General features: G+C 39.0%; 1 protein-coding gene across 1 annotated transcript; it reads right to left on the minus strand.

The window, feature by feature from the left end:
- Positions 1–25,622: 25,622 nt before the first annotated feature.
- POC1A (POC1 centriolar protein A) lies at positions 25,623–51,586 on the minus strand. The gene is made up of 12 exons (XM_070738634.1): positions 51,461–51,586; positions 48,894–48,978; positions 47,916–48,087; positions 46,807–46,986; positions 45,236–45,343; positions 43,922–44,037; positions 41,503–41,636; positions 39,198–39,266; positions 37,082–37,234; positions 33,815–33,874; positions 32,263–32,418; positions 25,623–25,860 (listed from the first exon to the last, which is right to left on the minus strand). The coding sequence occupies exons 1-12, from the start codon at positions 51,476–51,478 to the stop codon at positions 25,762–25,764; spliced, it is 1,350 nt and encodes a 449-aa protein (XP_070594735.1). The 5' UTR covers positions 51,479–51,586; the 3' UTR covers positions 25,623–25,761.
- Between the last annotated feature and the right edge of the window lie 20,503 nt (positions 51,587–72,089).

Here is a 72,089-nt window from a genome sequence, read left to right on the forward strand (position 1 = left end):
GTATGGCTTAGTGCTTGTTATGGATTGTTTCTATTTTGTATATATATAAATAGTACTTATTAAGCATAACTAAGTCTGTGTCTTTTTTGGCTTTACCACACATCCGCACTGTTAAAATTCTCTGCTCAGTGTATGTCAAAGGTCTCATAGCCTAGCTATACCAAGACATACCAACATAACTGAACAGAAGAAACTTTTAGCTTTACCTTTAAGTTTCAAAATGGGTGAACAGTGCAGTCAGGCAGTAGGAAAAGCAAGTAGAATGCTTGGTTGCATAGCTAGAGGTATAACAAGCAGGAAGAGGGAGATTGTGATCCCGCTATATAGAGCGCTGGTGAGACCACATTTGGAATAGTGTTCAGTTCTGGAGACCTCACCTACAAAAAGATATCGATAAAATTGAATGGGTCCAAAGACGGACTACAAAAATGGTGTAAGGTCTGAAGCATAAAATGTATCAGGAAAGACTTAATGAACTCAATCTGTATAGTCTGGAGGACAGAAGGAAAAGGGGGGACATGATCGAAACATTTAAATATGTTAAAGGGTTAAATAAGGTTCAGGAGAGAAGTGTTTTTAATAGGAAAGTGAACACAAGAACAAGGGGGCACAATCTGACGTTAGTTGGGGAAAGATTAGAAGCAATGTGAGAAAATATTATTTTACTGAAAGAGTAGTAGATGCTTGGAACTAACTTCCAGCAGATGTGGTTGATAAATCCACAGTAATTGAATTTAAACATGCCTGGGATAAACATATATTCATCCTAAGATAAAATACAGGAAATAGTATAAGGGCAGACTAGATGGACCGGGAGGTCTTTTTATGTCGTCAATCTTCTATGTTTCTAAGATCAGGCAAGGGTTCCTCATCTCTGGAGCTACCTGTGCACTCCCGGAGACCGGCACGGGCGCATGCACGTTGGGCAGGCAGGCGCACACACTTCAGCGTGAGATTTGGCTTCTGTGCATGGACTGGAAGTGAAATCTCAAGTGAGGACATTCGCACACTTGAGATTTCACCGACTTTGGGCAATTTCTTTGCTTCTGCGCATGCACGGAAGCAAAAAACCCCACCGAAAATTGGTGAAATGTCACACTCGCGAGCATCCTTTCATGAGATTTCACTTCCAGCGCATGTGCAGAAGCCAAATCTCGTATGGGCGTTCATGCGTCGGGGACACAGAGGTAGAAACATAGAAACATAGAAGATTGACAGCATGGTATACGTCTTTCAATTACGGCTGCTTCATGCCAAATCAAAATGTGGGAGTTTGGTGTTGCGGCAGGAGTCTAGTCGTTGTGTTTAAAAGGAAAACATTGATTTTATTTGTTAGTTTTATATCTTCTTTTCTGCTCGTGAACTCAGGGTGGCATGCACAATACTCCCTCTTTCAACAACAATCCTATGACTACAGTAGGTTGGGCTACGAGAGAGGGACTGGGCCAAAATCACCCCACAAGCATCCATGGATTAAGGTGCCTATGAAAATGGGACTGTCTGCTCCTACTCTACACTTCAGCTATTAAACCATATTTGCTTAACAGGTACTATGTAAATCCACACATTGTCCAGGTTCCAAGTAACACCCCCAACTTCTGAGGCTTGAGGTTCCTCAAAGTGAAGAAACATAGAAACAGAAGATTGACAGCAGAAAAAGACCTCATGGTCCATCTAGTCTGCCCTTATACTATTTCCTGTATTTTATCTTAGGATGGATATATGTTTATCCCAGGCATGTTTAAATTCAGTTACTGTGGATTTACCAACCACGTCTGCTGGACGTTTGTTCCAAGCATCTACTACTAATATTTCCTCACGTTGCTTCTGATCTTTCCCCCAACTAACCTCAGATTGTTCTTGTTCTTGTGTTCACTTTGAACCCTATTTAACCTTTTGACATATTAAAATGTTTCAATTGCGTGTGCATCTCCATTTCCACTACCACACTATAGTGTGGCCGGTACCGGGTGCAACCCACTACTGTTTAAGATATAATTTGGGGTGATTACCATATTTTTCATTCCATAAGACCCACTTCCCCCCCCCCAAAATGGGTGGAAATCTATGCATCCAGTCTGTGGCAGTGGGATAGTGCTGAACCACACCTCTTGTGTCTTGTGTCTTTGTCATTGCCTGCCTCTTCTGTCTCTTTTCTGCAGTGCGGGAGTCAATAGGCAGAGCTGGCATATGAGAGGACACCTATCTGGGGTCCTCTCAGGCTCCACCTGAATTTTTTTTTTTTCTTCTTCCTCTGAACCTGTTCTGTCGTGCTCTCTGGTAGAATCCTCCCAAAAATTCACAGGTACAAATTTCAGACACACACACGTTTGACAATTCATAACAATGTTCTTAAACTAAGCCCTCTTTTGGTATAGCAAAGAGCACTCGTCTCCAAACAAACTGGTAATTTGTACAAGTCCCTTATCAGTTCTGAGATACTTAGCTTGCAGCTGTGAGGCAATTCACAGTCCTTGTTCTTTCACAAAGTGAAACACCCTTTGCTCTGCTTTAGTTTCAAAGCGGGGGGAAAGCAACACACCAAGGTCGAAGTCAGCAAAGCAGGCACGAAACACAACAATCGGATAATCCTCCACAATGGCCAAACCCACACGCTGCTATTTATAGCAGCCTCACTAATTACCACAGCCCTACCCAACCACAGGTGGCCTCATTTTCTTTGATAATAATCTCAGTTGTTGCTGCCTATGCACATGCATGGCTGTATCATTAACTCTGGTTCCAAATCCAAGGAGGAGCTAGATAATTGATCTCCTTCTGAGCTGTCTGCCACACTCTCCTCCTCCCTGTCACTCATGTCTTCTTGGTCAGAGGAGCCTTCATCATCAGATTCCACCAGGAGCAAAACAGGCCTGCAGCATGTGGATGTCTCCCCCACATCCACAGTCCTTGGGGCAGGAGCTGGGCCAGAGCTAACCACAACAGAACCTAGCTGTGTCTTATGGTCAGGTGCATCTTATGGAGTGAAAAATATGGTATCTCTTTTTCTTACAAATTTACAAATGATGTAGGAATTGTCCATTCCAGCAGTCACTCAAACTTATCAACAGAGGGAATGATGATTGCATTAAATTTCCAATAAAGAACTACACGGGCATAGAGAAGTAATCATTTATCTTCCAGGACTGAAAAAATAGATTTGTCAGTACTGATGAACATCTTGTTTGCATTGACTTGCAATGAACGGAGTATTTATGCCGTACTTGCCGGAAAAGCTTTGAAACCACCTGATTAGAAAAGTCTGCAGTTGTTTGGTGATAAATGCCTGGAAACAAGGCTCCCCCAAGTGTCAAACCATACAAAGTGCATGGACATTTTTCACTCTTGAAGCTGCAATTAGACCAATGTCCCAACCTGGTGTGTTTCAGATACATTGGCTTTCATGTTCCACAATGTTACAACTAAAAATTTATTTTATTTTATTTAATTATTTATTTTATTTATTTATTGTTAGAGTTGGAAGGGACCATGCGGGTCATCAAGTCCAACCCCCTGCCTAAGCAGGAACCCTATAGCATCCTAGCCAAATGGCAGTCTAATTTCCTCTTAAAAATGTCCAGAGTATTGGAGTTCACAATGTCCGCTGGTATGTTGTTCCACTGGTTGATCGTTCTGATCGTCAGGAAGTTCTTCCTTATTTCCAGGATGAATCTCTCCTTGGTCAGCTTCCAGCCGTTGTTCCTCGTCCGGCCCTCCAGTGCCCTGGATAATAAAGTGATCCCCTCCTCTCTGTGGCAACCCCTCGTATACCTGTATACAGCTATAATGTCCCCTCTGGCCCTCCTTTTCTCTAGGCTATCCATGCCCAGTTCCCGCAGTCTCTCTTTGTAAGTCTTGGTTTCTAGAACCCTCATCATTTTGGTTGCTCTTTTCTGCACCTTCTCCAGAGTTTCAATGTTTTTTTTGAAGTGTGGTGACCAGAACTGAACACAGTACTCCAGTCTGGTCTGACCAGGGCGTAGTAGAGTGGTATTAAGACTTCCCGGCTCTTGGAGTGTATTCCCCTGTTGATGCAGCTTAAAATGCTTACTACCTTAGAATTACACTAGGCAAACTGTTTGGGAGGACTATTAGTTCAAATATTATCTCAAATGAGCACTTGCTAAAGTGGTTCTGCATTTTGCATTATGGATCCGTTGTATTAATTCATCAAGGGCAAACCAGGAGTCGCTTCCTTCTGGTTTAGACCAGATCGCCCGAACCATTAGCAATCCACTGGTGATGCAACAATGGCATCAGGGATCCAGTTCAGTCGGTGCTGGTCTGTGGGTACTGCCATCTTTCTTCCAGAATTTTTCATGATTTTTTCTGCATTTGGATGGCTTCTCCTCTCCTGCTGCTTGGAAAAGAGCCCTCCTGCCACTCCCTTTATTTCTTCACCAGAAGCACAGCTGATCAGCTCTCAGCTGTGTTTTGGGCTGAATCCTGGTACTGAGCATGCATGGAAATGAAATGTCGCTACCTGAACCAGTGGTGAAGATAAGTGGAACCCATCCCTGCGGCAAACATAATTTTTTTAAAAAAAAATTTAATACAACATATGATACATTACAAAACAAGAAACACACAGAACGGAATAAAGAGAAAACAAAACAAATAAACAAAGATAAAAGTGTCGGCAAATAAACAGGGGAGCTGTATTGAAAACGAAAATTAGATCCAATTATATTTGCTTAATACGTACCATGTTTCGAATAGATTATCAAAAAAGTTGAATGCCAGAATTGAAATAAACATATTGTAGAGAAATTAACAAATAATAATAAACATAATTTTTAAGGGAAGGAGAGCCAACTTCATTTCTCTTCTTCCTCCTCTTCATCATCCTTACCATCATTTTATTATGATTTTTATTATTTGTTCACAACCATGTAAAGCCACAGCTGCCAGGTCTCTAGCTGGTATTGACATTCAACCACATCAAGTTCATAGATTATCTGAATAATATCCAATGTGGGGTTTTGTAATTGACAAGTGGAAATTTTGTCTTTCTGTAGATTTTCTATGTGCCATCCAAAAAATTTTGTTATGTACCAATAACAACCAGGACCATTATAGTTGGTTAATGCCATAATCTCAGTTTTGATTTTCAGCTCTTGAAACTTTGTGATGTTTTCCAGTTTTGTCTTCTAGCTTACTATCTCCTGGTATTACATTAATTATCCACATGGGGGGGGGGGGGGCACAGTTAAATTTGGTATGTTGTGAGCCAAGACTTTATCAATTTGAGCCGGGGTGGCGCAGCAGGTAGAGTGCTGTACTGCAGGCCACTGAAGCTGACTTGTAGATCTGAAGGTCAGCGGTTCAAATCTCATCACCGGCTCAAGGTTGACTCAGCCTTCCATCCTTCCGAGGTGGGTAAAATGAGTACCCGGATTGTGGGGGCAATAGCCTAGCTCTGTTAAAAAGTGCTATTGCTAACATATTGTAAGCCGCCCTGAGTCTAAGGAGAAGGGCGGCATAAAAATTGAATAAATAATTAAATAAATAAAAATAAATTTGAATTCAGAAATCCCACAATATTTTAACCTGCTATTTGTATAACTACTTTTTCAACTATATGCTCCAGTAATTTTTCATTCCTGGAACATGATAATTTTACAAATATTCCAATGAATCATTTTGGCAACTGTGTTATACCATGTTTATAATACGTTTGGGTGATTGGATTCCTTTATATGATCTATTGTTTCTTCTGATTCTTTGCATAATATGCACTTTGAATTATTTGATGTTTTTTCAATTCTAGCCCTAATTACCTTGGTTTGTTTTTTAATGTTATAAGTTGTTGCCAGGTTTATCTTTATCCACTTTTCCCTCAATCTTTTGTAGAAATTGGCTGTGTAATGTTCTTGCTTCCCATCATTTTGATCATGTTTTTTTATATTATTTCAATATTCATGTTTGGTTTCCTTCATAGTCAGCAAGTTCCAACTTGCATCAATGCTTGTTCTTGGCTACCTTTTACGTAATCAGCCAATACATGCTTTTCTTCTTTAACAGTTTGTTTGACTCAAAGTAAACTTCTGTCTCCATTTCTGTGACACAAATATAATCTCTATCTCAATATCATTATGGGGTTTATAGTGAATAGTGATGGGGTTTCTTTGTTTCTCGGTCCGAGTCCTTGGAGAAGGGTGGCATACAAATCTAATAAATAATAATAACAATAACAATAATAATAATACTGTCCAGTTAATATTTCCAAAAGTGCATTGTATCACATATATGACACACAAGGATATATCTTTAATGTATCCTTTACTAATCATATTTTTAACTTGTCAGTGATTCATGTTATCCAGCTATAAAATGCCCAGATATCTATAGGCTTCATACTGATGACTCCTGATAATTTAATCATTCAGCGTTCCAATTCTATTATTTTGTGATTTTACTGTAATTTACTGCAATTATAGCATACCAAAATAAAATAAACAAGTAAATAAAATCCTCCTGGCCAAAATCAATTGCTATGGCTGTGGTAGCAATTCTTACAGTGACAACGACTGGATTTCAATTTTTGATGATAGTACTATTTCTTTATATTTTATCACAGCTGTCAATTCTGCTGGCTTTCATTTGTATCAAGTTCTTCCCAAGAATATATATAATATTTTTAGAGAAGGGCAGCATACAACTATATCGGCATAATACATCTAGATCCAAACAGCATGGCCTTTTGTAATTTCCAGATGGAAATTTTGTCAATGTGCAGATTTTAAAATAGAATAATAACAGAAGGGACCTTGGAGGTCTTCTAGTCCAACTCCCTGGTTAGGCAGGAAACCCTACACCACTTCAGACAAATAGTTATCCAACATCTTATTTGTTTGTTTGTTTGTTTGTTTTTTGATTTGATTTGATTTGATTTGATTTGATTTGATTTGATTTGATTTGATTTGATTTGATTTGATTTGATTTGATTTGATTTGATTTGATTTGATTTGATTTGATTTGATTTGATTTGATTTGATTTGATTTGATTTGATTTGATTTGATTTGATTTGATTTGATTTGATTTGATTTGATTTGATTTGATTTGATTTGATTTGATTTGATTTGATTTTTATGCCGCCCGTCTCCTTAGACTCAGGGCGGCTTACAACATGTTAGCAATAGAACTTTTTTAACAGAGCTAGGCTATTGCCCCCACAATCCGGGTCCTCATCTTAAAAACTTCCAGTGTTGGCGATTTTCTAAATGCCAATAAATGCTTAACAACTTGATTAACACCAACATTTTGCATTATGCTGGGAACCTAGCTGGCAGATTTTTAAACATAGTTCCCATTTTCCAAAACAAAAGAAAGTACAACTCCCCCATAAACTTAAGGCACCTATTTCTGATTTATTTTATTTATTTATTTCTGAGTGCTAATGTATTCCAAAACAGTAGGCATTGTTTCAAGAGTAATTGAGACATCTGGTTGAAGTGGCTCCGAGCTAGAAACTTGTTCCTGAGCCTGCTCTCCAGCTGTTAACTGCAAATATTGGATAACTTCAAAGTTCCTACTGTTCATTTTCCTTATGATTCTTTATCCTGAAATCAGATTGGTCTGGCAGGCCTTCAAACAGATCTGTGTCTTCAGTTAAAGAGGACATGCAACCATGTGGTGCAATTTTGAAATATGGTTCAGCTTTGCGATGACAAGATTTCTAAATTTGTCCCATGGATGTTCTTCTACTTCACTAATTCATTTAAAATGTAAAACATGAATAACACTTAAATAAATTGCAGCAATTCTCCCTTTTGATTTGACATTTCTGGGGAATTCTCTAGGACTTCCTTGAATGTGTCGAGAACTGAAACTGTGCATTAAAATTAGGATTAAAGTTTGCCAGTTCTGTCTCATTTTAAGGTCCAGCCAGTGGTGGGTTGCTACCAGTTTGCCTCGGATCAGGTGAACCTGTAGTGGCGGTGGGAGGCTCCGCCCACCTGCCCGGACATCTCTGTGCATGCACAGATGTGCCCTGTGCACACTCCCAATAGTGAACCAATAACAAAGATAATTGAAACCCGCTACTGAATCCAGTCCTGTATGATTGATTTTAACATATCCTGGGATTTTTAGATTGTTTGTTTAATTAATTAATTGGAATTAGCTATTGCATTCTATTGTTTCTATATGTTGTAAACTGCCCCGAGTCCTCGGAGAGGACGGCATATAAATCCAGTAAGTAAGTATGTAAGTAAGTAAGTAAGTAAGTAAGTAAGTAAGTAAGTAAGTAAGTAAGTAAGTAAGTAAGTAAGTGTTCTGTCGGGCTCTCTGGTAGACTCCTCCCAAAAATTCACAGGTACAAATTTCAGACACACACACGTTTGAAAATTCAAAACAATGTTCTTTATCATGAAAATTCACTTAAACTAAGCCCTCTTTTAGTATAGCAAAGAGTACTCGTCTCCAACCAAACTGGTAATTTGTACAGGTCCCTTATCAGTTCTGTGATACTTAGCTTGCAGCTGTGAGGCAGTTCACAGTCCTTCTTCTTTCACAAAGTGAAACACACTTTGCTCTGGTTTAGTTTCAAAGCGGGGAAAAATCAGCACACAAAAAGTCAAAGTCAGTAAAGCAGTCACGAAACACAACGATCAGATAATCCTCCACAATGGCCAAACCCACAGGCTGCTATTGATAGCAGCCTCACTAATTACCACAGCCCCACCCAACCACAGGTGGCCTCATTTTCTTTGATAATAATATCTCAGTTGTTGTTGCCTATGCATCGTTCTCTGCATGTGTGGCTGTATCATTAACTCTTGTTCTGAATCCCAGGAGGAGCTAGATAATTGATCTCCTTCTGAGCTGTCTGCCACACTCTCCTCCTCCCTGTCACTCATGACTTCTTGGTCAGAGGAGCCTTCATCAGCAGATTCCACCAGGGGCAAAACAGGCCTGCAGCATGTGGATGTCTACCCCACATCCACAGTCCTTGGGGCAGGAACTGGGCCAGAGCTAACCACAACAGTAAGTAAGTAAGTGTCTTGGTCAGGTGAATAATATAGAATCCAATGCTTCTTCTATAAGAACTGTTTGCAAGAGATTCTACTGTCTGGCAAAATATGATGGTAGAAGATCAAACATCGTATTGATAAAATTCCTTTATTAGAGTTGATGTTATATTAACAATGGCAAGATTTCAAGTTTCTTAAGACGTTTTACAGGGAGAAAGCACTCAGTAAAAACACAGTGTAAAACTTATCAGTCACATTTCTCCCCCCCCCTTTTTTTTTGTTTTCTTCTAACTATAGGCACAAATATGGCCACAACTGAGCCCAACATTTATGTTGCTAATCAAAACATTTGTTGTGAATCTTGCCCCATTTTACAACTTTTCTTGCCAGAGTTGTTAAGTGAATCATTGCAGTTGGTAAGCGGTTTACCCATTGAGTTTGCTTGTCAAAAGGTCACAAAACATGATCCTGGCACACTGCAAGTGTGCAATGTGAGTCAATTGCCAACTGCCTGAATTTTGATCATGTGACCATGGGGATTATTATTATTATTATTATTATTATTATTATTATTATTATTTTATTTATTAGATTTATTAGGGGCGGCTCACAGCAATGATAAAAACAATATACAATGACAAATGTAATAGTTAGAATCTAAAATAACAATAATACATTTTAAAAGTCTAAAAAACAAGAAACCCCAATATATAAAAAACATACATAGTCATATCATACACACACAAAGAAACCCTACATAGGCAGGGGGAGATGTTTCAGTTCCCCCACGCTTGATGACAGAGGTGGGTTTTAAGGAGTTTACGAAAGGCAAGGAGGGTGGGGGCAGTTCTAATCTCTGGAGGGAGCTGACTCCAGAGGGTCTGAGCCGCCACAGAGAAGGCTCTTCCTCTGGATCCCACCGAACAACATTGTTTAGTTGACAGGGCCCGGAGAAGACCAACTCTGTGGGACCTAGCCGGTCGCTGGAATTCGTGCAGCAGAAGGCGGTCTTGTAGATAACCTGGTCCGGTGCCATGAAGGGCTTTATAGGTCATAACCAACACTTTGAATTGTGACCGGAAACTGATCGGCAACCAACGCAGACTGCAGAGTGTTGGAGTAACATGAGCATATTTGGGAAAGCCCAAATTGGACAGAATTGTAGGCACAGGACTGCAACGCACACCATCTATTTGTCTCCTACAGCTCCATGCCCATTGCCAGCAATTTCTTTCATCAGTCCCTAACTTGGTATTTATAATGTTCTTCTTAACGGAAATAGAGTCACATGGTTGAGAAAGCTAAAAACACAGGTTGCTATGTAGGACTGCTTGATTTACTCATTTCTATTTGCAGGTAGCTTTTCAAATTTGCTGGGCTCTCCAAATAATGTCCTCTAACTAGACATGTGCTGGATAAGTATGTAGATAAGTAAATAGTGTTGGAGAAGGGGGTTTAGATTTGTTACACTATCGAATAGACCCACAGTGGCACAGGAGTTAGAATGCAGTATTGTAGGCTAACTCTACCAATTGCCAGCAATTTGATTCTGACTGGCGCAAGGTTGGCTCACCATTCCATCCTTCCAAAGAGGGTAAAATGAGGACCCAGATTGTTGGGGGGTAATATGCTGACTAGGTATACTAAATGCTGAGTTCTGAGAAGGAAGAGTCTTTTTACTGGTACTGGAGGCAGTCATCTAGCATCGTGGAGAGCATGGTGTGGTTTTTAATTGTATAAACAGCAAGCACAATCTAGTTGCAGAAGCTGCAGAGCCAATTCAGGGGAAGAAGGGAAAGAACTTCTACAGAAGTTCCCATAAAAGGGGAACTATGAAAAAGTCAAAAGTGTAGGATTCTTCCAAGATCCCTTATTAGAATCCCCTATTTGTGGTTTGTTAACTCCAGAAATGTTCTCCATCACAAGATGAAAATTCCCCTTTTGAAGGATGCCAATTATGTTTTAGATTTATGTGTTAGTGTCTCTAATAATTATTGCACATCTTTTGTGTGAGTCTGCATTGTGCAGGGAGAGCAAGAAAGAGAATATTTGCATATCTATAACTTAATAATAACCCCCCCCCTTTTCCTCCCAAAAGCAATTTGGTATGTGAATTACAGAACTTGAAAAGCAAACTATTCCCAAAATGCACTTTAGCTTCCCACATATGTCGATGACAATGAACAAATCACCCACATCCAGTTAGTGAATTTAACATGCATCACATGTCAATATCTCTCAGGAAGGGAATGAGCTTGAATATCAATTAATGAGTTTGAATATCCACTAATGCCATTTTTTTTAAAATTAAAGACTTAAATTATACAATTACATATTATAGTACATAGAACTTGGTGAGGCATTGGTAATTGATTAAATAGCAACCACAATCCAGTTGCATACTGTATAACGCCATCGTTCTTGATGGGCTTTGGTAGTGTGACATTATTGGGATTAGGTTGCATTGGGACCAGGACCAAAACTGCTCTTACGATTAAGATGCAGTAGTTATTGGAGCTAGGAGTTTCTATAGATTTCTGAACTAAATTATACAGGTAGGCCTGGGAAACTATTGGTATTTATTGAGAAGTATTTTGAACTTCCTATCAAAATATTGCCTTTTCTTGAACAGACCTATTGTTAGAATTTTGGATGCTGTTGGTGTGCTGTACTACTTTCCAAGGTCAAAAGTAAATGATAGTCGGGGTTTATGTTGAATTATACACATCTGTAACCACATTTCTTCCTCTCCCTGGAAGCTCTACTCACCTCCAATGCTTCAACCAATGACAACAATTGGATTTTTCGGAGTTTCTGCCTCCTTGGCCTTTCTTCCAACCAGATATCCATGATGTCAGAGCTTCTATTTAAGTCTCAAATCAAGTATCTCTCTCTCTCTCTCCCTATTTCTACCTCTTTTCATACAGCAAATAAATTTTAATAAAATAAAATAAAGTAAAGTAAAAAATAAAATAAAACAACCCAACTGGGTGTTGTTCTCCATTATGTGTTGGAGCTGCAGTTCCCAGTATGGTGCAGAGGTGGGTTTCACCAGGTTCTGAGCAGTTCTGGAAAACCGGTAGCAGAAATTTTGAGTTCAGAGAACCAGCAAATACCACCCCCATCTATTCTCTGTCTCCCAAGTCCCAGCTAATCAGGAGGAAATGGAGATTTTGCAGTATCTTTCCCCTGCCACATCCACCAAGCCATGCCCACAGAACCTGTAGTAAAAATGTTTGAAACCCACCACTGGTTTGGTGGCAGTCCTAACATCTCTGAAGACTTAGGAAGAGCCATGGGTCTTAAATAGAATCTTCAGTTTTAGAACTATTTGATCTAAAGTTGCTTGATGCTCTGTGGTACAAGGAGCAGTAATTATTATTATTGTTATTATTATTATTATTATTATTATTATTATTATTATTATTATTATTATTTAGATTTGTATGCCGCCCCTCTCCAAAGACTTGTGTGCACTAATCATCATGCTTATTAGTGAAACCCAGGACTTAAAAACTTACATTCACATTTGAAAACTGTAACCAGTTTAGATTTTTAAACCGATAGTCTTTCAAGTAGCCTAGTTTGATTTCACACACTTCTAATTGTAGTGCCTGCACCTTGGTTTCTTCTATGTCAAATCATTATTTTTTCATTAAATGCAAAATTATTTTTAAAAGGCATGAATGAAAACAAACTATGCATTGTAAACGAAAGCATACAGAGGTCAGTATACTGAATTGGAAATATTTTTAAATGTTTTTCAGATATAATAATTCATATTATTACAAACTCAATGTTCATTAAGTATAAATTAAGCTAGTATTAGACTCTTCATATTCTTCTTTTTAAAAAAAGTTTCCTGAAATAAATAGTTTATAGCAGATGTGTAAAACTCGATTTCATTGAGGGCTGCATCAGGGGTATATTTGACCTCAGGGGCTGGGGAGGGTGTGACCAGGGTGGGCGGGGCCAGCTTGACATCACTTGTGTTGGGGGCACCTGTGGCTGGACCACTCTGCCGGAGAAACCAGACTCCCAAACAGTTTTCAGCTGGGACAACTTCCTGCAACCTGCTGCCAGCAAAAACAGAGCTCAGGAGGGCTGTGTTTTCACTGGCAGAGGCACCATCGGATGATCCTTCACAGGGAGACCATGTGGGCCAGATCCAAACACCCCATGGGCTGGATCCGGCCCTCGGGCTTGAGTTTGACACCCCTGGTTTACAGTGTACTTCAGCTTCATACATAAAAACTTTTGTGAAAAATTTGAGGACAGTAGTCACAACATTTAATTTCTAATCCATCTCCCCTTCCTCCGTTCCTTGATCATTCCATTTAATTTAGAGTTCTTTTAAAATGTTGAATCAACAAGTCAGGTCCAAATAAAAACAATCCAATTAGTCTTCATTCTAATATGTTTAAAACAAGCAGGCGGATCTACTCCATGTTTTTGATGAAAAACGTTGCCTGGATAGGAGCCAGCAAAACTGTTCTATGGAAACTTGTACTGGACAGTTTTCCAGTTCCTTTTATCCAAAATTATTGTAACTTGCTGTGACACAGGTGCTCCATGAAAACAGATTGTTCAAAATTAAAATTTTAATTACCAAAAGGGAGGTCTCTAGAAAACAACCCTTAGATGGTACTACCTTTCACTAAGTCTCTATTGCATAAATAGCAGCATTTCTTGGTTGTAAGGTTGGAGAAACTCAAATTTAAGTTTCTGGCAGTGCTGGCCTTGGTGCTTTGGGCACCAGAAGATCTACGTTATCTACGTTATCCTCCCAGATCCTGGTGGGTGTCATCATCTGGACTAGGATTGGATGCTGGGCTTTGGTCTCCTCCTTAGGGTCTGTCATCTCAAACTTGTTACATCTTATTCCCCTTTGGGACAGATGGAGAGGACTGGGGTTGACAGAGTATCTGTGGGCCTTCCTCTAAGGCTGCTGAGTGCCAAAGAGTAGATACAACCTGATGTGAGAGCTAAAGGATGTTGAAAAGGTCAGGGGTAAGTGAGATATGTTTGGTTATATGTTTCTGGTGTTTGGGCTGAATTGATGGGACCAGTGAGCTAGTGGGAGAGGAGAGCACAGAATGGGAATGAGATGGAGAGCGAAGGGGGGGTACTCCTGCTGCTTTGGCCTAGAGGTAGAGCTCTTGCCTCACAATCAGGAGGTTGTGAGTTCAATCCCAGGTAGAGGCAGATGTAGGGTCTCCTGCTTGGGCAGGGGATTTGGACTAGGTGACCTATAAGGTCCTTTACAACTCTGTTAATCTCTCTCTGTTGCTGGCCAGCCCTCAACAAAAAAAGGAAGAAGCCACTCCTCCTCGCAAGATCCATTCTGATTTTTTGGAAACTATGTGTAGCCTAGTTTCTCTTCTAGACCTGGGATCAAGATAATTGAGTTGCATTGATCTCCCAGGATTTCTTTTTATTTCTACTTATATACCTGTTTAAATTGGAAAATTATCCAGATGAGTCATCAAGGAGTCAGGCAACATTAAAATGGGATAAATCGGTAAATCAATCTATCAATCAGTATCTTTTTTTAAAGTATTGGAGAAATTAGAGAAACCCATGAGCAAACTTTATTAGAAATCTTAAGGTTAGCTTACTATTTCCTATTATGTATAAATCAAAATATTTGAAAATGATTGTTCTAGTTGTTAGCTGTCAGATTTGCTATTAAATCAACAGAAAACCTGTTCTGCCGGGCTCTATGGTATGAGTCTCCCGGAAATTCAAGGGTACAAATTTCAGACACACACTCACTTGAAAGTTCAAAAACAATGTTCTTTATCACAAAAATTCAAAAGAAACAAAGCACCCTTTTTGTATTGCAAAGAGCACTTGTCCCAAAACAACCTGGTAGTCTGTACAATCCCCTTAATCAGTCCTTAAGTACTTAGCTAGCAGCTGTGAAGGAATGTCACAGCCCTCCTTCTTCCATGAAATGAAACACATACACTTTGCTCTGCTTTGGTTTCAAAGTCGTGAAAAATCAACAAACAAAGTCCGGAAACAGCAAGGCATGGTCCTGAAGAACAACAATCAGATAATCTTCCACAATGGCCAAGCCAGCACGCTGCTATTTATATCAGCTCTAATTACTGGAGCCCTACCCAAACACAGGTGGTCTCTCTTATCTCCTGTAATATTTCTTCAATTGGTCTCTTCGATGCATAATTCTGCGCATGCATGGGTCTAACACTTCCTCATCCGAATCAACCAAATATAATGGAGATTGGCTTCCTGGGCTGTGTGCCAATCCCCCCTCTTCCAAGTCACCCCCATCTTCTTCTTCATCCGAGGTAACTGTACTACCTGACTCTGTCGGCAATAAAACAGGCCTATGACATGTTGATGTTTCCTCTGCATTCACCTCTACATTCCTTGAGGCAGGAGCTGGGCCAGAGCCAACCACAACAATACCAAAATATGGATTTTGCCAGATCTCTGACATTTGAAAAGTGTGAGTAAATGCTAAATGCTTTTGTAATGCTGTAATGTTTGGAGATGTGAGCAAATTGCAAAGCACTCAGATTGTGATAAATCCATGGGATTGCTGAAACTTCAAAGACTACTCATAGGTATCCCTCATTCAGCAGCATCGTAGATTTAGTTGCTGAACAAATATTGTTATCCAAGAGCCAGCTGTATTGGTTACCATGACATGGAAAGATTATGCTTAAAGTAGTCCCTACTATTGGGAATTGTCACTCCCATTGGAATGCATTGAGAGATTTTTTTTTCCCTCCATAGTACCAGGCCAGATTTACCTCCTTTCCCATTCCCTACCCTCAGGTAAGCTTAGTTGACCTACCCTCTTTTCCTTTCTTCCCACCAGGGGTGGGCTACTGCCAACACCAGGGGGGTATGCATTGGGGTAGTGAAAATGGAGCTCTACCCCAGAGCACCCAATTTGCACTGAAAGATGTTGAAAGAAGATGCAGGGTGTACTGCATAAGCCATGCCCACAGTGTGGTAGTAAAAATTTTGGTAGCCCTTCACTGCTTCCCACAATGTACTATTTATATATTAAAACTTTGTTTCATATTTAAAGTATGTAATATTGTAATGATACATTGTTTAAAGGTTACAGCTTTGTTCTGCAACTATCACTGGGTCCCAATTTGCTTCTGGACTCAATTCAAGGGGCTGGTTATTACCTACAAAGCCTTCCATGTAGGTAATAACCAGCCAGACTTTTTAAGGGACTGCCCTACTGCTGTTGTTTCTAGTTGACACATTAGATTGGGCATTGCTCCACATACCATCAATTGGTGTATTTCTTTCAATGTCATGCGTTTTCCTTTGGAACATAAAAGAGCCCAAGATCTGAACGGCCCCAACTCTGCTCACCTCTCAGCAAGCTTGAAGACCTGGCAATGTACAATATTTAAGGGATTCCTGCCTTCACACTGGACCAAATTTATTTTATTTTTATTTTATTTATTTATTTATTTTGTCCAATACACAATGAGGGTTTTAGTGGGTATATATCTATATACACATAGTAAAATATATGATGATGGTTATAGAGGAGATACTCATAGTAAAATATATCTAAGAAATAATAGAAAAGAAGATATAGTAATAGAACATATCAATGAAAGAATAGAAGAGATATAGGAATAGAAGAAAAGAATAGGAGATATAGGAGAGCAATAGGACAGGGGATGGAAAGCACTCTAGTGCACTTGTACTCGCCCCTTACTGACCTATTAGGAATCTGGATAGGTCAACCGTAGATAATCTAAGAGTAAAGTGTTGGGGGTTTGGGGATGACATTCCTTTGATGTTCCTTGAATACGAAACATTTAGGATTCTGTCTAATGTACAGTATCTCAGTGCTTACATTAGTATGGTAGACGGTTGTGGATGGCTTACTTTATTAATCTTACTTTGGGAACAAAATCTGCACATCAATGTACAGTCAAATGCTCTCTCCCATTGGAAACAGCAAATCGGTCTTTTAAAAGCTGACTGTGAAATAGCTAGGCAAGGAATTCTGTGCAGTATTAAAGTAATTCCGTAAGTAAAATAGATCAATATCTAGACCTTTAGATTGCTGGCTTCAGAGTTTTCTTCTCACTTCTAAGTGTTTGGATTGCACTTACAGAAAATGACAGTTGATCTAACTGATTGTTTAGCCAGAGTTTTCAAATAGACACAAGGCTGGATGTTGCTAAGTCTCCTGCAGTCCTTTAGAAATTGGTATGAACAGTTGCTGGGGGAATTCAGGTTGGCTGCTAATTATTGAGTCATTTACAATGCACACACACTGTTCTGTGTTCCTATTCTCTCTGTTATGCCAGATTATTTTCTGTAGCTGCTATTTTCTAAAATGTAATTTTTATTAAAGATTTTTTTGTAAAAGGAAGATAAACTAATATAAATCAGGAAAACAGAGCAAAAGAAAGCGAAAAGTGCAAAAAATAAAAATAGAGAAGAAAGAACAAAAGGTACAAAGAGGTATTTGCAGATGTTATAAGTACAACCATAAATTTACCTCTTACTCTATGACTGCATCATACCTCTCCTCTTTCTATAATCTACCCTGTCTAAACATCAAAACCATAAATCATGTGATGAACTTGTGGGTGTGGGGACAAGGGATCAACCTTAACCTGGGTGGAGAACTGCAGGAAAAGTTAGAATCAGGTTGACTACAGTTCATATCCAACATGGCTCTGTTAATAAATTGGAACATGGAAGAAGGCCAAGGATTTATTTCTTGGATGTTAATTGTGACACTGACATATAGCTTTTAAGAACATGGAACATCAGTTGGAACAAATATAGCCTGAACCTTTTCTCTGATCAGCAGTGTCTGAATGGTTCATATCATAGTTCCCTGTTTGTGTCCATAGAAGCAACGGTCCTAATCTAGTCAATCACCCCCCTCTTCTTTACACTGGAGCTTGGTGAATGACATTAAGCTCAGATATTGAGCTTCTGCCCTAAAAAAATTCAGCATTGGAAATGGTTCTGCTGGCAAACCACAATCATCTTTGTTAAGTTTTCTTCTCATAAATCTGAATTTAGAGCAGACTGTTCATACTGAATTTACTTATTCCATATGGCAGGGAAAGACACATCAGGTATATTGAGCAAAGGTACTGAAGGTGTCTCTGCACCAGGGGTGGTTTCTAACTTATCTCGCTACCGTTTCGCTTCCTCCCGTGCTATGTGGCTGGACGCACAATGCACACCACGCGGGCGCACACGTGCAGTGACAAAAACCTGGCTTCCTCACATTTACAAAGCCAAAAACAAGATGGTGGCACCTACAGTGGCACTTCTAGAGCCAGAATGGGGGCGTGGCCAGTCGGCGATTGCTCCCAGTTCAACAAGCGGAATGGGGGTAATTCCTGCTACCAGTTCTAAAGAACCAGTCCAAACCGAGAACAACCCAGCTCTGCTCTGCACCATTATATTCAACATTTCAAACAGAACTTGGTGGCAAGGAAGTATCAAGGGGCGTTATCTCAAACCTAAAGGTGTATATGAATATGTGTATAGGTCTGAGTGTTGCTAGCCATGGAATATTAGTTTCTTCTTTCAACTGAAGAGTAGGGGGCAAATCAAAGGACAGAAAGATAGAAACACAGAAGAACAACAATGCTAGGGCTTCCCACCATTATCACTGCTTTCTATCTCCTGCTCTCCATAAGCTTTCACCCATCTCTGAAAAAAACATTTGTATTAGGTAGTCGGCTGGATGGCATGAAAGAGAAGCCTGGCAACAGAATACATTTCAACTTCCCACGCATTTACTGTCTCTGTGGTGCACAACAGTCACCAATCCCAAGATAAAAGATTAGTGGTAGCTACCTACTGAACGGAAAGGGAGCATTCTTTTTATTAAGGGGTGATAAGACCGTCTTTTCCTCAGACTGCACAAAATCTGAATTTGTGGCTGTTTCTCCCCACAGGCTTCAAAAAATTCTGCTCTTCCAGTGGTAATTTAACCGAGATCCATGCTGGACTATTGCTGAACGTTTCTGTAATACATTTATTATATGACCAATTAATAAATCTTTTTTTTCCCAGCCACACAAGGGCCCAGTGCTTTTCATGTGATAGTTCAGAATATGATCCTGATGTTGAATTACTGAGTATCACAAATGGAGGGTATGACATCACTAGTGTGCCAGCAGCCTGGTATGAAAACTACAGACTACTGACACACTAGTAGCAAACAATAGACTGCTGCTGATTATTTACCATCAAATCAGTGTCAACTTTTAGCAACCATTAAGTATTCTCCATGACACTCTGCCTTTAAGGCAATCCCTACCCAGGTCCTTCGGATACTCCAATAGTGCACCCATCACCACTGTAACTGAGTCCATCTACCTTTGCTGCTGCTTTTCCTCATATTCTCTTAAAATTACTGCTGGCTACATTTATTTAACAACTATTACAAAAGGAAGTAGTAAAACATTCTGCTTCCATGCTATAAGTTGTTATTCTTTCATTTGTGTGCATTTCAAGAGGGATTCGCAACTCAGCCGTTCAATAGCAAAAATGTTCAAGGGTTGTGGGGCAGCATTCCCTAATCTGTGCAGCTTGGCGGTTTGGCTGGCGGGGGAGAGGGGACCCGGGCCAAGCATGCAAGTTGATCTGTGTGTGTACGCACGTGCATGCCAGCCTGCCATGCATGCGAGTTGACCTCCATGCGCATACACACCGGCCCACTTATTTATTTATTTATTTATTTATTTATTTATTTAGTTATTATTATTTATTTATTGGATTCGTATGCCGCCCCTCTCCATAGACTCGGGGCGGCTAACAACAGTAATAAAAAACATCATGCAAATCCAATACTAAAAACAACTAAAATACCCTTATTATAAAACTAAACATCCATATAACAAACATACCATGCATAAATTATAAAGGCTTAGGGGGGAAAGAATGTCTCAATTCCCCCATGCCTGACGACAGAGGTGGGTTTTAAGGAGCTTACGAAAGGCAAGGAGGGTGGGGCAATTCTAATCTCTGAGGGGATTGTTCAACTAGAACAATGATGGCGAACCTATGACATAGGTGCCACAGGTGGTACACGGAGCCATACCTGCTGGCACGTGAGCTGTTGCCCTACATCAGCTCCAACGTGCATATGTGTGCCGACCAGCTGATTTTTTGGCTCACAGAGGCTCTGGGAGGGCATTTTTGGCTTCTAGAAAGCCTCTGGAGCGATGGGGGAGGGCGTTTTTACCCTCCCCCTGCTCCAGCCATTGGAGCCTGGGGAGGGCAAAAGACGAGCCTACTGGGCCTATCAGAAGTTGGGAAACAAGCTGTTTCTGGCCTCCAGAGGGCCTCTGGGGGTGGGGGAAGCTGTTTTTGCCCTCCTCAGGTATTGAATTATGGGTGTGGCCACTCACACATGCTCTTTCGGCCGAGGGGGGAAAAGGTTCGCCATCACTGAACTAGAATAAGCAGAAGAGATACTACATATTAAATGGAGGCATTCTAGGTTCTTTTTCTTTTCCTTCCCGTAAAGGGTGTGACAATGGAAACTTTACTGAGAGTACCAGACTGCATGTTTTCTTAGGCCCACACTAGGGGAAGTCTGAATGGAACAGATCCCAGACAGCTGTTAAAAAAATGCTCACCGAGGGAGTGCAAGAGGGAAGTGAAGCAATGCTGAACTTCATTCAAGCAACCCGCACCGCAGTTACTCCGTTAACTCTTTCGGTGATCAAACTCTTCATATATAAACCATTTATGTGGGGAAATTATTATGGTGGCTCTTCGCCACACTGGAGAAGCTAAGGAAGAAATGGTGCAAAGCCACAATAACACAATGAAGAAAAAGGGACTTTAAATGTACTCTTTGAGAGAATGAAGTAAGCATTCCAAGTTTATTGTTAGCCATGGAAACTAATCAACTGCACATGTAGTTATGTGTGGACCCAATCTCTTGAACTGATGCAGATTTATTTTCTCTGCTGGAACGGCCCAGAAAGATGATTTTAAGCAGATGGTAGCAGAGGAACATTCTTCCCCAACTACAGATTGAAACAAAGAGCCTGTGGAGCAATTTAACCCTTCTAACTTAAATTTGCAGAATAACACATTCAACATTAGATAGGAATCTGTTGAGAGCAAATGGCTAGAGTCCCAGTAGTAAACACCAAATCCAGCCTTCCTGCTCAAAGCAGTGATAGGCAGCTTATTGTGCCTATCATATTGTTCGGAGTATAAAAAGCACCTGAGTATAAGACACACTTAGATTTTAGAGGTGGAAAACAAGGAAAAAAGTATTCTGAAGCAAATGGTGTAGTAATATATTATTTAATAAAATACCAGTGTAGCAGAATACTTTTTACAAACATGTACACTTTTTACAAACTTCAAACCTGACAGTTTTATCACTAGTGGACTTCAACTCCTAGAATTCCTACTCCAGTCATGCTAGATGAAGTAATTAGAAGGCAAAAACAGGCCAGAGAGCTCCTGGGTGCTGTGGGAATGGCAAAAATACCCCCATTTTTGCAAAAAATTGAGACATTTTGCCTTCCTCCAGTTCCCAGGAGCTCTCTGCAGGCTTCCCAGTCCCTCTGTCCACCCTATTTTTGCAAAAAACAGGTTCATTTTTCACAAAAATGGGATGGGGACAGGGATTTGGGACAACAAAAATGGCTGCATTCAGTGTATAAGATGCACCAACATTTCCACCATCTTTAGGACAGATAAAGATGTGTCTTATACTCTGAAGAATACGGTATGTTAAATTTCTCTGACACACTATTACTGTAGAATGTCATAAGAGAGTAAAATGGCAATCAAGTCTAGCAGTTTCCAGTGTTGCTTAGCACTCTATCTAGGATCTGCTCAAAATGAAGCCTTGTCTCCATCTTTAATAATGTTTGTTTCTATAGGTATTCTGGAGAAGCCACTATAAAGCGTACCTGTTATAAATATAAGCCCATATTGAAGATTTACATTCAGAGGGTGTCCCCACACTATAGTTGCCTGAGTCAACTTTTTTTGCTCCTAGGAAAGCCCACATTATTAAAACACAGATGATTCATGGATCACCCTGAATGCTTATTTGAGAAAAAAAAACACATTATTAAAGTAACAACAGTAGGAATGAATTTTTGTAAAAAAAATATGTTGAGCTCAGAATTAAAGGCTGGCTTAGAAAATGGGAAACTGAAATGAACAAGAACTCTGTATTTAAACAGCTATTCTTATCCATTCTTGGAAATGTATATTGAGACCAGTTCATGCATATTACATATGTACAAAATTACTGGTTATCCCTATCAGAATGAGCCACTAAGGCATATGGAAATTAAAAATAGCTGTGCTCACAGCGACTTTGTGGATATAGAACAAGAATGCAAACATGTCTCTCGGTGCTTTCTCTTTAATTATAAGGCAATGTTCTGTAACCAAGAGTCAAATTATGGTTAATTATAACTGTGATGATCCTATCGCCTACTCCATGTTTCCACATCTGAATGGCCTCCAAATAATGGAATAACAACTTCCGGAACTTCCACTACAGTTTGTATTGGGGAAAGAGGGTCTAGTCATTGAACACCACTGTGCCTACCGTCCCTGTCCTGCTGTTCTATTGTCATTACTTTTTATCATTACTTTTCTAACGTTTTATTTATACAATTTACCATCCTATAGTTGTTTGACAAATAAAATAAAATAAAAATCAAACTACTTTTCCATGATAAGTCAGAATGGCCTTTCCCCCATAACCAGCTGGAAGTGAGATCAATCAATGCGTCAAGTAAAACTATAAATTTTAAATACCTGTTAGTGTCAAAATAAGAAAAAATAAAAGCTAATTAGATAAAGAATGAAGACACTAGAGTTAATACAAAATGGGGCTACATTTTACTACCAGATTACAGTCATTGTGAGAATGGGAGTAGAGAAACTATATCTCATATGCTGGATTGCTGACATATAGCTATTTTCCATCCTTCATATGGAAAGAAATATACAGCACTATATAATTACAAATTAACCACAACATTGCTTTAGTTTAAACTCCTAGACAGGAAGGAAAGTGGGCATTGCTTAAACACTGCTTTTTTTTCCACAGTATTTGAGTACGTTTTAACATGTTCCATGGCCACAAGAGCCAAAAATATTCCTTTACTCCAGTCCCTAGGGAGTATTCCAAAAGAAAAGAGCTGTTACTAAAAACTTTAGTGAGGTCATATGTTTGGCAAAGTTAATGGCAACAAATTAAACTGCTGTTTTAAGAACTTGGCTTAGCATTGGCCTCCGAGATGCCAAAAAAAGTGCCTTAACTCTTTGTAATCTGCTCCAGAACCAGCCACAACTCATTTCCTAAGCTGCATATATCAATGGAGTACTTAACCAGGAATTTGCATCAGATAATGATTGAGTTGTTTCCTGAAAAAGCAGTTTGCAAGATGAGGAATGCATCTGTTTCATGAAGTTACATGTGAGGAATAAGTAGATTTGTGACCGTCCCCCATTAAGAATATTATTTGAAGCTACCAATGTACTTGAATTCACACATCTCACTAAGTCAAAATGCAATTTGACCCTGGGTTTAGTCTGTTTGAACCCTATGGTTGATTCAACAAACTATAATTAAACCAGTTTGGCAAGCTATGTAAACAAACTCTGTGAGTACTAATTAGAATTGTGACATAATGCATAGAAGTTATATTGATAAGACTGATTAAAAATTAAAGAGAACTCATCTTAAAGGGGAAAGCTAGAAAAAAGCACTATCAAGAGATTGTTAAAATAATGATAGCAAATCACCAGCTTTCTCACTAGCAGGTTTATTACTACTCCATATGCAACTTTATTACTTAATGGGCAACCAAGAGATCAAATCAAACCTCAATAAATTGAGCTATAGCTTGGTGAATGCTTCAATTCCTTAGATTACAGCTATAGTGGTTGGTCTTCTCATTTGGGTATAAATTGCTTGGGGCTTTTCAGTGCCTGTAACTTATTCTCAATGCAGTTTGAAATAGTGGCCAGCCATTTAGAACATCCAAGGTACAGCAACAAATGATTTGGATGAAGCCTTTCAATGAATATCTATATGGATATTCAGAACCACATGAAAATCCCCCCATAGGCAGAAGGAACACAAAAGTTAATATGCTGTACTGTATATCTAGTATAGAAATATCACTTTATGTGTACTTATCTGCAACTGAAAGTGGATTTTAAAATGACAGACTATAAGAATGACATGCGAAAATATGTTATATAGGACATGGAAAAGAACCAGTTGATGTCTTAATAATTCAAAGCCATATAGAAATAACAAATCAAAACAGTGACCTGGATAATGTTTATATTGGATCTACAAAAGTAGCTTGTTAAAGCTTTCAAGAATTTTGTGTGAAGGGACCAAAAAAAACCTGGGAAAAAAGTTCTAGGATCTTATTAGAAAGGGGTAAAGTTCAAAATTGTTAGAAATAAAAGGAATATAAAGTTGGTTCATTTGATCAAGGCTCAAATAGATATGTTGTTACCAGTATCTCTGGTAACTCTTAATGGATTTTTGCTGACATCATCATTGAAATGATGATGTTTTATGAGTTTATTGCCAGATAAGAGAGGAATATGGCAAGAATATCACTTTTTGTATTTTAAAAGAATGTGATTTTATTAAAATTGTTTATACTTGTGCTGAAGGCAGGAAGTTATTTCTTTATATATTTCTTTTTATATTCTTATTTTTTTTCTTTTCTATTTCTCTTATTTCTTTTTTCTGTACCTTTTTTTCTTTTCTTACTTCAGTTTCCATTAGCAGTGTCAATATTCTTATATTTAAAAAACACAAAATTAATGAATGTTTCCAGGGGAAGTAATTACAGGTACCACTTGTGAATAATAAAAGTATGGCATAGGCAGTTATGGTCCAAGCCTATGACTAGGGACAAACATCCAGATCTGAAACAGACAAATAAAAGAAAAGATACTAAAGTTTCTTAGGTTTGATAGCCAGACAAATAATGTTCAAATTAACATTAAAATACAACAGCGATGTACTTTTTTTTACAGAGAATGATCATATCGGAAGTTTGTGAATCAACATGGTGTATTCATTTAGAAGTTGGACAGGATGAGGAAGATCCAAGTTCAGAACCTCCCTCAGCCACGGAAGCACAGAGGAGGACTTTAAACAGACTTATTTCTCAGCCCAACCTACCCCACAATTTTCTTATATTGGGAATCAAAGGAAGTGGTGGATGGGGCACTCCACTAAATAACACATCTAGAATTCCTGGGAGGAAAAGCAAAGAGAGAGAAAGACAGGTATAAACCATGGATCTTTCTGTGTAAATAATATTTCAGATGTTCTTCTGGCATTTGAGATTCCAGCAGAATCTCCCCAAAGCACCAGTCATGAACCTTATGCAGCACATTTGTAATTGAGACATTTTCTATTTTTTAATGAAAAACTCCCAGTGTGTGTCATTGCATGAATGCACCCACACGCAATATTTCAACAAGTCTACTCCACGTTCGAAAAGATCGGTTTCAAAATAAGAATAGCCATTTCTACTTTCATTTCATTTTTTTTGTTTAGATTTGAAATAGATTTTTGCCAAATGAAACTTGGACATCAGAACAGTAAAGCCAAGCAACACATCTGGCCATTTTTAATAATAATAAAAAAGTTTAATCTTAACCAAAATGTATTTACAAACATTATTAGCTATACAGTTTATTCTAATAAAATATGTTTCACTTTAAAATCATTCACACGAAATGTCTTCATCAGCTTTGGGGGGAGAATCAGGTAGGTTTAATCTGAGCAATTTTCTGTTGATTCTCAAGACATTCCTTCAGCTTGTCTTCTGTTAATGTTAATCTTTGTTCTAGAATGGACACAGTCTGCAAAATGAGAAAGATAATAACAGAATGTGCTATAGGGTTAGCATAAGACAACAATTCTATGTAACTACTTAGTACAAGTCAGATTCATGTAAGAATTACATCCGAGTAAACATCTGTAACGTTAGGCTTTGCTGCCCATCTTATTTAAGGATACCATGGGCTGTTTTTCTAAGAAAGGAGTGCAATGGAATAAACTACTAAAAAGCAATAAACTCACACAAAAATCATGCACTGGCAAAAACACAATATTGCAGAAGAAAATATTTTGCCTCATTACATAGCAAATTTGCTGGCTATTCCCTAAAATTGAATGGGAAATTATTATCAAAAATAGAAAAGTATATAGTTTGCTGAACAATTCATTACTACTAGTCTTAACCTTTGGGAAAAGCTAACATGAAAAGAAAATATAGTCTTAATTCCACATAAAGGCCTAGTAAGCAGAAAGGATGGAAAATTGTCCTTTTTCCAATTTTGCTTCTCCTATTAATCTTCTTACAGGAAGAACAAGTTTGCTGTTTTATATACTATTTGTTTTGCTTCTCCAACTTAGGTATTGTCTACAAAACATTAAATAATATTGGACCCAACCCCAATCTAAAAGAACTCTCTGATCATCAAGTATAGGGAGAAATTCTTTCAAAAATTTAGTGACTTCACTTGCGATTCAAGAATTTCCTTGAAGCAGGAAAAAAATCGGTACTAGTGAAAATATTTTAAATTAAAGTTTACTCTCATCCTACAGATATGAGTGATAGCAACTGACTAGCATTGAAGACAGCAATAACATACATTCAAGGATACCGTGGTAGAGTAGTAATTTGTGTCTGCAATGAAATATCTGATATGAAAAAATTTCTTGTTGTTTGCAAAGAAATACCATAAACAATTCCATTTTGAAGCTATAGCCAAAACTTTGTTTTGTCTTTGTATGTGTTCCTTCGAGTTAGTTTTTTTTACAGATTACAGATTAGCAGAGTTGAAAGGATCATCTAATCCAACCCCCTTGCTCAAGCAGGAGACCCTACATACACCCTTCTGACAAATGGCACAGTTCATTGGAATTTTGATAACCTAAGCAATGCAATTGTTAAGTGAGTCATCATGTGGAGACCAAATTTTATGACCATTCTTACTACAATTATTAAACAAATCATGTAGTTGTTAAGTGAATCACATACAGTAGTTATTAAGCAAATCTTCAAGTCCACTGCAACAAATTAACTTGGCTATGGGAAGCTGGCTGAGAAAGTCACAAATAGTAATCATGGGATTGCAACATGCTGCAACCCTCATAAATATGAGCAATCTGACAACCTCAACCTCATTATTAAATGAACCTTTGTAAGTTGAGGACTAGCTGTAGTAGGGAAATGGGCCAGGTACAACTTGGGAAAATACTATGGAACAAAGTTTGCTGAATGATACAGAGTTCTACACAATGGGATTAAGCAATCTAGTAATGGTTCCATTTAAAACTTATGACTGATTTTTTTAAAAACCCACCTATTTAAAGTGATTGTGGCTATATAGTTCAGACAGATTAGAAAGTAGAGTGACTCTCCTTCAGTGTAACATGGTATGTGTTTAGATCCCTCTACTGTTCATTCTAAGGTACTAATTAAAGAAGTGCTAATGGTACGGTGTAGTTCTTGTTTGAAACTTCTTCAAGTTTCACTGCAGCAAAGCTTTCTTCTGGAATTTGTCACCCTGAAGGAACAATATAGAAAAAATTCTTACCCAATCCAAAATATCTTAAAGATTGGAGCCATCATGTGGCAAAGAAGCAAAGTTTTCAAGTCAGAAAAACATAAAGTTACTAAGCATGGACTACTACAGAGTACTTTTTTAAATATTGCAGATAATAAACATTACGTACAATAAAAACAAAGTATTTTTGTGTACTTGAGTAAGAGAACTATATAAAACAATTAGAATATAATGTCTTCATTACCCTCAATATTTTTACTTCTTTTTTTTGTAAGGGATGACACCGGACCAGAATATCTCCGGGACCGCCTTCTGCTGCACGAATCCCAGCGACCGGTTCGGTCCCACAGAGTTGGTCTTCTCCGGGTCCCGTCGACTAAACAATGTCATCTGGCGGGATCCAGTGGAAGAGCCTTCTCTGTGGTGGCTCTGACCCTCTGGAACCAGCTCCCCCCTGAGATTAGGATTGCCCCCACCTCCTTGCCTTTCGCAAACTCCTTAAAACCCACCTCTGCCGTCAGGCATGGGGGAACTGAAACATCTCCCCCTTGCCCATGTTGTTTTGGTGTTAGATTGACTGTATGCGTGTTTTTAATATTCTGGGGTTGTTTTTTATGAATTTTTTAGTTTAAAAATTGTAATTGGATTGGTGGGTATTGGATTTGTTATTATGTATTGTTTTTACCTTGTTGTGAGCCGCCCCGAGTTTGCGGAGAGGGGCGGCATATAAATCCAATAAATCTAATCTAATCTAATCTATTATATATGTCTGGTAATACTCAAAAGTCTCCTTCTTTATACCCAACCACATCCAGGGGAGGCAGATAGCCATTCTTAATCCTTAATGTCACTGTCCTGGCTGAACTAAAAGTTTCTCCGTCCCTAGGCCATGTGGCTCTGGCCCAAAAGCAGACACCATTCATTGCAGCCACTCTGAAAATAGCATCCGTTTTGGGGACAGAGCTATGAAGCCAGGAATGCCAAGGCACACAGAGGCCTGTTCTCCTTCCCTCACACGAGGAAACTCTTCTAAAGATAAATGTCCATTTAGTGACAGGGGTTGGGTAGGATGGCGTGGGACCCAGTGGAGTGGGAACTTATCCAAATCTTGCAGGGACCCACAAGGGCAGGAAGCAGAGCACAGGGTACTTCAGCGGTGGGGAAAGCTTGAGACAGGCAGGCCTGTGCCTGTGCTAGCCCTCCCCTGGTCTCCCTTATCCCTGAGGCACCCCGTGTTTTACTTAATGACCAGCACAATCACTTAACAACCACACTGGAAAGAGCAGGGAATGCTCAAAGCAGTGAATGCAGCCCAGAAATAAAACATCGGATTGCATTGGGACACACAACAATGATGAACATGAGCTGAATATGAAAAAGCAAGGAAATTACCCTGGCAACCAAATACAGGTTAGTCCAGTCTCTATTGTGTTCCCCTCTATGGTTGTGAAAGCTGGGCCTTAAAAAAGCAAGAGCTGCGGTGATGAAGTGGTTAGAGTGCCGTACTGCAGGCTACTTTTGCTGATCACCAGCTGCCAGAGGTTTGGCAGATCAAATCTCACCAGGCTCAAGGTTGACTCAGCCTTCCATCCTACCGAGATGGGTAAAAGGAGGACCCCGATTGTTGGAGGTAATATGCTGACTCTGTAAACAGCTTAGAGAGGGCTGTAAAGCACTGTGAAACAGTATATATATATATGCTGGCTCTGTTAAAAATGCTATTGCTAACATGTTGTAAGCCGCCCTGAGTCTAAGGAGAAGGGCGGCATAAAAATCGAATAAATAAAATAAATATAAATCTAAGTGCTATTGCTAAGACAGTAAGAAAATTGACTCATTTGAGCTGAAGTACTAGAAAAGGCTCCTGCATATTCCTTGGACAGCAAAGGTAACTAACAAACAAGTACTGGATTGCATAACACCAGACATGTCACTAGCAGGAAAAATCATAATATTGCATCTCACTTACTGCACTTTGGCCATGTCATGTGGAGGAATCCACTGGAAAAAGCAGTTAGTTTGGAAGAGTTATCGGTAAAAGGAAATGAGATCGCCAAGGATCATGGTGGTTGGATACTAGTATCAAAGCTGATACCAGCCAGAGTATAGAAAAATTCAAAGAGGTAGTGCAAGACTTAAAGATGGAGTGAGACCTGGCTCACAGAATCACCTGAATGGACAACATCTGAATGGGTAACATCATCATGATGATCATCATCTCAGGAACTCAGAATCATTTTGCTTAACGCCCATCATAACTTGCAAACATAATGGGCAGGCTCCATTATGGTTGTAGATTGAGAATTATCTATAAGCCATACGCCAATCACACCAATCCAAATGAATTCCCAAAGCAAAATTGTTTTATGAAATTTTCTGCACTGTACTCTTCTAACGCGCTCCTTTTCCCTTTTTAAGACTCAGATTCTAGAGATTGGGAAGCCATTCTCTTTTTTTCTTTAGTTGAAATCCAGATGTGGAAAGTATCACACCATTCCAGCAGTTATTTCTATTAATTACCATCTGCATTTGATCGCTTTCATACGTGCATGCGTATATGTATTTTATATTTGAACAGAGCAGAAGACATATTCCAAAAAAGAGCTGGCTGGGGTAAAAACTGAATTAATAACTATCCCATCGGTATATATCAATTATTCTCTTCACATGTAAATATACAATGACATACTCTGAGAACTGACCTGAGCATTTAAAGAGGTTTCCAATCTGGACTAGCTCTATGCCAGTTAAAAAGAAAAGCAAAAAAATGGGAAAACCGATCATCTCTTCTTATATAAATATACCAAACTTTTCCAATTATACAGTCCAACTTTAAAGAAAAGTCACCTCACAATTTTCCAAATAGGGTTACACTATATATAAATCTATCACCATCATCACCGACAGAGTCTGTATATGGAAAATACTGTGCAGGGAAAATACTGAAGGCCAGGAGCCTCTATGGCAGTGGTTTTCAACCAGTGTGCCGTGGCACACTAGTGTGCCGCGAGACATGGTCAGGTGTGCCGCAAAGCTCAGAGAAAGAAAACGAGAGAGAGAGAAAGAAAGAGAAAGAGAAAGCAAACAAGAGAGAAAGCAAGCAAGAGAGAGAAAGAAAGAGAGAGAAAGAGAACAAGAGAGAAAGAAAGCAAGTGAGAGAGCAAGAGAGAGAAAGAAAAAAAGCAAGAAAGAGAGAGAGAAAGAGGGAGGGAAGGTGGGAGAGAGAAAGACATAGAGGGAGAGGGAGGGAGAGAGAAAGAGAGCAAAAAAGAGGAAATAAGGAAGAAAGAAAGAGGGATGGAGAGAGAGAAAAAAGAGGAAGGGAAAGAAAGAGGGAGAGAGAAATAGAGTGAAAGGGAGGAAGAAAGAGAATTTTTTTGTCCAATATTTTTTTAGCCGCCTTCCCCCCTCCCCAAACTCAATGTGCCCCATGGTTTTGTAAATGTAAAAAATGTGCCGCGGCTCAAAAAAGGTTGAAAATCACTGCTCTATGGCATGTTGGCTAAGGTGTTTGAATAAGAGCGAATCAAGTTCAAATCCACCCCATTGAACCAGTCACTATCTCTAAGCCAAATCTATCTTGCCTGTTTTGGGGTGGGGGCTGGATAAAAGAATGACATATATGCCTCCTTGAGAAAGAATGAAATACAAATGAAAAGTTAAAATGTCAAGCATTTTACTATTGTTCCGCTGGCGTGTTTCAACCACCCGTAATTACAGAGTAATTAGTCCAGGAAGACACACACCACACGATAAAAGGAAAACCCAAAAGTTTTTATAAACAGAAAAACAGAAACAGCTCCTTTTTTAAATGTCAAAGGGATTTTCTGGTACACACAAGGCACAGGTTAAATGCAATCCAATTGCTCACCCAATAACTGGGAAATTGAGTCCAATTCTAAAGTCCAGAGAGTCCCCAATCTTGAACAGCACAAAAACCACGATCTTGACGAAACAATGAATCAGATAAACTGCCATGAAGCTAAAACACCAAGCTGCACTTTTATCTTTAGCACTAATTACAGCAGCCCCACCCAACCACAGGTGGCCTCATTTTCTCTTGTAATAATCCTTCAGTTGTTGTCCCCTATGCATCACTCTACGCATGCGTGGATGTGTCATTAATTCTTGTTCAGAATCCAGGAATGATACAGATGATTGATCTCCTCCTGGGCTGTCTGCCAAACTCCCCTCTTCCCTGTCACTCATGCTTCCTTGGTCAGAGGAGGCTTTGTTGGCAGATTCCATTGGGAGCAAAACAGGCCTGCGGCATGTGGATGTTTCCCCCACATCCATCTGCACATTCCTTGGGGCAGGAGCTGGGCCAGAGCTAACCACAACAACTATGAACACTTATTTATTATGTGTGCCACCCATCTCATCTAGTGGCAACTAGCATGTAGGGCAGGAAGTTGCTAGCTATAAATTATGCCCAAAAGCTAATTCCAAACATTAGCAACTTACATGCAAAGAAATGAAAAAATGCTGTGCCTTGCCTCACTAATCTATTACAATGCAAGGTAGGTATACAAGCATTTCGCGTTTACAACTTAATTTTCATACGTAGTTACCCAGACGTTTCTTCCATCATATTACTCACGCTGATTCTTCCATAACAGCATGAATCCATTGTTATAAAACTATTTATAATATTATGACACTACATCAAAATGTCAAAGCCTTCTCTACCTGAGTGAGAACATCCAACTGTCCCACGATGTGCTGCAGAGTACTGGTAAGCCCAATCTCATCAATCTGTACTTGCTGTTTTTGGACTAATTCTGCCGTTCCAACTTCTTGAGCTTTTTGTCTAACTGGAAAATCTCCAGAATCCATTCCCTGTTGCTGGAGGATGAGAGACGCAATTAAGGTAATGAAACAAAAGTCCTATCAAGTCTCATGACATACACATATCAATTGGCATAATGTGCATAGAGGTTTAGAGCACAGAAGAACAGGTGCCTAAACCAAAGAGTTGTGCCAATGTTGCCTTCAATCCCCATGGTTGGGGAACGAAGATTTGAAGAAGGAAACTGTTTTGTTAGAGGTCTTCTGCTTCTTGTTGCTGGAAGAATGTGGTGGCAGTTATTACCTGCAATTCATGTTTGGGACCTCCAGGAATTAAAATAGCAAAAACTTGGAGCAAAATCAATGGCAGAAAGGTGTAAATCCCAGAAAGCTCACAAGCCGGCAGGCAGGTAAGTGACTGCTCTGGCACGAGTGTGTTACGGGTGTGCCAAAGGTAGGAAGATATGTTGCGGTCAGGCACAAATGCAGTCAGATGGGAAGGGAGGGATAATGTGAAGGAAAGTGACAGGAACAACAACTTGAAACCTTCCCTCTGGCTTCCCCATTGACTTACTTGTGGAAAGCCAGCAGGGAAAATTGCAAATTACAATGACATCACCATGGGATGCTGCAACTATAATAGGTGCAAGTTAATTGCCAAGTGTCCGAACCATAATCATGATCGCTCATGGATAGCTCAAACTTCAAGGACTGGTTTTAAGTATCACTCATTTAGCACCATTCTAAGTTCAGTCACTGAACAAGTGATCATTAACCAAGGATAACCTGTCTACAAATATGAGAAATATCAATTTCAGGGTAAGCTTTCATCCATATTCTGATGATACCCAGCTATGTATCTCATCCTTGGTGGGACACGAGATTCAGTAGATGAAGGAAAATACACATAGGTTTATTTTTCACTTTAGGCATATCGCCAGAAAGAAAATAATGAAAAAGTGACTCTCTCTCTCTCTCTCTCTCTCTCTCTCTCTCTCTCTCTCTCTCTCTCTCTCTCTCTCTCTCTCTCTCTCTCTCTCTCTGTGTGCATGTGTGTGTGTGCGTATGTGTGTGTACAATTATAAACTATACTAGTAGCTGGATACCTGTGCTTCACTACAAAACTGAACTCAGCATAGAGCAGAATGTCTAAACATCCAGCCCGCAAGCCACATAAGTCACATGCTGGCCACACCTACTGGCAGTTGGAACAGAGTTCTTTTCAGGTAGGGAATGGGAGTAAAACGTCTAACTCCTTAGCATCAGAGCATGTTAATAATAACATAGGAAGTAACTATTGTTCTGATGGTCATGTCGAAAAATCCTTCCTTAGCACTTAGAAGCCAAGAAGCATACATGCCAAGTTTCAAGTTTGTATTTTATAAAACATTTTTACAACATATTATTAACAAACAATGGTCTCCTGATAAACTATACATTCAATTTGGATTACCATTTCATGTCCGTAATTTCCAGCTTTTGGTTGCTCACTATAGCCAGTATCCATTGGTTTCTGCAATCAAACATTTGAGAAGAAATCTGTGTTATTCTACATGCTTGCAGTTTCACTGTAAGCATCTAGACATTCAATCCGCTTTCCCCAAATCTCAAGTCCTATACTACCCCTTACTTTAACATCAATTAAAGAATATCCTCTGGCAGGCCTGTCTGGGGCAACATTATCTCCCACCCCCAGGTTAGACTGGCTATCCGACTCTTATGGACTTTTCCAAGACCCTTAAGACATCACTGTGTTCTCAAGCATGGGGGTCAGAGTTAAATGGCTGCACTGATGGTTGTTTGGGTATCAGCTATTTATTTTGTCTTTTTGTTGTTTGTTATTAGCCACCCAGAATCACTTTGATGAGATGAACAACCATTTAAGTCCTGACTGGCCTTTTCCTCTGTTTATAGTGCAGTCATTTTGATAAGCTATTGTTTATTTGTTTTATCAAGAGTCCGGATTTTAAATAACCCATGCTGGCCTCCTGTTGTCTCCTCTGGTTTTCTTCAGACCAAAGCCTCCCCAACTTTATACTTCAACTTTCATCATTTCAGTGAAGGAAATTGATGTTTTCAGACCCTCAAGCAAGCAAATGTTCACACTTGCGTAGCAACCAAGTGGCTGTTTGGCCATAAAATTATTCTCCAGATGCACTTTTTGAGCTTCACGGTCAGTATTAAAAAAATCTACATATGAACCATTTGGAAGCGAAACTATGTAATTATACTGGTGAAGGGATGACACTTATTTTAGTTCATTGTTCCAGTTCAAAAATTTATTCAGCACAATAAATAGTAAATGTTTAATAGTAGATGGAATCAAAGCCAGAAAAATGTTAAATGGAAAGAGAGAGAAGTGAGTGTTAGTTCAATTATCAGCCACTAAGAATCCTTATTTCCTAATTGTTTACAATCTCTACTAAAATATTAGAACTGAAACAGCTGTCGGATAGAAAGGAGACAAAAGCAGTCTGTATTTGAAATTTTTATTATATGTATTACTACTATGTACAAAACAGTTGGGGTTGCAATATATAAACAACTAACAATGGATCATTGTATGTATTGAAGTATTATAGCTTTAAGAGGTAGTGTTGCAAATTGCCATAAGGAGGAGCCAGAAGCATGATTCTCTCTCTGTGTTCCTTCTGCTGATTCACTGTGACTGATGTAGTAAGCTCTGTGTGTTTGATGATAGTAGGCTCTATTTGTATTTGTATCTATGATGTATTTGTAAGCTGTAATATAGTCTGATATGTAAGACAAAGATAGGCTTGTAATATTATTATTGTATTGAGAGATATTGACTAATTTGAATGTGTATGACCAGACTGTTTAACTTGACTGTGCTATTTCTATACTATTTTATACACTTTAATTTATCCGTTTTTGTATGACTGAATAATTACTCGTATATCCTGGATACCTGCGGGAATCCCACATTTTCCTCTGTGCATGTCCTTGATAACTCAAGGGTTCTGCATATTTCTTAATAATGTGTCCATCACCAATTATTCTTGTTAATTAAGTTGACCAAATTAGACAAAACAATGTATCTACAAATAATGTTAAAAAGTCAAAAACTGAAGAAATGTTCTTTACAGAAGTGTAAATTCAACAATAATCTTGTAAAGCAATTTCTAATGATTTTATTTATTTATTAAATTTGTTTGCCATTCATCTCACCAAAAGGTGGCTCTTTTATCCAATATTTTAAAATATTTCACATATTTTCTTCACTACAACTTAAAGAAGTCTACAAAATCTATCTGATAGGCATTAAGTCCATTTATTGTAGTATCAAGACCCAGTAGGTGTACTTCAAGTACCTGTTCTCTCAGGTAGAAAGTTGACAGGTAAATAAAGAATGGAGTCAAAGCATCTTTGGTCACTTCAGATTCAAATACTCTTTACTCTTTGCTTTTGAATGCTTTGTATAGTTTCACATTCTAAAATTATTAACCCACCCTATCAATTATTTTTATTTTTTACCCACTGCATTGTTATTTTTTAAAAATCTATCTGTAAACTAATGATAATTATCAGTGACAAATAATTATGTGAGAAATGCTAAGGTATATCTTAAAAAAGCTGAAATTACAGAGCACTAGACCTGTTTTATGTTGCCACTTCTTTCAAATACCGCTAAGAATTAGATCACTGTAACATGCTTTCATAGTTCAAACTGGCAGAGTGCATCACAATAAGAAAAATCGGCATGTACAGTGGTTAGAAAGTCAGATTGCTAAATGTATCTTTTCAGTTCTATCTACTAATACATGAGTTTCCCTCTGCTACTTGTAGTGCTTTCCTTGTAATAACAGCCATCCATCTATTTTCACTCAAATAAAATTTCTAAAAGCTCTACAGCAGTTAAAACTTTCAGTTATCAAAATCAATCCACTTCCATTTCAAATTCTCTTGGTCTTTCTGAGGATGATTTATCACAACTTTGCTGACAGATTATCAGCAAATATATGGAAAAAAACAAACAAGATGAATGCATTGGCTATAGTGTTAAATTAAGATTGGGAGAATCTAACTTCAATTGCTCTTCAATCAAAGACCTCGCAAAAGTTTTTTTTTTAAAGGCCAATTGTATTTTCTCAGGCCAGCCCACCTCCTGGTTGTATTACAGGTAGTCCTTGACTTACAACTATTGGTTTAGTTCAAAGTTAAAACTATTTGTTTAGTTCAAAGATACAAGGAAAACAGTGACTTATTACTGTTTTTCGACACCTATAACCCTTGCACCATCTCTTGACACCTGATTCATATTTATGACGGTTGCAGGGTCCTGGGGTCATTCAATCCCCTTTTGCAACCTCCTGATAAGCAAAATCAATGGGGAAGGCAGGTTCACTTAACACCACGTGACTAACTTAAAAACTGCAGGGATTCATTTAACAAGAAAGACCATAAAAGAGGGAACAATTCACTCAACTAGTTTCTCCCTTATCGACAGGAATTTTGGACTCAATTATGGTTATAATCCGAGCACTGCCTGTACTGCATTAAATAAATATAGTAGTCTTATTATCTAAGTTCAGTGTAATGATTAGGAAGGAGCTAATGACAAACCATTTCTGAAAAACCTCATCACTGAAAATTGTATACTACTGAACAGAAGTGGAACGAAAAAAATCTAAGAATGCAAGATATACTGTTGTATCAAACTAGAAGAGAAAAATCTAGAATACCAATTGCATCAACTTACCATATTGTTAAAACAGCCATTCATATGCATAATGGCATTCTGTGTTTTCCGATTATTACCATAATCGCCAGCATTTGCATTCATAGTACATTTCTGGGCTTGTATTGCATCACCATAATCAGCAGCATCGAAGTTTGTCTTCCAAACCATTACCTGCGAAAGTAAAATTGTAAACATGTTTAAATAATCAGACTTAGGATTATAAGAACAATTTTCCCAGAAAGGGAGTGAACTACCGTAATTTGTACCTTTTTCACTCATTTTAAATATTATATCATTCAGATTTTTACAGAAATTGGATTTAAAAGATTATCAAACAGATTTAAATCTGAGATCCTATATTAATTTGATATTAAGTCTCTAGGATCAATATTATATTAAAAACCATGATATATGCGTGATTTCTATTTTTTTTAAATCTGAAAGTACTTTTCTGTCTCGTTCTAAGTTCCTAAGTCTCTCCACTTGTTAAGAGTGCTAATTTAGTTTTTAACAAGCATTAAAAAAAAAAATTATTTATTTATTTATTTATTTTGTCCAATACATAATACACATTGAAGAGAAACATATGTAATAATATAAGTAAAGAAAAGAATAGAAGATAAGATATAAAAGTATAGGTGAACATATTTGAAAGTAAGAAAAGATAAATGAGATAAGGAGAGACAATTGGCCAGGGGACGGAAGGCACACTGGTTCAAGGGCTTATCTGTGCTCTCCCCATATAAGATAATATTTCTTTGAGAATATCTATAAATGGAGAATACTGCTCTTCTGGCAACCCTTCTCAAAGGAAAAATTGCAAGGTGTGCAAAGTCACTAGAATTAGAAGGCAGATACTTCCAAATATTGGATGCTTGGGATTTCTGATTTTTCTATGTAAAAATAACTCCACAAAAGAGATTAATTTTATTTTAGGCAATGCCCTAAAGTAACAAACATTCATAAGAAATAACGGAAATGGAATGCTTCGATCACAAGGGCAAAAATAGTTCCCCTTACATTTTCTGTGCTGGACTAACAAATTATTTCTAAGAGTTGGGGACTTGGAATAAACTGAGACATGAGACTCAGAGCAGAAGGCCAGGCATGGCATCAAAATGATGGATCCTGTAGGCCTGATGTACTACTTCAAGGAGTCATCACTATAAGCAATTCCAGTTCTCTCTTTCTTAACATGATTAAATAATTTTTATCTAGGAAGTTTCAAAAATTAACAGGAAAAAAGCATGCAGATTTAACTCATTTTTATACCTACAACAGAAATTATGTAAACATTTTAAAGGCACACTAAGCAAATATATTGTACTTAATATATAAAATATAAAAAGAAAAATAAATCATTTGATTTCTTTGTCAGATTCCAAATTCTTTCAGAATACAACCTGGAGTCTAGAGGTTATTCATGTGCACAATAACATCACATCACTGATCCACAAAAGAGCAGAGATAAAATACTAAACATTGCTGCTGCTGCTATTGTTATGTAAGCTAATAAAACATTCATTTCATCATATGTGAACCTTCTTCCCAAGAAAACCCAGAACCCCTAATAATTAAAAAAAACCAAGGAGCTTTAACACTGACACTTCTAAACCATTAATTGGTTAAAGACAAGGTAGTCCTTTCCATATGTCTACTTCACAGAATTCCCAACTCTTTTGAATCAATGGGCACATTTTCTAATTTCAGAGTAGGGCACAAATGCTCACAAGCGCCGATTGATGAGTGGAGGGTTTTCTTTGTGAATTTTGCAAAATAATTGTCACAGCAGCTATAATCTGTTAAAAAACAGCAAATGATTAGGTTACTCCCTGATGCACTCTCTAAGACACTTACTTCTTAGAGGCACAATTAGATTTGTGAGCATGGGACTGTGCATGCAGCATCTGTTTGCAGCTTCCAATGCCAAATGCATCTTTTCCTGGGGTTCAACCTTCACAGCAAACAGCACAACTGCTTTAAGGAACTACAGTTAGGGCACCATATAAGCACTCTCGTGCAATCCAAACCACATTTGTGCCTTGGAATCAAACGGGTTGCACAGTACTTGTGAGCACACACTATTTCTGCTATAAAGGTATACTTGCTACAGGGTTATTGATAAAAGTAATACCTGCTCATCGAAGCCTCCAGACGCAAACAAATCTCCTGTTCTTGAAAAAGAAACACAGGTAGCTGATCCCTGTAAAGGTAAAAGAACAACCATTTAGTATAGATTGGAGGTACTAAATATCCATGTGAAAGCCTTATGCGGATGGCATATTTTCCCTATTTTACATTACCCACATCAAGCTATTTGAACAACAATATATAGAATTGTGCATATAAATATTACGTACAAAACAGTGCTGCTTTCATTAATGGTAGTCTACATTGTAAATTGCCTTTATCTTGTAAATTGCCTTGAGATCACTTTGTTTTGAAAATTCTGGCATGAACTCATTTTAATGAAAATAGATGAATATAATTGTACTTGATTTTCCCCAAGAAGTCTTTATTGTTCCTAGATCACTCTTATTTCTAAGTCATACACAACAGTATCCACCATTCCACTAAACAGAAGTAATTTCTCTAGTAGATGATAGATATCTGATACATGAGTCATGAAGCATGGTTTCCCTTCCAATCACGTATCAACAATGGATCTACGCATTCATTCCAAGCCTTGTTTATATTTTAAGGGAAAAGTACTCCATAAATGAAGATACTGTACTTAAAATGCAGCCAGAATATATCAAATTGTGTAGCTGTAAATGTCACCAATTAAACTCCATCTCCCTTACAAGCTTTTTGGTTTGAAAAGTAAGCACCATTATAATTAAAGACAGCAATGTAAACTTAGCAGAATTCTCTATGTAATCAACTGGCAACTGATTCCGGTACAGAAATACGTTACGTCAAACTACATTTAAGACATCTTGAGCTTTTACTATGAGTAAGCGTCCTAGAGAAGTAATCAACTGTTAGATTATAAACAATATTTGAGCCAAGCAATGTCTTTAGTACAAACATGCAAACTTACATAAAAATGTAACAAGCTTTTCATCCAACTGACTAATATTACTTGGAGAATTAACGATGATTAATCCTTGCACCTTTAAACCTACTTTTACCTATTGTTAGTATAATAGATTTAGCTACAGCTCATTAATTAGAAAGATGACATTTAGTAAATTATACTGCACAAAATAAACAGTACAAAAACATGTCCCCAAATCTTTCTAGCATATTCCATATCTCTCTTTCATAGAGACTGGTTCTTTGTTGGCTTGGCAGAAGAAACTCATGCTCATTTAGGACAAAATGCTTAAAAGAATATACTTCATCCTTTCTATTTTGATCAACCTCTGTTCAAACTGTAGGGGATGGAAAAGTGAAGAGGGATAGAACATGTGGCCAGGCACACATTTTGCTTCCTGACTACCTGCAACAGTGTGGCTGCATATTGCAATGTGTTGTACGTGCAGCTCCTTTCAAAGATTCTTCTGCAACATCATTTAATACAAAAGGTATCTGCAGAGTTATTGATTGATTGATTGATTAGAATCAACCGGAGTAGGCATAGCACTTATAAAATTGGTTACTGGTACATTTTTGGACACAATTCTAAGTACTGATTATTGTACTGAGGAAATCCTAAAGAGCTTGGAAGTAGACTCTGCAAAAGATATCACAACATCAGCCTATCTAGAGCCATTGTTTCTTTACCAAGACTCAGATCCTCAAATCACTGTGTCATAATGGCCTCTTCATGAAATACCTACCCCGCAAAGTTTGCCTGATATCAATTTTTATATTTTTTTAGGCCCAGCAATTAATTTTTATAGCCATGTTTACAAACATACTTTAACCTGTTTTAGCTAGGTTTTAATGGGTTTTGTTCTTTTTTCAAACAACTGAAGTTATAGTTACTGGTTTTAAATTTTCATTATTTTATTCTATTTGATTTTATTAGAATTTTAACATATAATCTTTTGTGAGCCTTGAAGTTTTTTTAAAAAAAGAATGATTAGTTTGCTAATGTATGCTATTAACCAAACTGCTACATGAGATTTTTTTTAAAAACTGATTCTTGGGAAAATCTGAAATTCTGAGAAAATGTTAAAATCACTTAAAATCAATTGGTTTTCAGTTCAAATGTAATCACACCAAAATACGTTTTTAAAATCAGTCCAATTTCCTATGACTTTAGAACTGGATCCTTAAGATTGTTCATTATATGATCTCCAAATGTTTCAAAAATGTCCCATCTGAAAATTGTGCATTTTTGTAATGACATCTGTATAATTGAACCGCTACATAAAAGGTATAAATGAATTCATCTGTAAGTTATATACAACAACTTCCGCTATAGAATTGTTTACATCGTTATTGCATACACAAATGTAATATATTACTTCTCAACCAATTCTCCTTACCTGGTGACCATGTAAGGTATACAATAGCCTGCCTTCTAATAAATCCAATATTTTTAGTGTTGAATCATTAGAGGCCGTAATGAGGTAGTTTCCAGAGGAATGAAAGGACAGGCAATTCACTGAAGCACTATGAACTACAAAAAAGAAAAGGGAAGAAAAAGAAATATTTGCATTTATATATTTTTTTAAAAAGATAAAGTAGTCCCTGTGGATTTTATTTCACTAGTCATTACCAACTATAGGGACGATGTTGATCTGTTTCAAGGCCAATGAGTCAGCATTGTTCAAAGATATTCCTGTGGCCAGTATGATATCATGAAATACTGTTACCTTCCCAATGAAGCAGTATTTATTTATCTACTCACACTTGCATACTTTTGAACTTCTAGACTGGCAGCAACTGGGGTGAGGACAGGAGCTCACTCCATTGTGTAGTGCTTGGGGTTCAAACCTGGACTGGCGGCTTTTCTAGCTGACAAGCCCAACATCTTAACAGCTAACAACCATACCAGAGTCACTTAAATTAAAAGTATGAAATAGAGAAAAGTGAAAGAATCATTCTAACAGAAAATAACTGGGGGGAAAATAGCTCTTAATTTGTTAGCTCTCAAGCATCCTCATGTAGAAAAAGTTTGGAATTTTGGACAGATTAATGGCACTGCACCTCAGAAATGTCCCAAGTCCATTAAAGAACTATGAATTCTAGGCCTCTTTTAGACATGAAAGCCCCGTGGGTGACTTTGAGATAGCCACTCACTCTCAGACAACTCACCCGCTTAGCTCTCTCCCCCACCATATCTGCCCTTTGGGCCACCCTGCACCCTGCGTTGCTACAGGTTGCAGTAAGCAGCCCCAAGAAATACAGCTTTAAACACTGCAGCAAAATTTTGCTAGAGAAGCTGAGTCCAAAAACGAGACTGCAAAGGTGCAAAAAAAGACAAACACTTGGTGTAGGGAACTGGGAGAGAAGGCAGGTGGTGCTTTTTAAGGCTTCCCAGAGTGTGGCAAACAACTACAGAGCTGTGCAATTCTGGGGCTACTTGCTGTCCTGTTTGCCATTCCACAAAGCAGGCTGCCGGGTGGTCCAAAGGACAGACACAAGAGGGGAGATTGGGGGGGGGGGGGGAGTTGGAAATAGTCTCTTAACTTATTGAGGGTCAGGATCAGGAAGGACCAAACCTGGAATAACTTGGATTGGGGGGAGTACTCTCTTAATGGAATGTGAAGCCCAATTGATGACTACAACAGAGAAAACTGGGATTGGCATCATAAATCAATGAGATCAGGTAATGCCTCGCTTTGGGACTGCACCAACCTATGGAAATTTCAGTGCCAATTGTGGCTGTAAGTTGAGGACTTCCTGTAGTCATGTTTCTGTATGACAGATTAGGTTAACTGTGTATGATTGTATAGTTAGGGATTTTACTATGTTATTAATGTTTTTAAAATTGATTTTATTTTTCTACTATTGGATTACTGTTATGTTGTGAGCCGCTCCGAGAGGCGGAGAGGGACAGTATACAAATCTAATAAATAATAATAAATAATAATAATGTTTCGTTGTGAAATAAATACTGGTGTGACCCTGAGATTGTCAATCAAAAGGTCAACACTGCCTAGTGCCGCGTAACGGGGTAAGCTCCTGTTACTTGTCCCAGCTTCTGCCAACCTAGCAGTTCAAAACTAGGTAAAAAATGCAAGTAGAAAAATAGGGACCATCTTTGGTGAGAAGGTAACAGTGTTCCATGCGCCTTTGGTGTTTATTCATGCCGGGCACATTATCACAGAAATGTCTTCGGACAGTGCTGGTTCTTTAGATTTGAAACGGAGATGAGCTCAGCCCCCTAGAGTCAGGAACGACTAGGACATATGTGTGAGGGTAAACTTTACCTTATATACACCATAGATATATTATCATTACTTTTCAAATATTAAACTGCCTAAATTAACTGTGCTATCCATATATAATAGTACGATGAAAAAGGAATTGGGAGCTGCATTGTTTAAAAAAGTATATTTGTATATAAAAAATGAAGTTCACGTACTGCTTAACCTTCAAAATGAAATTCTTCATGCAGTCAAACACAAAGTCCTTTCAAATATTCATTAGGAAAATATTTTTCATTACTGGGAATTTATTGTTGATTGAAACTCTTACAATAAGTTTAGATTATTATTATTATTATTATTATTATTATTATTATTATTATTATTATTTATTAGATTTGTATGCCGCCGCTCTGTGTAGACGCGGAGCGGCTATTAATTGGTTACATGGGTTATGTTGCTCCCATAACTAGATTTTAATGAATGAATTAGAATGGACCAAATTTAAAGACAACACTACGCTGAACTCAAATTAAATCACATGATAGTGTAAGCACAGCCAGTTTAACAGTGCACTGGTTACATACAGTACCTTGATAATGTTGCAGCAGCCTGTTCATCCTAACGTCCCATACTTTCACTGTGTTGTCAGTGCCAGCTGAAGCAATGGATGTACCACTGGGATGAAAGTCCACATGTGGGACAAACCTGCAATGATTAAAAATAAGGGAAAAGATCTAAACCAAAAATGAAAAAAGTTGCTAATTGTTGTTTTAAAAGTTACACGATTGTTCTCTTTTCTACAGAGTTTTTTTTAAAGTGCTGCTTGATTAGTGAACACTTCTTAAACTTTCCTGATCAAGCAAAGCAATCAGGGAATTATCTCACTAAACATATACATGTGATGTGACAGTACATTTCTTACCCCTTTAGAAGCAGAGAATCTACAGAAAGGGTCATAATATTTTTGTTCTTCCATTTTCAGATTTGAAGAACTTCCGTTAGTTGATTTGATCTCCTTGAAGGGAAGCATGGGCAATGCTCATCCCAGGGAGTCATTGTCTTCTTGCAGCAAAGTAAAGATACATCATAATAGGTATGCAGCTTCTTTACTTCATAAGGCCCAATGCACTGGACTGAACAATCATTTGTCTGAGATGGCATTGGGTCTTCTGTCTAAGCAGGGGGTTGGACTAGAAGACCTCCAAGGTCCCTTCCAACTGTGTTATTCTATTCTATTCTATTCCATTCCATTCCATTCTCCTAGCCTAGACTAGCCTACACTAGCCTACCCATTCATATTCCTGTTATTTCTATTCTCAAGGAATTTCTCTCTAGCTGAATGTGTTAGCAGAATACTGCTAGAGAGAAGTCCCCTGAGGATGGGCTCCAGCACAAGTCCAAAAGCTCGGAAGATGAGACCTCTGATCCCGGTGACTGGCCCAAATTGGATCCTACTACAGTATTTGCATAACATTTCAAGCCTGACCTTCCTGAAATTTAGGCATAGCTCTACGAGAAGAGTTTGGAATAAAGAGAGTCTGACCAGCCTTCAGTGAAATTCTCTCAATAAATGCTAATAAGTGCCTTTTATGTCACTCAATAGTTTGAAAGAGCTAGGAAGAACCAGCGTTTTAATCAAGTGTGTGTGGAAGGAAAAGCCTAGCAGATTGTAGAAATTGTTACAATTTAACTTAAGTAACAATACTTGTGGGCCACTGCTTTGATTTTTAATATAGCAAAGTATATAAAATTCATTACAAAAATTGCACCACTTTTTAAACATTTAAATTAATTGTTAAACTAGCATGCTGCTTGACTTAAATAAATGGTATAGCATTATTATTTTCAAAGAGATATTTCCTTAGAGGCTTAAATATTATATATATATATATATGATACTTGCCCACCATGCTCACAAAAAGAATGTATACATTCTCGGCTTGCTTTATCCCAAAGTTTGACTGTTTTGTCATCACTGGATGATACAATCAATCTTCCATCAGGAGAAAACCTGCAGCAAAGACATTTGTAGAAGCACATTTAGTAATAGCCAATGGAAATTATATCTGAGTTGTTCTCAGAGGAAAATTACTAGAATGGTGGCAATGTTATCTGGTTTTAAGGGGCTCTATGAACCATTCAGAGCAATGTTTCACAAGTAACCAAAGCCCCCATCCAAACCAGGTATTGGACCCTCTCCAAAGTTCACTGTGACCACTTTGAGGGCCTTTCCACATTGTTGGAGTATTCATATACATGCATTAAAAGCATATCCAGCAGGGCTGTTGACAAAACAAAGCCCCCCATCACCACTGCCCAAATGGCTAGTTAATAAAACACTTGTTTTAAATCATAGAACCATTTTTTTCTGTTCCTTCTCTGGCAAGCTATTATTTTACCGATCCTACAGCCAGAACAATGCATTTCTATCATTTTTTGACAGCTCTTAATATATCAGCAAATAATAATATACATTCTCAATCAGAGCTTTTATTTTTGTAAACGTATTTCTATTTTTCCTGTCCTGTATGATCTAAAATTCTAAGTATTAAAAAGGAAAGAAAGTTAGCAGTGAAGTTATCTTCATACCTATTTCAAAATAAAACCTATTAAGGTTTTATAATATTTTGACAGTATTTGATATAGGTTTGATAGTATTTAGCTTCAGATAAACCTTTTTGAAAGACCTTCAGAAAAAGCATTTGAAAAAAACATTTCTACGAGGTCCCTCTCATCAGAATTGAATATATGCTATTGCTTCTAAAAATGTAAGGGGTTTTTTTTTAGCTGAAAAAGCGAGTGAGTGAAACTTCTCCCTTCCATTCATACCATGTAAAAAAGCTGATTTTATTCTACATTGTTCTTATTTAATCTAAAGTAGTAATTATCTCTTCCAGATAGAAGTGTATAGAAAGGAGATCTGGAATATGAAATGTGTCTAGTTCCTAAAATATACAGGTAAGCAGGAAAGTACATTACAGATCTTCACATATATTGTTTGAGAACGCCCTAGTCAAAATATTTTTCTGTTTCTGCAAATAGCATTGCATAGAGACAATGAGAGGGTGCACTGTCGGCCTATCCTGCCCCCCACATCTTTTCTGTCGCCTCTTAATCTCCATATTAGACGAAAAGCTAAATCCTCAGAAGCAGTTTTCTCCTTTTAGAGTTTCCTCTAATGGATAAACAGAGTGAGGCTGCAGAGAATTTAAGAACAAGGCAAGGCTACCTAGCTTCCTATGCAATCTTGGTATTTAAGACTTGAACACAGCTGTTGTCACATGACAGTCTGATACCCTATACATTAGGGATATCAAACTCAAGTTGTCATGGCGGTGAATCATGATTTTTCCCCCTGTGCTAAAGCAGGCATGGGTGTGGCTAGCACATGATGCATCTAGCCCTTGGCCAGCAAGTTTAACAGCCCTGCTATATACATGATCACAAAATCATTTTTTTTAAAAAAAGACTTACTTAGCACAACGAACCCAGTTTATGTGCTGATTCAGGGAAAATAAGAATTTTTGTCTGTGGACAGCCCATACTTTGACTGTTTTGTCATCAGAGGCTGTAACCAATGACTGGCCGTCGTTAGAAAAGTGAACACTTCTGACTGTTGCTGTATGAGCCTTGAATGAAGTCGATTCTCCCTTGCTTAGGTTAGGGAAACAAACACACACAAAAATATGATACTAACTTCAAAATCATTCAGTACTTGTTGACATTTGTTTTAATATACACATTTACATTAACAGAAATTTGTTGAATTCAGATTTATACAGTACAGCAAACCAAAGGAAGGAAGGAAGGAAGGAAGGAAGGAAGGAAGGAAGGAAGGAAGGAAGGAAGGAAGGAAGGAAGGAAGGAAGGAAGGAAGGAAGGAAGGAAGGAAGGAAGGAAGGAAGGAAGGAAGGAAGGAAGGAAGGAAGGAAGGAAGGAAGGAAGGAAGGAAGGAAGGAAGGAAAGAAGTTCTATTTCAATTTATAGATTGAAATAAGTGATTAGTTTAATAGTTGTGCAAAATTATCAATTAATACTTGGAGTAGTAAAACAGTGACCTACTAAAACTATGAAGCAACAAAGAAAAGTAAAACATCATGTTAAGCATTTTCACATAAAAAAGAAAAAATGAACACGAGCAAACTAAAAACTGACAAACTCTGTAATCAAATGAGGAAAAAATCACAATCACAAACATATATAATTTCATATCAGAAAAATAAATATTGTTTGTATTTATTGCATGTCATATAGCCAATTTTGTTTGTTTGTTTGTTTGTTCCAAACACAGGTACCGAATTGCCAGCTCGGTGTAAACTGAAATAGATTTTCATGAAATAAGTAATATATTTCTCTTCTTACCATAGAATTACAAACAGAAAACAACACATAAAAATTCCTAGTTCAGCATACACTTGAAAAATGACTGCTGTAGATCCTTTTTTTAAAAAAATCTTTAAAATTCATGCTATCTTCCTAGGACACATTATGGATTAGGGAACATAAATGAATATTTTTCTATTTAAGTAAAGCTTGGAATCTAGAAAAAAAGAAAGGTGACCAGTATAATTTATTATACTTACACACTTGGAACCCATAAGCGAACTGTTTTATCTCTAGAACCTGAAGCAATCAGATGGCCAGATGGTGAAAAATTAACAGACATTACTGCATCTTTGTGACCCACAAAGCGATAGGCTCTCGTCTGAGGTTTCATACTCCAGATCATCAAACAAGAATCCATAGAGCCACTTACTAAATGAAATAAAAAATATGTTCATTTTATTTTTAAATGACTAGAAATAAATCACCTATTTTACAGTGGAAAAGACGAGTGGCCAGTTTCATCAGACTATCTGTTCAACAGATTTTCCTAATATACTTTTCCGGAGGCTCTTCTTAAAAGTAGACAAAGAACAAAATGAAGAATGAAAAGCTACTGTGTCATTTCAAACTACTATTACAATTAAGACTGCAGTCCCCAAACTTTCTGGCTTTGTGGATAGGTGGGAGAAAGGGATGGTTCTGTGCAAGGAACAGGTGAGTTCAGCTCCATTTGCACAAGCGGCAGGCATGCATGCCCATCACTTGCACAAATGGATTTGTGTGCACGTGTGTCACCTACCACTTCTGCTACCTGGTTCTGAGTGGGCCAGAGGCCAGTAGTGGGCCACGGCCGGAGGTTGGGGACCCCTGAACTAGGAGGTACCTGTGATTTATCTTTTATTAAAATCAGAATAATCTGTAGTATTCCTTTAGTTCTCTGAAACAGATGACTTTTTGCCTAAGATTAACATATAAATCTTGGGAGATGGGCGGCATGCAAATCTAATATATTATTATTATTATTATTATTATTATTATTATTATTATTATTATTATCATCATCATCATCATCATCATCATCATCATCATCAAACTGCTCTCCTCCCTTAAAGTTAAATGAAATGTTTTAACTATATTTGTTTGTGTGTGTGTGTGTGTGTTTGTAATCTGGAGACATCATAATGCTTATTTTAGGAATTAAATTTGAATAAAATGATGATCAGTGAGTAACTTACCTAGTTGTTTCTTATTTACACTGAAATCCACACTAGTTATTGCATCCCGGTGGCCTTTGAAATTCCTCTCCAAAGTTGGGTCTTCCTATATAAATATTATATTGAAACAAATGTTATCTAACAAGAATGCAAACAGTTAAATATACACAAGATATTCAGTTATCCTGTGATGGGAAATGCAGGGGGGAGGAGGAAAACAAATGCCAAGAATCAAATTCTGTACTCTGAAATACTGAACTGCTTTGTATTCTTAATTTAATAAGTGATGTTCACTGAATTTTAACTGTGTCTGGTTCCAATGAAACTTAAATCAACTACTTCAGATTCAAGTTTAGAAAACAATTTTAATTTTGCCCCACAGTTTATGGAGCAGAACATAAAATACTTGATGACATTTCCTTAGGAAAAGACAGAGATGCTATAATTTAGAAAACACACAAAACATTGTGGTATCTCTATGGCACCCCCCAAAAAAACCCCAACCCTGCCACATTTAAATATTTGTTTAATGTGATTAATTAACGCAATTCAGAATTTAGCTTCCTTCCACAGAATCAATATCAGATATTTATATTTATATGAGTCAGTTGGCAAGTACAGTGGTACCTCTACCTAAGAACGCCTCTACTTAAGAACTTTTCTAGATAAGAACCAGATGTTCAAGATTTTTTTGCCTCTTCTTAAGAACCATTTTCTACTTAAGAACCCGAGCGCATAAAAATTTCCCAGGAAATTAGAGAGCGGCACAAAGGTCCAGCCAGTTTCCTGCCATTCCCCCTGGGTTTCTCTTTCTGGCACAGTGTATGGGAGGCAGCCTCACGCCAGATGTATGGGAGGTGCATGCTCCTCCTCGCTGCCTCAGAGTCCCTCTTTTCTTTTTTTTAAGCCTTAAAGTTTTGGATTTTTTTAATTCCCCTCACCTCACCTTCTTCCTTCAGCAGTGACTGTCCTCCTCTTCTTCCTCCTCCTCCTCAAGCCCAAATTCTGAGCTTTTATTTCTTTCCTAAGGGGGTTGCATGCATTATTTGCTTTTACATTGATTCCTATGGGAAAAATTGCTTCTACTTACAAACTTTTCTACTTAAGAACCTGGTCACGGAACGAATTAAGTTCTTAAGTAGAGGTACCACTGTATCTGAATTTGGATGTTTTCTGGTATTGGCAAGCAAGCAGAGTTAAACTACTTAAATCCTCCAGAGCAAGGGTCTCCAATCTTGACTGGAGGACTTCAACTCCCAGAATTCCCCAGCCAGCTTGGCTTTGCTGACTGGAGAATTCTGGGAGTTGAAGTCCTCCAGCCAAGGTTGGAGACCCTTGCTCTGGAGGATTTAAGTAGTTTAACTCTGCTTGCTTGCCAATACCAGAATTGCAGAATTGGAACTTGGAAGGTACCTTTGAAGGTCTTCTAGTCCACCCCGTTGGCAAACCAGACCCTGTCCCCAGGAAGAAGCTCTGTCCCCATTCTTTTTATTAGTAACACCTGTGTTACTAATATCTTCAGGGAGTGAAGATTTTCTCTTTTAACAAATCTCTGTGCTAGATTGGTCTTCCTGTATCCCTATGCATCTTTATCACTATTAAAAATATAGGAAGCCTTCCTTTCTTTCCTCTACCTCCCTAGAGGGAGGAATAAATATCAGGAGGCCATTCAGGTAGAATAGTGATTCAGTTGTCAAAAATGGATATAGATTATTTTTTAAAAAACTTTATGAATCATAGATTTGTTTTCTTTTTCTAGTATAGTATGATAAACAAATATTATCAAATAATTAAATAAACATCCAACAGGTACAAAGAAAAATGATACAACAGACAAAAAATTTACTCAAATGTAAACAAAAAGGCAGGATGGGTATACAAATTTAACATATACAGGTGGTCTTCCAGTTATGATCACAGTTGAGCCCAAAATTTATTTTGCCAAGTGAAAAATTTGTTAACTGAGTTTGCCCCATATTATGGCTTGTTTTGGCCACAGCTGTTAAGTGAAAAGTTGCATTTATTAAGTTAGTAACATCGTTGTTAAGTGAATGAGGATTCCCTCTATTGACTTCACTTGTCAGAAAGTTGCAAAAGGGGATCATATGACCCTGGGAGTTGAAGTCCACCAGCCTTTAAAAGTTGCCAAGGTTGGAGACCTCTGCTTCAGAGCCTTAGAAGATTATAATGCAAGGGGGCGGGGGGGGGTGCTTTCCGCCCAGTGTCTTTTCCTCTCTATCTAGGCTGAACCTCTCCTAGTTTGGAGGCACTTTTAAGTCGCAACACTCAGAGCGCGATCTAGATTGGGATCTCCGTTGATGTGGTGCAACTCTGCGCCGAGGCAGCAGCCCACCATTAGGAGCTGAGCCAGCCTAATTTGATTTAGCAGCTGCCCGAGTGCCAGTTCTGCTTCTGGCAGATCGGCGGGCCTGGCTCTCTCGGCAGGTTTTCGTTTTTTCCACCAGCTCTCCCCCCCCCCCCCTCCTCCGTATCAGTCCAGCCCCGCTTTCTCCCCGCCTGAACGGTGGAGCCGCCCACCCCAGAGCCAATGCCGGCAACGCTTCGGCATCCCTCAACATTGCCCTTACCAGGCAAGGGAAGGCCATGGCGCTCCGAGAGCCGTAGCGGAACCAACGGCCTCTCCCGATTGTTGCCGCCGGAGGGATTCAGTTTGCCCGCTCCTCCGACCGCCTTAGTAACGGCGTCCCTGCCTTAAAGGGGAAGACGGCGTGTTGGGCGGGGGCTCTTTGCCGACGTAAAAGGGGCCATATCGGAAACACTTTAACTTGGTAGAGCAAGCCGGAAATTAATTCCCTCTCGGTTGCCTACCATCTATATCGTGCTATCCTCTTGTCCTCTTTTATCGTTACTTTTTACTTATGTTTATACAAATTAGTACTGTGCTATACATGTTTGACAAATAAATAAAATAAATATATATTCCACAAACATTCACCAGCTATTTTCCGAGAAATTTATTTTATTTATTTTTCAAACATGCATAGGATAGTAGTAATTCGTATATTTGAGATCCAGTGCTAAAAAAAAAGAGAACACTTAAACAACACAATATAACTCCAAGTAAATCAAACTTCTGTGAAATCAAACTGTCCACTTAGGAAGCAACACTGATTGACCATTAATTTCACATGCTGTTGTGCACATTCAACTTTGTACAGAACAAGTATTCATTGAGGATACTTTATTCATTCAAATCTAGGATGTGTTCTTTGAGTGTACCCTTTATTTTTTTGAGAAGTATATATGAGATCCAGAATCTGCCTAAAGTCAATGTTTCTCAACCTTAGCAATTTGGATGGGCTTCAACTCCCAGAGTCCCTCTGTCAACATGCTGGCTGGGGGATTCTGGGAGTTTAGGTCCATCCACTTTAAACTTGCCAAGTTGTGAAATTCTGGCCTAGATAATTTTAGTGAAAGGAATTCCATAATCTCTTTGAGATAACTGTTTCCTTTGATTCTTTTGATTTCCTTTGAGATACAGTAACTGATTCCTTTGACAGTCCTTTGGGAGTTGATGGGCATATAAATTAAACTAATAAATAAATAAATTCCACTATAGAAACGCTCTTCATCAGTACATTTTTGTAACATTCTGGTGGAAACTTTCCAAGCATGTATTCGATAACAGATATAAGTGTAAACATGAATACATGAAATGGATACAAATAAAAGGGAACATTAGGACAGGGACAGTAGGCACGCAGATGCACTTATGCACATCCTTCTTGCAGCTTAAACTCTATTTAATAAAGTAAATGTTCCATGTGAACACACCAACAAGGCTGTACTGTATTTCATAATAGGCATTACATTTTCTTTGAAATACCCTCTCCACCTATTTTTTTTACTGCTAGTCCTCATTTGTAAACAGTAAACTGTTCCTTAACCTGAAAGCAACCAATAAACTTACATCAACAAATTAGTGCGGTGCTTCCTGACCTCTTTGGGTTACTGCAGGCACACCAGTAGTGAGTTCTAAATCCCATTGCTATCAGTTGTCACGTGTGTACAAAACACTTATTTGCAGGTGCAGAAGCATCCGAGGCAGGTGGCCCGAGCCTCCTGCCGCCAGCACTAGCGGTTCACAGAACTGGACCAAATCAGGAACAATCCACAGATGGGGATTGTTTGTATGCTCTGCATACAAATCTTACTTTCCTCCACTACTAGTCTTGGTTCCCTCCTTGTAGAAAAATATTGTCAGAGCTGTATTTTATGGCTGGCATAGGTGCTGGATTTTGAAAGACCACAGAGAATAAAATAAATCAGAAACCTTATATATTTATCTGTTCCCTGGGCTTGCAGCAATATGGAGTTCCTGTATTCTCCTAAGAGTAAAAGCAGAATGTAGTTTAAACCATATTTTAAAATTCACCACACCTGCAACCTTGCTGAATAGTTGTTTAGGTTGCAGCATTTGGGAGCAGATTCATCCTTTCTTGTTTTTGCTATGTGAGTTAAAGCAGGAAGACATAGGTCAAAACTTGTATTCACATCACTGCCAAGATTGGCTATGATTCTTTTTATAATTCATGTTATCCCCATAATATAATATAAATAATTACATTATATTTATTATATTAATATACATAAAATATATTATAATATATTATAAATATACCCATATATTTACTGATAAATATATTATAACAATAATTACTTCCTACCCTTGCAAATCAGGCCCAAAATATATAAAAGTCTACACCTATTTGCATCCAAGTTGACCTCTTGTACATCTTTCTACTACATATGGTAGGAAGCAGTATGTAATATTCTCCAAAGTTGATCCATCTTGCCAAGAAAGTTCAGTCATCAATTTCATTATCTCCCAGTTGCTTATATTCACACCTTTTCCTGCTTTTTCCCATCAAAACTGCCATAATCAAACTAGGCTCTTTCTTTCACATCTGACAAATCAAATTCCAGTCCATCAGGCTTCAAATTGGGAATCCAAGATTGACTAATGGTCATGATTCTTCATCAGCTAATGACATTTGGAAAAGAGAAGAATAAGAAAGCAAGAAAGTTTAACTCAGTGTGTGTCAATCTTAGCAGCCTTAAAATATCAGCTCCAGAAATTCCCCAGCCAGTTTGCATTATTGATGATCTGCATAAACAGAAGCAATGGAAGCAGCAAATATTATGCTTATATTGGTGAATATAATTAGAATATGCCAGTGATGATATCTATAGATTTCTTCAGCAGGTGGCAGCACCTGCCTGCCTGCTTGGAATCAGACATAAAGCAGTCAGACCAGGTTAGAATTTGATGAGAAAAATAGACTCATAATAAATTCATGGAGAAATTCAAAGATATCCCAGAAGAAGGCAGTGGCGAACCACATATGCATGATTGTCGTCCCCCCACCCAAAAAAATCACAGATGTCCCTGTAAAGACGTTGAAAGTTAACAAGGAAGATTTTATCCCTATCCCTATTTATAACTTCTTTTTCTTGCAAATAATATTTTTAGTCTTATTCTAAAAGGCACAATCAAAAATGATATATATCTATGAAGTCATGTGTATGAGATGTCAATAAATAAGCAGGTATTACTTTATCACAAGTACCTTCAGATTAAATATAAATAACATTAGAGTGGAACATTACAATTAAAAAATTCCCAATATTTATTCTGCTGGTTAGGCCATTTTGACTTTTTAAAGAAAAACTTTTAAAAGAAAGTTGGGAGGTGGTACATCTCCATTTTTAGTCATTAATATAAGAACCTTGCACACTAATATTTTGTAAACTCCCAAATGAACGGAATTATTGGTATGAATCACTTTTCTTTATATATTTATTTTATCCTCTACATACCTCAATACCTGATGAGGTAAAACAGGTTCTCGTTTCTCATGAGAATTGGCTTGAGCAATGTTCAGCTTAACCAAATTTTGTTGTTACAATACTGACAAAACAACATTCTATATGAACAGTTTTTCTTCCTGGTACTGTGCAAAAGGCAGTATTACATAGAAAGGGTAAATTACTATTATTGTTTAATAGTTACAACATGGCAAAGTACATGAACATATAATTTATCTGCTCCTACGAAAAATTGAGAAAAGGGTGACATGTAAATGTAAGATAGAAGTACAGTACATTGAAATGAAAGCTAAAAAGCATGAGCTGTTTGAGAAAGAAAATCATAAGCCAATATGATCAAGCTGACGGATGATATTATAGTCTGTAGCTTTACTAACTCATGTTTTGTGTTCTTTAAAAAATCATCTGAAATTAGGGTTTGGGGAATATTGCCATTTAAATAGTTCTCCACTGAACTATCGGATCTATATTTGAATAAAACAGGTATGTCCAACCCTCACTACTAGCAGTGCAGGGCTGCCACATGCAATCTTGCATTGCTAGTAATACAGCCCCATAAGATCAGAAACTTTTAACATTATTATGTGTATATACAGATATTAACTATGTTATATATATTTTATACTCAGTCCAAGACAATTCCTTTTCACTCACTGTCTAAGCCAGGGATGTCAAACTACATTGTCATGGTGGTGTAATGAAACGTATTAGGATTTTTTCCCCTTTGCTAAACCAGGTGTGGGTGTGGCCAGCACGTGACACATTTGGCCCACGGGCTGCCAGTTTGACAGCCCTCCTCTTAGGCCCAGGCAAGCTTAAAGACTGGTATATATTAAGGCAGTGATGGCGAACTGCGATGGCATGCGGAGCCATATGTGCTGGCACACAAGCTGTTCCCCTAGCTCAGCTCCAATGATTTTTGGCTCGCGCAGAGGCTCTAGGAGGGCATTTTCGACTTCTGGGGAGATGGGAGAGGGTATTTTTACCCTCCCCCTGCTCCAGGGAAGCCTTTGGAGCTTGGGTAGGATGAAATATGAGGTTACTGGGCCCACCAGAAATTGGGAAAGAAGCCGTTTCCGGCCTCCAGAGGGCCGCCAGGTGGTGGGAAAAGCTGTTTTTGCCCTCCCCAGGCATTGAATTATGGGTGTGGGCATTCAAAGATGCACAATAGTGCGCACATATGCTGTTTTGGCACCTGAGGAATAAAAGGTTCGCCATTAGGCGTTAATACAGTGATGCCGATGCCAAATCCAAATGCCAAAGCCCACTGCAACAACATCGCCAAGAAGGCCTCAAGAGTTGTTAATCTAATCCTATGTAGCTTCTGCTCTGGAAATCTCACACTACTTACCAGAGCTTACAAAACGTTCGCCAGACCCATCCTCGAATACAGCTCATCTCTTTGGAACCCATATCCCTTGAAAATGTTCAAAGATACTTCACAAGAAGAGCCCTTCACTCCTCCACTCAAAACAGAATACCCTACAAAACTAGATTTACAATCCTGGGTCTTGAAAGCTTAGAACTACGACGCCTTAAACATGATCTAGGTATTGCCCACAAGATTGTATGCTGCAATGTCCTGCCTGTCGGCAACTACTTCAGCTTCAATCACAACAACACAAGAGTAAACAACAGATTCAAGCTTAATATTAACCGCTCCAAACCTGACTGTAAAAAATATGACTTTAGTAATCGGGTTGTCGAAGCGTGGAACTCATTACCGGACTCTGTAGTGTCATCCCCTAACCCCCCAACATTTTACCCTTAGACTTTCCACGGTTGACCTCTCCAGATTCCTAAGAGGTCAGTAAGGGGCGTACATAAGCGCACTAGAGTGCCTTCCATCCCCTGTCCTAGAGTCTCTCCTATATCTCGTATTTCTTCTCTACTATATCCTCTATAACCTTCATTGTGTATTATTGTGTATTGGATAAAATAAATAAATAAAATAAATAATAAAAAATAAAATGCAGAGGTGCTTTCCTCCTGGTTTGCACCGGTTCTATAGAACCAGTAGCAAACTGCTAGTGATGTCACAGTGATGTCATAGAACCAATTCTGTCGGTACCAGTCTGTGGATGCTGCCATCTTTTTTAAAAAAAATTTTTTTTTTAATTGTTCCGGGCTTTTTTTTGCATGCATGCACATCCACACATGCACCCATCTAGGAAGTGTGGCCACACTGGCAGGAGGAAGGGAACTGGTGGTGAGGTAACATAGAACCCACTCTTGCATTAATAACCAAGAAGTCACACATAGAGTCTTTGAAAATTTTGCAGATTTTCCTCCATAATAGAAATTTGTATGACAGTTTGTATGACAATTCATAAAACATATTCTTTTCTTGTTAGGTATAGAAACAAAATTGCTGTAAGACAGGTCAAACTGGTTTTTCCGTATACAGAAACAAAATATGAGAGAAAATATTCTACATATTATTATTTATTAGATTTGTAGGCAATCTCTCAGATTTAATCTCAGGTATTTTTATTTGTATTTTTGTTTTTATGGGCTATTTTATTAGCAATATTGGCGTGGTAAGTATGGTTGGGCCATACATAGCAATAATCCAATTTTGTATAAAGATGTTTCTTACATCAGAATCAAATTACTCTTGCCTGGGATACGGAGTATTAATTCTGTTAAATTTGAAGAGAGAAATATGATGAATACCAAAAAGAATTTTATTGGAAGTGTAGAGGAATAGGTGCTTTCTTCTTCAAGCCTTAGGCACAGAATTTGGCAGCCTTACATTCAGCTGAGCTCTTTTCAATACTACACTTTCACAAAGCAGGTTACTATCATTGGGTTATACTACAAGGATATTCATTCATTCATTCAATTTCTACAGCTGCCCATCTCAAACAAGCTCTGTGCATGCATGTGTTTTACTGTAAGTGATATGTGCTAACCTCAATATGTAAATGTATTAGGTTGGTTGAAAAGGAATCTGATTCTCTCTATTATAGTAATACTTTCAAAATATAAGTACTTTATTATTCCTTTCTGTTACTATTTTAAATTTCTTGGACTTGAGAAAATTCCATAGTTTTGAGTAAATTAATCCACCAAAAATTGAAGCTCAGAAGCTTGATAGAGCCGCACGAATCCCAGCGACCAGTCAGGTCCCACAGAGTTGGCCTTCTCAGGGCCCCATCGACTAAACAATGTCGTCTGGCAGGACCCAGGGGAAGAGCCTTCTCTGTGGTGGCCCTGACCCTCTGGAACCAGCTCCCCCCAGAGATTAGGATTGCCCCCACCTCCTTGCCTTTCGTAAACTTCTTAAAACCCACCTGTGCCATCAGGCATGGGGAAACTGAGACATCTTCCCCAGGCCTATATAGTTTATGTATGGTATGTTGTATGCATGTTTTTTAAATTATGGGTTTTTAACTTTGTAATATTAGATTTGTGTTGTTTATTGTTTTCTATTGCTGCTGTGAGCCACCCCGAGTCTGCTGAGAGGGGCGGCATACAAATTTAATAAATAATAATAATAATTGGGAAAAGGACATTAGAAATCTCTAAAATTCCTGCCTAGTAATGACATTTGTATTTTTTTTTAAAAAAAAAGATTGCTGGAACGTGAACAAAGAATGTCCTCCAGCATTTCACTGAGTGTTTATATCTCTTGTGAAACTCCAGGGACATAAGAATCATTGGAAGGGACAGAGCCAAATTAGCTAAACTGGTAAAGCTATTCCTAAGAAAACATTGATTTTGCCAAGTCTGGCCATGGCCTGTGCTATTGGTTTCAGGTTTTTTCCATTCCTGCCTCCCTTTAGCCAATCTGGAACTTTGCACAAGGTCAGAAAAGTTCATAGCCTTCACTGTACTCAGGGACACATGGGCACAAATATCCTGGATGTCAAGATAATATCACATGAACTGATTAGAGGTGATAGAAGTTCACATGCAGTTCTTTATAACATGTCACTTTTCCTGGTTTTTAGCTATAAACTGTCCACTATAGTAGTTGGACAACTATAATGTGGTCCAAATGCTTATTAAATCTTCTTGCACAAAAATTTATGGTCATAATTTTGATGGCTGGTTTTTTTGCTATTTGTAGTGCCCTTCGGCTCTACCTGAAAACAACTCCAGTGCCTTACTAATAAATAAGGAATACATTGTGTTCTTACATGATGTGAAGTCATCTAAAGATATTCTTGGGTTTGTACAGATTAGATGATTTTTATAATTGTTTGCATATTCATTAAAGATGAGTGTGCATGCGGGCACAAAATGAATCAATGCTAGCAGCTTTTATGTGCTTTTGAGATGAGAATATAATAAAAGATACATTGTTTCTTTATACGGTAGTACTTGTTTCCAACTCATTACATAAAATGGGAGAAACTTGTATACAGTATATTAAAGTTTGAGTATGTTAAATTAAATTTAAATTTAAATTAAAATTCTCTTTATTATACCTGATACTATCTTTAAATAATCCTGCGTGAACCAGCCTGTTTTGATTGGAATTGGAGATCAGAAGGGTATGCAAGATTCAATTTCAGTTTGTAGTTAGAGATTCATAGCCAACATGATTTGATTCAAACTGTTTGGAGATTCAGTTAAAATAACTTTGCCCATAAGCATAGTTCCCTCTAAGCTGAGCAGTGAGCAATCGCTCACTTAAAAATCATCATCAACTCAGAGTTTTCCAAACCTGCCCAGAAGCCGAGAGGGAAAGAGTGAGAGGGAAGGAGAGAGAGAGGAAGAAAGGAAGAGAGAGAAACAGATAGAAAAAAGAGAGGAAGGAAAAGAGAAAGAAATAGAATGGGAGTAAGGAAGAGAGAAAGAAAATCAAAATCTAGTTTGAAACTAGCTCAACTATTTAAGTGGCATTTTGATATTGATAGAGTTGCCCTATTATGAGCTCACTGTTATAGACACACAGTACAGTATTTTATTTTGAAATTCTCAGAGGCTAAACAGGGTGGGTTTTTTGTTTGTTTGTTTGTTTGTTTGTTTATTTATTATTTCTATGCCGCCCATTCCTGAAGGGACTGCCACTCCGACACTATACTTTTCCGCCCACCCCCAAAAAAATTAGAGGGAACACTGCCCATAAGGCATAATGAAAAACCACCAAAACTCTACTTCGATTTTTGGCAGAATAATAGGAACATAGCAATGTTAGTACTGTAAACTGTTTCAATGAGATTCAGTTTCCAAAAGTTTTAGTCCAGTAAATTTGAAGGCAATTTCAGAATTAAGTTTTGAAATATTCCCTTTGCACATTTAAATTGGACAGCAGACAAGAGGCACAGCTATGAAAGAATCATCACAGAAGAAAACAATTGAATTTCCCTCCTCTTCTTGGAAATGAATCCAAAATAATCCCCTTTTCTATCTTTTCTCCTTAGTTGGTTAAAAATTAGTAGGTTAGATGAATTTGTTGTTCTCTAAGTCAGTGTTTTTCAACCAGTGTGCCGTGGCACACTAGTGTGCCGTGAGACATGGTCAGGTGTGCCGCGAAGCTCAGTGAGAGAAAGAAAGAAAGAGAGAGAAAGAGAAAGAAAGAGAGAGAGAAAGAAAGAAAGAGAAAGAAAGAGAGAGAGAGAAAGAGAGGGAGGGAAGGTGGGAGAGAGAAAGGCATAGAGGGAGGGAGGGAGAAAGAGCAAAAAAGAGAGGAAGGAATGAAGAGAAACGAAGAGGGATGGAGAGAGAGAAAGAAGAAGAAGGGAGAGAAAGAGGGTGGGAAAGAGAAATAGAGTGAAAGGGAGGAAGAGAGAGGAAAAAAATTGTCCAAACTTTTTTGAGCCCCCCCCCCCCCAACTCAATGTGCCCCAGGGTTTTGTAAATGTAAAAAATGTGCCCTGGCTCAAAAAAGGTTGAAAATCACTGCTCTAAGTGCACCTAGAAATGTAATTGTATAACACTAGCAGCCATAGTTCCCTCTAAGCTGAGCAGTGACCAATCGCTCACTTAAAAATCATCATCAACTCAGAGTTTTCCAAACCTGCCCAGAAGCCGAGAGGGAAAGAGTGAGAGGGAAGGAGAGAGAGAGGAAGAGAGGAAGAGAGAGAAACAGATAGAAAAAAGAGAGGAAGGAAAAGAGAAAGGAAAAGAATGGGAGTAAGGAAGAGAGAAAGAAAATCAAAATCTAGTTTGAAACTAGCTCAACTATTTAAGTGGCATTTTGATATTGATAGAGTTGCCCTATTATGAGCTCACTGTTATAGACACACAGTACAGTATTTTATTTTGAAATTCTCGGAGGCAAAACAGGGTGGTTTTTTTGTTTGTTTGTTTGTTTGTTTGTTTATTATTTCTGTGTCGCCCAGTCCCGAAGGGACTGCCGCTCAGACACTATACTTTTCCGCCCACCCCCCCAAAAAATTAGAGGGAACACTGCTAGCAGCCAGAAAGAATGACTACCTAATTAACACTGGACAAGACCACAATACTGTATACTGTATTTCTGAGTCAGGGGAAATGAGAAGGAAATTAAAGAAACATAGAATAGGGAAAAGGGTGTTTGGAATAACTATGAACTTTTTAATGTAATCTTGTATGCTACAGGAACTCACTTGAAAGGCATAGCTGTAGATGTGCCTGTTTTACTAATATAATATGTTTTACTAATATACTAATAATAGCTTATTAATAACCTTGACTATCACTAAGTGTTGTATCTTTTTATTCTTGAGCAATGTATTCTATTCTCTATGCACCAAAGACAAATTCCTTGTGTGTCCAGTCACGCTTGGCCAATAAAGAATTCTATCTCAATCAAAGTATTTTGCAAACACTTTGGCAGTTAACTGCAACCCAACAAGGGAAACTTTCCAAATCATTTCTTTGACTCCTCCACCCACAAACATATGCTGTGAAATGATTCAGCTAAAGTAAAATAACAAACAACAGTCTAAAGTAAAATACTGAACAGTAATCCTGGATTAATTATATTAAATCTGAATTAGTTGTACTGCGTGTGTTTTTAGTACTGTAAGTTTATAGATTAATTATTTAGTCTTGCTTACAAAATACATGGTATCTTTCAAGATCGTGTCAGTGCAACATGCCTATATAAATAAAGAGACTTGTCTTTCCTGAGTTGCCTTTGAAGATAATTTCCGAACTGAAGTTGATTTAGTGCAGCATAACTATTAACTAGGACACCTAGAAATTAATATATTTCCCCTAACTGCCAGTTAGTTTACAGGCACACCAAAAGAACCCAGGTTTAACCTAGGATTAGATTTGAAAATCAGGATATATCCATAAAAAGCCACACACAATAAAAAAAACATAGATTGCCTAATTCTGGAACAGGAGATGAGCGAAACAAATTGATCTTTTTTCAGTTTTATGGCCCTAAATTGTGAATCTCTTTCCATCTTCTATTTAACTGACGTTTAATCAGATGCATTGTTTCAGTTTTTACGAAAGCTTTCAAGGATGCACACTTTTAGGACTTTTAAATGGCTTTTAGAATTCTACTGCTGTTGAGCATTTTGTTTGTACTTTGTTTCACTATGGTGTGATATTACTTTATATTTCAACTTTATTGTGGTATTATTAGAACCTATTTATTGAAAGTTGTTTATGGTGTAATCATATTATAGCAAATAATCATGTTTTTAAATATTTGGTGCATGTATCCTAGGCAAAGAATGATATTTTTAAAAAACTAAATGTATTTAATATTTATGTACTGTATATAAATTCAAATTTAATTAAGAAAAAACTTTAACCACATACATGCATACAGACGGTTATTATTAATGCTACACTTAGACTTTTGTGAAATATTATTTTGTGACGCAGCACATATTCAAAAGAGTAGAAAAACTTGCTTAATAACTTGTTTCTAAAATATTACATTGACTGAAAGACACAAAAGAACCCCTTAGAGGTAGATACCGAATAATGACACCAAAGTTCCAGAAAGATTTTTGTGCAAGAGGAAAATAAATGAAGCACATGGATTCTTTTAAACAAACTGCTTTAGGGCAGTTTGGGTGTCACTGATTACTATCAGTGATGGACGTCAGAAAAGCAGCATGATTTGAAGCAAAGTGTAACAAACTTCTTGAGCAACATCCCTGATCAAAATTTTGGCTAGAGTGCCAATAACTTTATTAATTTAATTATCAGGTACATAATTTAGAACACAGGATCCTAAATAGGGGGAGTGGTTAAGATGAATTGTTGAGAAGATACTGCAACCTGTTCTTACAAAACAATGTTTGAATTTCCAATTACAACACTCACAGTTAGAAAAATTAACCTGAATGCCTTTTGCCACTTCCTCCCTCTAGTCTTTTCTTTGCTAACATATTTACTACTCCACCCTATTTCTGTCCTTTTTCTTGGTGGATGGTAGATATACTGCCAAATTGTGGGACCTTGTTGGGACACAATAAAAGCTTAGAATAGAGGTTCTAGCTTTGTTTTGCAATATGCCACAGAAACCAAGAATTACAGACTCTTGAAAGCCGAGTTGCATTGAGCCTACGAGATCCATCATATTCTGGCTTTTACTTTCTCTTCCAAGTGATGCCCTCTCACTTGTCTAACTTTGATAACCGCTATTTTCTCTCCCTCGTGTAATAATTTTGAAAATAGCATTCCAGTTTTATACCCAAGCAATGCAGCATCTTGTGGTAAACTGAAAGAATAATAATGGCAATTGTGATGTTCTCCAATCTCACATATCCTGGGTCCTCAATGTTTGCCTTGTGCACCAGTTGCGACCCTACTTGGACCGGGAGTCACTGCTCACAGTCACTCATGCCCTCATCACCTTGAGGCTCGACTACTGTAACGCTCTCTACATGGGGCTACCTTTGAAAAATGTTCGGAAACTTCAGATCGTGCAGAATGCAGCTGCGAGAGCAATCATGGGCTTTCCCAAATATGCCCATGTCACACCAACACTCCGCAGTCTGCATTGGTTGCCGATCAGTTTCCGGTCACAATTCAAAGTGTTGGTTATGACCTATAAATCCCTTCATGGCACCGGACCAGATTATCTCAGGGACCGCCTTCTGCTGCACGAATCCCAGCGACCAGTTAGGTCCCACAGAGTGGATCTTCCCCGGGTCCCGTCAACTAAACAATGTCGCTTGGCGGGACCCAGGGGAAGAGCCTTCTCTGTGGCGGCCCCGGCCCTCTGGAACCAACTCCCCTCAGAGATTAGAATTGCCCCCACCTTCCTTGCCTTTTGCAAGCTGCTTAAAACCCACCTCTGCCGTCAGGCATGGGGGAATTGAGATCCTCTTTCCCACTAGGCCTTTACAATTCTATGCATGGTATGTATGTATGTATGTTTGGTTTTTATATTAATGCATTTTTTAATCATTTTTAGTATTAGATTACTATTGTACACTGTTTTATTGTTACTGTTAGCCGCTCCGAGGCTCCGGAGAAGGGCGGCATACAAATCAAATCAAATCAAATCAAATAAATAAATAAATAAATAAATAAATAAATAAATAGTTCTATTGGACTTTGTGTAAATATATTTTTGATTAAAATGAAATGGAAAGCTAACATGGAACTAATTTCTAGCCCCTTTTCATACTCCAGAAAAATAGAAAATAAAATTAATAGGAGACTGGTGCTTGATATGTTTGATGTCATGTTGCTCTTCCCCCTCAACCCCAGTTTGGAGGAAGGAGCAACAAAGCCCTGTTTATACAAATACAAAATCTGGATTCAATTTATATTCAAGCGGAATTTATTTATTTGCTTGTTTGTTTAATTTTTTTTTTTAAAAAAGTTTTTATTGTACAAAGGTTAAAAAAGCAGGTATATGCGATAGTACATAAAATATCATTTTACAATATAATTGTTATTTGTTGGGATGTTATACTTACATTCTAAGATATACAGCGATCCCCCGATTATCGCGAGGGTTCCGTTCCAAGACCCCGCGCGATAATCGTAAACTCGCGATGTAGCGGCATGGAAGTAAAAACACCATCTGCGCATGCGCGTCCTGTTTTCCATGGCCGCACATGCGCAGATGGTGGAGTTTGCATGTGGGCGGCGGGGAAGACCCCTTCGGCCGCCCAACAGCTGATCTGCTCCACAGCGCGGCAGCAGCGAGGAGCCGAAGATGGGGTTTCACAGGCAAAGGGGAAACCCCAAGATCGCTTGCCGCTTGCCCGTTCGCCCGCCCGCCCGGCTCCTCGCTGCTGCGGCGCTGCAAGCGAGCAGCCGGGCGGGCGGGCGAACGGGCAAGCGGCAAGCTATCTTGGGGTTTCCCCTTTGCCTGGGCAACGGGGAAACCCCAAGATCTCTTGCCGCTTGCCCGTTCGCCCGCCCGGCTGCTCGCTTGCAGCAGCTGAGTCCTGAAGCCAGACGGCAAAGGCGAACTTCCGCGTTTGGCTTTGGGACTCAGCTGGGAAGCGGCGCTGGGGTCTTACTGGCTGCCCACGCAAAGGGGAAACCCCGGCTCCTCGCTGATGCCCACCGCTCGCCCTCCCGCCAGCAAGAGGGGGAAGACCCAGGGAAGCCGCCCAGCAGCTGATCTGCTCGGGGAACGCAAACTCCACCATCTACGCATGCGTGGCCATAGATAAAAGGGGCGCGCATGCGCAGATGGTGTTTTTACTTCCGGGTGGAAAAATCGCGATATAGCGATTAGCAATGATCGAGAGCGCGAAACTGGGGGGACCACTGTAATTTACAAAACTGCCAGTGTTTCCCCCTCCCTCCCAATTGAACTGTTAATCGCACAGTTATTTCTTTCCTATTTCATTATACGGCCTGTGGTATCAGCGGTTATAGAATGTTTGTTCTGTAGTTGAATTAAACTAAAGTCAGATTAATTTAATTTTAATGTTGTATTTTGAATTGATCCTGGGAACATCCGATTTAATTACCACTATTGTCTCTTCTTATATCAAACCAATCGTAGAATTTTCCCCAAATTTCATAATATTTTGATTCTTCTTTTGTCTTTAAGTTTTTGGGTTAATCTGTCCATTTCTGCACAATTGTAGATTTTTTTTATCATTTCTCTTTCTGATGGTGTTTCCTCTTTTTTCCAGTTTTGAGTTATCGTGATTCTGATTGCTGTTATAATATGTTGTATTAAATAGTAATAATCTTTTTTAACTTTCTGATTTATTATGCCTAGAAGAAAAGTTTCTGGTTTTAGTGTCAGTTTGGTTGTAGTCATTTCAAAAATCCACCTTTTAACCTTTTTCCATATTTCTTTTATTTTGGGACATGTCCACCATAAATGAAAAAACATTCCGTTTTTATTTCTACACCTCCAACAATTTGGTTTCAAGTTTGGGTACATTTTTGCTATTCTGGCTGGTGCCAGATGCCATCTGTAGAACATTTTTTGGATATTTTCTTTATATGGAACAGATTTTGTTTAAATTTCTATGCTGCCCAACTCCATAGGGACCCAGGCCAGCTCACAACAAAAACAAACATGAATCAATATAAAAACATTTCAATTTAAAATAATTGCAGCCATCCACACATTCATGGGCCGACCTCACTAGTCATCTTCCTGAGGTAAAGATAGTAAGGTGGGGGTAGTGCGGATATCAGTAGGCAGCTGATTCCAGAAAGTCGGGGCAACCACAGAGAAGGCTCTCCCCCATGGACCCGCCAGCCAACACTGTTTAGCTGACAGGACCTGAAGACGACCAACCATGTGGGATCTTACCAGTCGCTGGGAAGTATGCGGTAGGAGATGTGGTATGCAGTAGAAATTAATGCCGCCACCCCATTCTTTTCAGAAATTGGCTGAAATAAAAAGCTGTAAGTAAATAATTCCCTACACACATCAGACAAAATTATTTAACTAAAACTCTCATCATGGCTGTTAACTGAACAAAATGATATATCAAAGAGCTGTGGTGGTGCAGTGGTTAAAGTGCAGTACTGCAAACTACTTCTGCTGACTGACGGCTTCCTACCATTTGGCAGTTCAAATCTCACCAGGTTCAAGGTTGACTCTCATCCTTCCATCCTTCTGAGGTGGGTCAAATGAAGACCTAGACTGTTGGGGGCAATATGCTGACTCTGTAAACCGCTTAGAGTGGTTGTTGTTGTATCCTGAAATGGCTACCTTGTAACTCTGTAAATAGTTTGTTCCTCTTTCCAGCGCTGTCTGAGCCCAAGCAGGAAGTCGCTCCTGATTGGCTCAGACGCGGCCGGCTCTAGCTTTGGCGGGAACCGCAAAGTATAAAAGAAGCGGTTTCTCCAGGCAGAGTCAGTCGGTACTCGCTGAATTGTCACTTTACCTTGCTGAGCTGTCACTTGTTCTCTGAGCTGAATAAAAGTACCGATTGCTCAAAACCCTGTTTCTGGGTCTACTTCACTGGCGACGAACGAACGGAAGAACTTCGCGTGCAACATGGACAAAATCCAGATCGGCCAGGCTCCGGAACTCTTCGATCCCGAGAAAATGACATGGGACGAGTACATGGCCACCTTCGAGATCTTCCTCGAGGCGGCGGGAATGCAGGACGCCGGAGCCGATCGCAGACGGGCTATTTTTCTCAACTACTGCGGCGCAGAGATCCGTAGACTTGCCCAAACTCTCACCGAACCAGAACAAGCAAGAACCACAGCGTGGGACGTTCTTCAACAGAAACTAGCGAGCCATTTCAAACCAACCAGACCAGCCATGGTTTACCGGCATCAATTCCACATGATGGCTCAGAGAGAAACCGAGTCGATCAGCCAATTCACAACGCGGCTTCGAACGGTACTTGCCCAATGCAAGTTTAAAGACCCGGAAGCTCGCCTCACCGACGCCTTGGTTTTCGGCATGAAGAGCAACACGGTGAGAAATAAACTCCTCACCGAAGAAGAGCCGACTCTACAAACCGTAATTAAATTAGCGCAGACCGCGGAAGCAGCCGACGCAGCGGCAAGAGAATTAAAAGAGCACAGAAGGCGAGAAATCATTGCCAAAATCGACGCCGAGTCTCCCAGCGCCGTGGGAACAGACGACCTCAGCCAGCCAACTAGCAACGGGGACAACTGCCTCCTCCTGCAAGACCAGCCGAGACATCCTAGAGCTACTCACCCAGCCCCCTGCGCGGGCTGCCGGGGAAATCACCAGCGCCATCGATGCCCCTTCCAAGACGCTACTTGCCGCCGTTGCAACCGGAGAGGCCACATCGCCATCGCATGCAGGGCAACGGCACCAGAAGAAACTTTTGCCACACAACAATACCAGCGACCTCAAAACCAGCCCCCCCAATCGCGAGAAAGGAGACCGTTCCGCAACTCGGGTCAAAGGAACTACTCAAGCGCTAACCGCGACTACAATAGAGGTAACTCTAAATTTTCCGTGAATAACACGGCAACCAAAAAGGGGGCTAAAATTGTTATCTCATTGTTACTAAATAACCAGCCTTGCTCAATGGAGCTGGATACGGGCTCGAGATATACCATCATGCCCTGGGAAAAATTTAAACTATATATGCCTAATGTGTCTAAGGCTGACCTAACTCAAACCTCTTTGGTGATCAGAGACTTCCAAGGGGGGGTAATCTCGGTCCTGGGAACAGCAAATGTACCTATTGCATTTAAGAATGTTAAATGTACCCTTCCCATGCTTATTGTGACGGGGGCCAAACACTCACTGCTGGGTCTTGCGTGGATGGAACCGTTGGGGATCGAAATTTCGGGTGTGTGTAATGTAAACTGTGATAATATGCCTAACTTTGTGAAAGAGTTCCCTGAAGTGTTCAGCCCCACCTTGGGATTGTATAAGGGACCCCCTATATCTTTCTCTATTGACCCCAAGGTCCCACCGGTTAGACTGAAACCTCGCAGGGTCCCCCTTCCGCTTCTCCCCAAGCTAGACATGCAACTGGACAAACTCATTAGTCAAGGTATTCTGGTCCCTGTGGAACAGGGGCCATGGGAAACTCCCATAGTGACACCCCTGAAGCCGGATGGCTCTTTAAGAGTTTGCGCTGATTACAAATCAACCCTGAATAAGGCACTCCAACACCACCCCTACCCCATCCCGGTTGTGCAACAACTCTTACACTCCCTGGGGGAGGGAAAAAGGTTCGCAAAGATCGACCTGGCGCAGGCTTACCAGCAACTTCCGGTCGATGAACAAACAGCAAACGCTCAAACGATTGTAACGCACAGGGGGGCTTTCAAATGCACGAGGTTACAGTTTGGGGTAAGCATAGCCCCAGGAATATTCCAGAGCATCATGGAACGCCTATTGTCAGGGGTAAATGGGGCAATTCCATATTTTGATGACATCCTAATTGCAGGGGAAAACCAGGAACAAGTGAACAAAAGAATAAGGGAAGTACTTAAGAGGCTACAGGACAAAGGGCTACGAATCAAGCCTGATAAATGTGTCTGGGGAACTAACAGTATTGAATTCCTTGGGTATAAAATAGATAAAGAAGGTATCCACCCCACAACAGAGAAGCTGAGAGCAATTAGAGAAGCCCCAGAGCCACGAGATAAGAATGAGTTGCAGGCATTTTTGGGCCTCCTTAATTTTTATTCCGTTTTTTTAAAGCAGAAGGCAACAGTAGCAGAGCCTCTCCATCGTTTACTCCAGAAGGAAGCCCGCTGGTCATGGGGGAAAACTGAACGTGAAGCTTTTTCTCAAATAAAAAATTTATTAACTTCGAAAAGCGTAGTAGTCCAATATAGTGCTTCACTACCCATTAGGCTCACCTGCGACGCTTCGCCGTACGGCATAGGAGGAGTCTTAGCTCACGTTCTACCTAATAAGACAGAGGCCCCAATAGCATTTTTTTCAAGAACCATGACCAGCACAGAGAGGAATTATAGCCAGTTAGACAAGGAGGCTCTAGCATTAGTGGCAGGGGTGAAGAAGTTTCACAATTACATTTTTGGAAGAAGCTTTGAGCTAGTCACTGACCACAAACCACTACTAGGCCTGCTAGCTCCCAACAAGCCCACTCCACCTTTTATGTCTCCAAGACTAATCAGATGGGCTCTTTTCCTCTCGGGGTATCAGTATGAGCTCACCCACAAGGGGGGGAAGGAAATCAATCATGCAGACGGCCTCAGCAGATGCCCCATAGCAGACTTAGTGGAAGACCCTGTTCCTTCAACAGATGTGCTAATGATAGAACTCGAGGAAAACCCACTAACCACAGCAAAAGAGGTAGCTGCACACACGCAGCAAGATCAAATCCTTAAACAAGTGGTAAACTGTGTTCTAAAGGGATGGCAAAATGATATTGTTAAACCTGAATTGTGTGATTTTAAAAACAAAAGGCTTGAATTATCGTATGTAAAAGGTTGTTTGCTGTGGGGGGATAGAGTGATCATCCCCAAACGCCTAAGGGAAAAGGTACTCAAAATGTTACACGTGGGCCATCCTGGGATTGTCAGGATGAAGAGCCTAGCAAGGGGGCATTTATGGTGGCCAGGGCTAGATGCTGATATTGAAAGTTGGGTTTCAAAGTGTGACCCGTGCCAAGAGTCAAGGCCCAGTCCCCCCAAAACAACTCCGGCTGAGTGGGAACAGCCTGCTGGTCCTTGGTCTAGGATCCACATTGATTTTGCTGGCCCAGTGGGGTCTCAGTATTTTCTAATAGTGGTTGATGCCTTCTCCAAATGGTTGGAAATAATAGCAATGAACAACATAACCACAAGTGCCACTATCAAGGTATTGAGCAGACTGTTTGCATCCCATGGTTGCCCTGATCTCTTAGTGTCTGACAATGGGCCACAGCTAACAGCCAGGCAATTCGAATTATTCCTAGATGGCCTAGGGGTCAGGCATGCCCTCATCTCGCCTTACTCGCCCTGGGCTAACGGGTTGGCAGAACGTTACGTACGGGTGGCAAAGGAGGCATTGCACAGGTCAGGCCCTGGGGATGTGCAACAAAACTTGGACCAATTCCTACTAACCCAGCACATTACCCCTAACTCGCACACACATGTAAGCCCTGCAGAGTTATTGATGGGAAGGAAGTTGAGGTCACCATTAGACAGGTTAAATCCAAGGTTCTGTGTCAATAATAACCAAATGTGTATGAAACCAGAAAGAGAAATGTATTTGGGACAAAATGTATATGTAAAATGTTTTGATGGAAATGTAAACTGGATGAAGGGAATTATTGTTAAGCAAAATGCACCCAAGACTTATGTTGTTAAACTAGAGGATGGTCGTTTGTGGAAACGACACATAGACCACATTCGGAAACGAGCTGAAAATCAATTGCCACAACCCGCTGACATGGACTCTCCCCCTTCAACAGACTTTAGTACATTGCCCGAACTAACAAACACGCAAAGAGACTTATCGGGCCAGGGGGAACCATCCAGCGACGCCGAGCCATCCTCGTCCTCCGAAGCCTTCGTTGGGCCTGCCAGGCCAAGTCCGCCGCACCGGGAGAACAGCGGCGAGCCATCCTCCACAGTCAGTGGCGAAGGAGAAATTGAACTGCGCAGGTCAGCGCGAGAGCCTCGGAGGCCTCACCGATTGGACGACTTCGTCACATGGCTTTCTTGATGGATGAGTCCAACTATGAGGGGAGGGGTGTTGTATCCTGAAATGGCTACCTTGTAACTCTGTAAATAGTTTGTTCCTCTTTCCAGCGCTGTCTGAGCCCAAGCAGGAAGTCGCTCCTGATTGGCTCAGACGCGGCCGGCTCTAGCTTTGGCGGGAACCGCAAAGTATAAAAGAAGCGGTTTCTCCAGGCAGAGTCAGTCGGTACTCGCTGAATTGTCACTTTACCTTGCTGAGCTGTCACTTGTTCTCTGAGCTGAATAAAAGTACCGATTGCTCAAAACCCTGTTTCTGGGTCTACTTCAGTTGTAAAGCATTATGAAGTGGTATATAAGACTAAGTGCTACTGTTATCATAGGGCAACTATTTTTGAACCAAAATACCTCAAATGGACTAACTTACGGAATGTGTCCAAAATCTGGAACCCATAACTCCCAAGGGATGAAAGTGGGTGGTGGAATTTGGCTGCTTCAGTGCTATTGGCTGCTGCTTTGCTGCTGTTTTGGTCACATGATCTTCATATCCAATATCCCGTAACAGTTTCCTAGTCAATGTGACAATCTCTCACTTCCTCCCTCACCCAACAACAGCCACAGGTTGGGTGGGCAGGCAGAAAATTTCTAATGCTTTCTGGCGGATTCCCACAGAGAAGTTCACTGAAGCTGGAAGAAGCTGCTGCTCCTACTGCTTTTTTGCCCATTCTTGGTCATTCTGTCTCTGTTTAGATAAGGAAATATTGCTGGAATAATAAGCCAATGGGGCATGGATTGTCTAGTTTATTCTACAAATAGAACTACCCACCATGATATAATGGAGATTTGAGGCAATCGTGCCTTGTTTGGTTCTAAAGTTTATTATCTAAAAGACACAATGCATTATCTAATCAACTACTGCTCCAGATTCCG

This window comes from Erythrolamprus reginae, chromosome 2 (genome assembly GCF_031021105.1).
Source record: "Erythrolamprus reginae isolate rEryReg1 chromosome 2, rEryReg1.hap1, whole genome shotgun sequence".
In the NCBI taxonomy this organism is placed as follows: Eukaryota; Metazoa; Chordata; class Lepidosauria; order Squamata; family Dipsadidae; genus Erythrolamprus; species Erythrolamprus reginae.

Excerpts from the sequence above, each read along its gene's own strand:
- POC1A (XM_070738634.1), bottom strand. Across the intron at positions 45,344-46,806 it reads AACTGGGTTCGTTGTGCTAA|GTTTTCTCCTGATGGAAGAT; the intron begins GTAAGTCTTTTT and ends TCTTTGCTGCAG. Across the intron at positions 41,637-43,921 it reads GCTGCTGCAACATTATCAAG|TTCATAGTGCTTCAGTGAAT; the intron begins GTACTGTATGTA and ends TCTTTTTTGTAG.